The following is a 60,833-nucleotide window of genomic DNA, read 5'->3' as shown; positions in this document are numbered from 1 at the left end:
TTAACTAAGAGCATCTCCAACAGTTTGCTATCCGGCTTTCCCATCCTAAATGTTTTTTTGCCAAAATAAGAAAAAACTCTCTCCAATAGTTTGACATCTTCTCTCCCCATCTTTTCTAACCTCACAAAAATTTATCTCGAACGCGCATATATGCGCAGCCTCCGGAGTTTTCTGGCCCGTCTAGTAAGATAGGGTTTCAGGTGAGAAAAACACAAGAGAGAAAGATGTGGTCGAAGGGCTTAAAGGCATACAGAAACAAATTCAGGGTTCCTGATACAAAATATAAGATTAGGTCGTAGGAAAAAGTATGAGATTTTTTTTTTGGGATAGAAATATAGGAAACTCTTGGAGATGACTTATTTTTTTCCTCCTCATATTATTTAGGAGTTGGCAAACACCATATTTTAGGAACAAAATATGAAGATCTAGGAGATGCTCTAAGTATTGTTGCAAGTTTGATTTGCATAAGGATAAGAAATTCATGCTCATTAGTAAGTTTTCAAAATAACTTCTGGCTGCAAGTTATTGATATGCAAAATTATTGTTGCATAGTCGATAATGTAGACTAAAGTTCGTGGCATGATTTAATTGGGCAGCTTACTGCTTCTAAAATTAGTACCCGGATTAAGAGTGATAAATTTGCAAAACCACATATTTATATTGCAATAGTTCATAGCAGTCGTTACATGTTTAACAATGGATGAAGTGAAACTTCCAAGCATACTAACGTTTAGGTGCGAATTGTGAAAGTTACAGCCCAAAATCTTAAGATGGGCATGTTATTCAATGCTTGTGTTACTGCATGCTCACTAAAAGTCCTATTAATTACCTACTCTCTCTGGAAGAATAAATTTCTAACAACTTTAGGATAGACTAGAAACGAAAATAAAAGACCATTCTGCCCCTCATTAAACTAATGAACCTTAATAACACTCTAATTATCGAGAAGCCTAATTAAGTAGTGTCGTTTAGAGTATCCAATAGCAGAGTGGAGAGAGAGAGAGGTGTTGTGTTAAATATTACCCATACTACAAGAGGGATTAATGTGGATCTGTGGACTGTTCATCTCCAGAAATCGATTTCTTTGGAAGACAAATTTTTCAGCAAGAAATTGATTCTTTCAGGGATAGAGGAAGTAGTTCTATTATTTGCTGGGTTAAGGGCCTGTTTAGATTGGAGATAAAAAATTTTTGGGTGTCACATCGGATATGTCGGAAGGATGTCGGGAGGGTTTTTTAGAAACTAATAAAAAAAAATATATATAGCTCGTCAGGAAATTGCAAGACAAATCTATTAAGTATAATTAATCTGTCATTAGCACATGTGGGTTACTGTAGCACTTAAGGCTAATCATAGACTAACTAGGCTTAAAAGATTCGTCTCGCGATTTTCAACCAAACTGTGTAATTAGTTTATTTTTTTACCTAGGTTTAATGTTCCATGCATGTGTCCTAAGATTCGATGGGATGGATGAAATTTTTTTTTAAGTGGGGAACTTAACAGGGCCTAAGTATTCTCTTGGAAGGCAATTGATTATGATTCTAGAATAATTAAGTGACAATCAAAGCAACACCACCATCTCCACAAAAGATTAACAAAAATATTCATTCAAAAAATTTGAATGGTATGCTATATATAGTTGAGTTCGGTTGCACTTAACCGGCAACCACAACACTTTGCCTTGGTGTATTGTTTTTATTTAAGAAATGGATGCCTTTTGACCCCATCAATTAGGAGAATGTTAGTTATACCGATCTCAACCTCGGTCAGAGGACTGAGTCCTTATTAAGGGCAACCGTTGCGGGCCAGTTACATATAGCGCTTATAAAGGAAGCCCCCTAACCCCTCTCATTAGCCAATGCGAACAGGAGAGCTTAGCCACGTACGCCTAAACCCCGATCTAATCTAGCGCACGAGTACAGAGAAGGCCGCCGCCCTACGTCTCCTCTGACCTAATCAACAGGAGAGGGCATCGCCACCCAGCAGCAGGTTCGCCCTCGACGGGAGGGAGTCGTCGCCGCCAAGACGACGCCGACTGCGCACGACTACGGGATCAACTCGCTCCTCCATCCATCCAGTCTATAGGGTGCCGGCCTCGGGTCGCGAGAGGGGGGGCGGCGCCACACCCTGCTCCCTGCGCCGCGCCTCCCTCCCTTTGTGCGAGAGTTCTCCCTCCACCGCGGCACCGCCTCCCCTGTCCGATTTACTCGTGGCCGCCGCCGGTTCCCCGGCCCCTGCTCTGGCATCGAATGTGCTGTTCCCATCCGGAGCGACTACACCGCATCGGACCGATCTTCAAGCACACGGAAATACATCTTCTCGAGACAGAAGGTAAGGTCCCAAATCGCTATTGGTTCTCTCTGCCAAATCTCGACTCTGATTTGCAAATCTTGCTGCTGGCGGTGCGACCATATCCTGTCCCGAGGTGGGTAGATTTGGTACTTGCTCACTCCGCTGCCATACATATCTGCAGCGGCGGCGTGCGGAAGGTGGTGACCTTGTCCGAGCTAGATGTGTTTCATCCAAATATATCCCAATGGAAGAAAATATTGGCTGTAGGTTCTTATTATCTTATTACTTCATTTTGATTTGCTTTATCTCATATCTTTCTAAAAGTTTGAACTGCCTTGCAGAGTGACAGTCTCGTTCAAGCTAGCATATGGATGGTGTAGGGCTTAACTAGAGGTTAAGGAGGTAATTTTTTTGGACCCTTCTGTATCTATACACTATGAATTTTAATTCCAACATATAAGAATTAGTGAACTAGATATAATAAATAATATTTCTATTGATGTTTGGTTGACTCGCTGGTGCCATAGATGATTATTTACTTATGAACTAGGGAAATATTTCATAATTGTTTACTACGAAACTAAGAAGGTAATTTTCTAGACCCTATTGCTTCTAAATTTCTACATATATATAAGAATTAGTAAATCAGATATGTAGAATATTTCTATTGATGTTTGGTTGACTGGCCAGTGGAATAGACAATTTTTATACGTTAGATTATCCTCAACGCTAACGTCAATAGCTTTAATATCCGTTCAGTATCTTCAACAACATAACAAAAAAAGAATCCTTTCTACAAATAGGTTTCTAGGAGAGAGGATACTCATATTTAGGTTGTGACTCTCAGGCAACCCAAAATGGGTCTCCCGTATAATTAGTTAGGGGCTGATTTTGGGTCTATGACTACCCATTTTGGGTTTGAGTTCTCATATGGATTACTTGAGATAGTCTAATCATGACAAAAGCAATATAGAATTTCACAAAGTTATAAAGATTGGGACCAATGCTTAAGGCACTGGTCTAGACATCGTGTGTTGCTTCATGATGCACACCACACACTACAAGAATTCTAGGTTTTTGTGACAATTAGATTATGACGATAATACCCTTTTTCCTGTCACTACCTCCCAGCAGTGACGGAGTGGCTATCATCACAGAAGGTGGATCTCTAACTATTTTTTGTCACGTTTTTCCTGCATATTGCTCCAATCCATAATTAGTTTTAAGACTAGCATCTACTTTCAATAACAATAAAAGTTAAATTACCTCAATTGGCAGGAGAGCTTGAATTTCCATGCAAATTGATGTCTCCACCTCCTATGAATGGCACATAAAAATGTGTTCACTAATGATCGACAGAAAGTGTATATATAAGGTGCTAACTATACAAACCTTAGGTCTTACTACTGCAGTTGTCACCAAATTTTTCTTATCTTCCTACATAATTCATAAATTACATATCAGACTAGTTGGTAACATAAGAATGGCAACTTTACTACCCATTTTGCCGACATATTATGTGAAATGACTAGAGGAAACAAGTTTAGTTATGTACCTTTGATGAATTAGCTGTTGGAAAAAACAAATTCCTAGAAAAAAAGATCAATTTTAGTGGTATTGTAGAAAGCATTGAGATAATCGTGACTTAATCAATAGAGTGTTACCTTCTCTTAGGATAGACTCAGTAGTGGAGTGTTTCAAACTAATTGAAGCAGATTATGTGCTTGTTTTTTTTTTTCTGAATGTGTGCTTGTTTTAGATTTGAATAACATCAAAACCACCATTAGTTTCAAATATCGACAAAATGCTAGTATCAAATGTAGTAAATCCAAAATCAAATTGTGACATCTTATTGGCATTGAGAGCTTGAGTTCCTTTTACTACACTGTTTTTAAATTGAGTTTTGTCGGACTTCTCCACTACAGAATGTTATGTGGCAGCTAGGATTGAGATGGGTGAAAAAGGAAAGAAGTGGCTGCTGGCGTGCTACAGTACCCATGGAGCTATAGTGCTTGTGAGTGCTGTTCACGCCACGCCAGATGTTGTGGCGGCGGCTAGGGCTGTGAGGGTGAGAGGCCGGCTGGGGACCTTGCCTACGGTCGGGCAAGAGGGAAGAGTTTTCCTTCTTAATTCTTGGTTAATTAGATTGATATATCTTCTCTCCTTATATAGAGAGGTTTATTTGACTCACAAGCAAGGCTTACACCATCCATACACCAGACCTAAACGTGTATAACCACCAGAATCCCATGGACACCATCTGGACAAAAGGGGTTCATGTGTATGGCCACTTGGAAGTGGTCGTAACACCAACTAGCGGAGGCGCCCTCGCGGCGGCCAACGGCGGAATGTAGCGTGGCTACGTGGTGCGCTCCCACCGGGAACATCATGCCTTCTCCCAGTTGGACAACTGCTGGTCTGCACCGCATAGAGAAGGGCGGAGGGCTTCCAACCCATGATACCGCAAACTTTGAGTTTCGTTGTCTGCAGGAAAAACAGCATGCCCACTGCCCGTGGGGGATGGAATCAAAGTCCTCCACACGGCAAAGCACAACTTGGAGGAGATACGAAGGGGTACAATGCTTAATCTACTTCAGTTTATGCATCTCTTGCACCCACCAACAAAGGACGATGGAAGAAGCCACCGCCGCTGCCTCCTCTCGCTACCTCAAGACTGCTCCAGTCAGAGTGGGTAATTGGTCTGCATGAGCATCGACCACGAGATGTTCATGGATGAGTGCTCCACAATGCACTCTATGATGCGTGACCCAGCGTCTAGGTGTGAGAGCGGCGACTGTGAGAGCGGCCACAGTGACGACATGGTGGAGAACACGATGGAGGTACCTTCTTCTCATTGGAGCCATCGTCCTTTTCTGCCTCCTTTTTAGATGACGACTTGGACATGGCGATGGTGTACCTTGGCTCTAGTACCAAATGTCAGCTGGACTTTCTCTCCAGTGATCAGAATTGAACTGATGATCTCACGAAGAAAAATGAACACATGATGTTTTTGGTGCTCTACACAACCATGTGAGCGTTTTCTGTATTAAGTGCACCTTTTTATACACAATGAGCTTCTAACTATAGAAAGGAAAAGAGTGGCTAAGCTAGCCTCGGTCACCTGCCATGCACGCCATGCTCGCCATGACCCACGGTGTGCGCGCCATCCCATGCACCAGGCCACAACTCGCATTGAGCGGCAGACACTGCCCCGATGTGAACAAAGTGCATGTCGTGGCCCTAAATACAAGGACATCCTTGGGAGGTTCACAACAACCAAGCCAAGCTGAACTCTAACAAACTAAAAAAATTAAAACTGAACTAAAGTTAGGATTACATTAACGCTCACAACCACAGTGTAAGTTTAGCTGGAAGCTATGGTTCACAACAACCAAGCCGAGCTCAACTCTAACAAATTAAAAAAGAAATTAAAACTAAACTGAACTTAAGATTACATTAACGTTGAACCACGGTGTCCACTAGTTTGGCTGGAAGCTATGGTGGGATTTTGGAGCTTGTCACTCCCATAACACAAATTCTGAAACTCTTGAATGGAATTGATTCCAACCTGCATTAAGTGATTAATTTCAGAGAAGAACATAAATTTAGAAAAAAGTAAGCAAATACGGTACCTCAGAGAGGCCCTTAAGATGTGTCCTTCCATTGGCATCGTTTTGCACAAGCACCTCACTATCATTGTGCTCTAGGAGATGTAAGACATGATTGTCTTGAAGCACATGATAAGAGGAAACCCTGATGGTTGCCCCGATGGGTTTGGTGTAGTCAAGGATTCGCTCCATGCCATAGTGAGCAAGCCAGGATGATCCTCAAACCCTGCATTGGAATTTTGAATCATGAGTGAACTTTTTTGAAGACAAAAAGGATTATGATGGGTATCAGATTTAAATATTGGGTGGACATACCATAATGAAGTGGGTTTGAGCACTAGAACCGCAAGTTATTACACTTGCGTGGTTGCATCATCGCAACAAAAGATGTTATCCACGAGGTGTTTAACCTCATTCTCAAAGATGTCAATGTTCGAATTATCATTGAGGTAGCACCAATCGAGTTTGTAGTATCCTCGGATTCGATAAGCTTTTTACGGCAACATGACATCTTGGAGCCCTCTGGACACGATGGCAAGGGCAACCGTCCGGAGTCCTCCTAGTAACAATCGCTGAGATACCACGCCAGACGCGAACGCTTGTCCTCATCAGCCATGATGTCGACACAGCTAGCGAAGAGTTTCTGATAAGCCCATTGCTAGCAGGTCCTTGGCCACGCAATCTTGCTTTGCGCCTCCTCCACCAGCTTGAGCGCTTCTTTATGGTTATTGGTGTCAACCATTGCGAAGTCACCCGCACCCATCGTGCCATCCACCTAGATTGGAGCGTGATCAGCCGTCGGTATCGAGACAAAGATGTTGGGCCAACTCCACTCGTACACACTTATCCTTGAAAAAGGGCATACCAATAATAAACAGATCAAAATCAGCTGCATAGTCGTCCAAAAGTTGTTGCCATTATCACAGATCAAGACCAAACAGAAGAAGAAACACAGGAACAGAAAGATCGGATCCAACGATCGAGGTAGGCAGGTCTTCGGCAGCCAAGCGACGAACTTTGGAGTCTCAGGCGGTAGCGGCGTATGCTTTGACGATCAGCCGATCCGAGGCAGGCTGGGTCTTTGACGGTGGAGCTCAGTGTCTCGGATGGCGGCGCTCTCTTTGCCCCCTAGCCCTTGGGGTCTTAGATAGAGGTGGGAAAGGTGCGCTAGCTTGGGGTCTCGTGTTTGATGGCTGCATGCATTAGTTTTTTTTAATGCACGGTGTGCATGCAACAATCATCGATCGTGGGTGCGTTGTGTCATGGTTAGGTGTGACTCAGTCACAGCCGACTGGCCGTTCACTCGATCCCTCATCAATATACTCCCTCCATATATATAGGATTTAGAAGTTCTTTAGTTTAGCGACATGATCTACAAACACACTTTGACCTCCTATTTTTATAATAAAAATATTTAGAAAACAAATGATATGTGTATACTTTATGAAAGTATTGCTTGTGGGGAGTCATGGTTCTACAGGCCAAATATGGCCAGCTTAGTTGATGAGATTGACCGGAACTTAAATAATCGGCAAGGACAAAGGTGGAGGAAATGCAATCAAACGTACCTGGATCTAGAAGGAGCGGCCTCCTTGCTGATGGGGATGAATAAAATAGAAGCCAAGGAGGGATTAGCTGGATCAGGGACACGAGGGGTGACATGGAAGGAGCCTGAGGCCCGGGACAAATCTCTACACTCGACCAAGAAACCTCAGAGACAAAGGGCGATGGAAGAAGCCGCTGCCCCCTCTCCTTACCTCAGGACTGCTCCAGTCAGAGTGGGTAATTGGTCTGCGTGAGCATCGCCCATGAGATGTTTGTAGATGGGTGCTCCACAATGCGCTTTATGACGCGTGACCCAGCGACCCAGGTGCGAGAGCGGTGACTGTGAGAGCGGTGACTGTAAGAGCGGCCATGGTGATGACGTTCTTCTCGCTGGAGCCATCGCCCTTTTCTGCCTCCTTGGACGGTGACTCGGACATGGCAATGGTGTGCCTAGGCTTTGGTACCAAATGTCAGCTGGACTTTCTCTTCGGTGATCGGAATTGAACTTACGATCTCACAAACAAGAATGAACACATGATGTTTTTGGTGCTCTACATAACCGTGTTAGCGTTTTCTGTATTAAGTGCACCTTTTTATACACAATGAGCTTGTAACTATAGAGTGGCCAAGCTAGCCTCGGTCACCTGCCATGCACGCCATGCTCGCCATGACCCATGGTGTGCGTTCCATTCCATGGATTAGGCCACAACTTGGATTGAGCGACAGGCACTGCCACGACGTGAACAAAGTGGACGTCATGGCCCTGAATACAAGGACGCGCTCAAGAGGTTCACAACAACCAAGCCGAGCTCAACTCTAACAAACTAAAAAAGAAACTAAAACTGAAGTGGGCTTAGGATTACATTAAAGCTCAACCACGGTGTCCACTAGTTTGGCTAGAAGCTATGGTGGGATTTTGGAGCTTGTCACTCCCATAACACAAATTCTGAAACTCATGAATGAAATTAATTCCAACCTGCATTAAGTGATTAATTTTAGAGAAACTTGTGTCTGAGATAATATAAAGTCAAAAACATGAATTTATAAAAAGTAAGCAAATACGGTACCTCGGAGAGGCCCTTAAGATGAGTCCTTCCATTGGCATCATCTTGCACAGGCACCTCATTATCATTGTGCTCTAGGAGATCAAAGACATGATTGTCTTGAAGCACATGATAAGGGGAAACCCTGATGGTTGCCCTGATGGGTTTGGCACAGTCAAGGATTCGCTCCATGGCCGTGGTGAGCAAGCCAGGATGATCCTCAAACCCCTTCCCCCTCTACGTCATTCTACATGTTTGTATTGACCACCTAATGTTACCTCTCATAACCTTTGTATAATAATCAATTTAACTAACTAAAATCTTGTGAATCGACTCTCACCTTGGTTATTACACCCTTGGTTGATCCATTTTGTGCCAACAACGGTGATAACTCGCCATCCACTGGACATAACTCCTCATGAATTTGTACTCAATGGCCATGGTGAGCAAGCCAGGATGATCCTCAAACCCCTGCATTGGAATTTTAAATCATGAGTGAACTTTGTCGAAGACAAAAAAAGATATTTAAATATACAGTTCTTATAATTTTTTTGGTGGGCATCGAATCTAAAAATTGGGTGGATATACCATAATGAAGTTGATTTTGGCAGTAGAATTGCAAGTGATTACACTTGCGTGGTTGCATCTGTCGCAGCAGAAGATGTTATCCACGAGGTGTTTAACCTCATTCTCAAAGATGGCAGTGTCCGAATTGTCACTGAGGTAGCACCAATCGAGTTCGTACTAGCATTGCTTGTGGGGACTCATGGTTCTGCATGACAAATATGGCCAGCTTAGATGATGAGATCGACCAGATCTTAAACAATTTGCAAGGAGCAAGGTGGAGAAAAAGCAATCAAACATACCTAGAACCAGAAGGAGCGGCCTCCTTGCTGATGGGGATGAAGAAAATAGAAGCCAAGGAGGGATTAGTCGGATCAGGGACATGGGGGTGACATTGAAGGAGCCTGACGGGCCTCCGCCGGGACAAATCCTTGCACCCGACCAAGGAACCTCGGAGACAGAGGACGATGGAAGAAGCCACTACCGCTGTCCCCTCTCCCTGCCTCAAGACTGCTCCAGTCAGAGTGGGTAACGTGAGCATCGGCCACAAGATGTTCATGGATGGGTGCTCCACAATGCACTCTATGACACGTGACCTGGTGTTCTGGGTGCGAGAGCGGCAACTATGAGAGCGACCATGGTGATGATGTGGTGGATAACGCAATGGAGGTACCTTCTTCTCAATGGAGCCATCACCCTTTTCTGCCTCTTTCTTAGACGGCGACTCAGACATGGCAACAGTGTACCTTGGCTTTGGTACCAAATGTTAGCCGGACTTTCTCTCTAGCGATCAAATTTGAATTGACGATCTCACGAATAAGAATGAACACATGATGTTTTTTATGCTGTACACAACCATGTGAGTGTTTCCTGTATTAAGTGCACCTTTTTATACACAATAAGCTTCTAACTACAGAAAGGAAAAGAGTGTTCAAGCTAGCCTTGGTCACTCGCCATGAACGCCATGCTCGCCATGACCCACGGTGTGCGTGCCATCCGACACACGAGGCCACAACATTGAGCGGCAGGGAATGCCACGACATGAACAAAGTGCACATCGTGGCCCTGAATACAAGGACGCGCTCGAGAGGTTCACAACAACCAAGCCAAGCTAAACTCTAACAAACTAAAAAATTAAAACTGAACTAAACTTAGGATTACATAAATGCTCACAACCACAGTGTGAGTTTAGCTGGAAGCTATGCTTGGATTTTGGAGCTTGTCACTCCCATAACACAAAATTTGAAACTCTTGAATGGAATTGATTCCAACCTGCATTAAGTGATTAATTTTAGAGAAACTTGTGTTTGAGATAATATAAAGTCAAGAACATGAATTTAGAAAAAGTAAGCAAATACGGTACCTTGGAGAGGCCCTTAAGATGAGTCCTTCCATTGGCATCATCTTGCACAGGCACCTCACTATCATTGTGCTCTAGGAGATCAAAGACATGATTGTCTTGAAGCACAAGATAAGAGGAAACCCTGATGGTTGCCCTGACGGGTTTGGCACAGTCAAGGACTCGCTCCATGGCCGTGGTGAGCAAGCCAGGATGATCCTCAAACCCCTGTATTGGAATTTTAAATCATGAGTGAACTTTGTCGAAGACAAAAAAAGATAGTTAAATATACAGTTCTTATAATTTTTATGGTGGGCATCGAATCTAAAAATTGGGTGGATATACCATAATGAAGTTGATTTTGGCAGTAGAATTGCAAGTGATTACACTTGCGTGGTTGCATCTGTCGCAGCAGAAGATGTTATCCACGAGGTGTTTAACCTCATTCTCAAAGATGGCAGTGTCCGAATTGTCATTGAGGTAGCACCAATCGAGTTCGTACTAGCATTTCTTGTGGGGAGTCATGGTTCTGCATGCCAAAGTATGGCCAGCTTAGATGATGAGATCGACCAGATCTTAAACAATTGGCAAGGAGCAAGGTGGAGAAAAAGCAATCAAACATACCTAGAACCAGAAGGAGCGGCCTCCTTGCTGATGGGGATGAAGAAAATAGAAGCCAAGGAGGGATTAGTCGATCAGGGACATGGGGGTGACATTGAAGGAGCCTGACGGGCCTCCGCCGGGACAAATCCCTACACCCGACCAAGGAACCTCGGAGACAGAGGACGATGGAAGAAGCCACCACCGCTACCCCCTCTCCCTCCCTCAAGAGTGCTCCAGTCAGAGTGGGTAACGTGAGCATCGGCCACAAGATGTTCATGGATGGGTGCTCCACAATGCACTCTATGACACGTGACCTGGTGTTCTGGGTGCGAGAGCGGCAACTATGAGAGCGACCATGGTGATGATGTGGTGGATAACGCAATGGAGGTACCTTCTTCTCAATGGAGCCATCACCCTTTTCTGCCTCTTTCTTAGACGGCGACTCAGACATGGCAACAGTGTACCTTGGCTTTGGTACCAAATGTTAGCCGGACTTTCTCTCTAGCGATCAAATTTGAATTGACGATCTCACGAATAAGAAGAACACATGATGTTTTTCATGCTGTACACAACCATGTGAGTGTTTTCTCTATTAAGTGCACCTTTTTATACACAATAAGCTTCTAACTATAGAAAGGAAAAGAGTGTTCAAGCTAGCCTTGGTCACTCGCCATGAACGCCATGCTCGCCATGACCCGCGGTGTGCGTGCCATCCCACACACGAGGCCACAACATTGAGCGGCAGGGAATGCCACGACATGAACAAAGTGCACATCGTGGCCCTGAATACAAGGACGCACTTGAGAGGTTCACAACAACCAAGCCAAGCTAAACTCTAACAAACTAAAAAATTAAAACTGAACTTAACTTAGGATTACATTAATGCTCACAACCACAGTGTGAGTTTAGCTGGAAGCTATGCTTGGATTTTGGAGCTTGTCACTCCCATAACACAAAATTTGAAACTCTTGAATGGAATTGATTCCAACCTGCATTAAGTGATTAATTTTAGAGAAACTTGTGTTTGAGATAATATAAAGTTAAGAACATGAATTTAGAAAAAGTAAGCAAATACGGTACCTCGGAGAGGCCCTTAAGATGAGTCCTTCCATTGGCATCATCTTGCACAGGCACCTCACTATCATTGTGCTCTAGGAGATCAAAGACATGATTGCCTTGAAGCACATGATAAGAGGAAACCCTGATGGTTGCCCTGATGGGTTTGGCACAGTCAAGGATTCGCTCCATGGTTGTGGTGTGCAAGCCAGGATGATCCTGAAACCCCTGCATTGGAATTTTAAATCATGAGTGAACTTTGTCGAAGACAAATAAAGATAGTTAAATATACAGTTCTTATAATTTTTATGGTGGGCATCGAATCTAAAAATTGGGTGGATATACCATAATGAAGTTGATTTTGGCAGTAGAATTGCAAGTGATTACACTTGCGTGGTTGCATCTGTCGCAGCAGAAGATGTTATCCACGAGGTGTTTAACCTCATTCTCAAAGATGGCAGTGTCCGAATTGTCACTGAGGTAGCACCAATCGAGTTCGTACTAGCATTGCTTGTGGGGAGTCATGGTTCTGCATGCCAAAATATGGCCAGCTTAGATGATGAGATCGACCAGATCTTAAACAATTGGCAAGGAGCAAGGTGGAGAAAAAGCAATCAAACATACCTAGAACCAGAAGGAGCGGCCTCCTTGCTGATGGGGATGAAGAAAATAGAAGCCAAGGAGGGATTAGTCGGATCAGGGACATGGGGGTGACATTGAAGGAGCCTGACGGGCCTCCGTCGGGACAAATCCCTGCACCCGACCAAGGAACCTCGGAGACAGAGGACGATGGAAGAAGCCACCACCGCTGCCCCCTCTCCCTACCTCAAGACTGCTCCAGTCAGAGTGGATAACGTGAGCATCGGCCACAAGATGTTCATGGATGGGTGCTCCACAATGCACTCTATGACACGTGACCCGGTGTTCTGGGTGCGAGAGCGGCAACTGTGAGAGCGACCATGGTGATGATGTGGTGGATAACGTAATGGAGGTACCTTCTTCTCAATGGAGCCATCACCCTTTTCTGCCTCTTTCTTAGACGGCGACTCAGACATGGCAACTGTGTACCTTGGCTTTGGTACCAAATGTTAGCCGGACTTTCTCTCTAGCGATCAAATTTGAATTGACGATCTCACGAATAAGAATGAACACATGATGTTTTTGAGGCTGTACACAACCATGTGAGTGTTTTCTGTATTAAGTGCACCTTTTTATACACAATAAGCTTCTAACTATATAAAGGAAAAGAGTGTTCAAGCTAGCCTTGGTCACTCGCCATGAACGCCATGCTCGCCATGACCCGCGGTGTGCGTGCCATCCCACACAGGAGGCCACAACATTGAGCGGCAGGGAATGCCATGACATGAACAAAGTGCACATCGTGGCCCTGAATACAAGGACGCGCTCGAGAGGTTCACAACAACCAAGCCAAGCTAAACTCTAACAAACTAAAAAATTAAAACTGAACTAAACTTAGGATTACATTAATGCTCACAACCACAGTGTGAGTTTAGCTGGAAGCAATGCTTGGATTTTGGAGCTTGTCACTCCCATAACACAAAATTTGAAACTCTTGAATGGAATTGATTCCAACCTGCATTAAGTGATTAATTTTAAAGAAACTTGTGTCTGAGATAATATAAAGTCAAGAACATGAATTTAGAAAAAGTAAGCAAATACGGTACCTCGGAGAGGCCCTTAAGATGAGTCTTTCCATTGGCATCATCTTGCACAGGCACCTCACTATCATTGTGCTCTAGGAGATCAAAGACATGATTGTCTTGAAGCACATGATAAGAGGAAACCCTGATGGTTGCCCTGATGGGTTTGGCACAGTCAAGGATTCGCTCCATGGCCGTGGTTGGCAAGCCAGGATGATCCTCAAACCCCTCCTCTACGTCATTCTACATGTTTGTATTGACCACCTAATGTTACCTCTCATAACCTTTGTATAATAATCAATTTAACTAACTAAAATCTTGTGAATCGACTCTCACCTTGGTTATTACACCTTTGGTTGATCCATTTTGTGCCAACAACGGTGATAACTCGCCATCCACTGGACATAACTCCTCATGAATTTGTACTCAATGCTACTATCACCAGTCAAAACCTCTTTTTCGTTTGACTCAAAACTTCATTAGTATATCATCACAAAACTCACAATCAAAACAAAAAATAGAGTAATTCAATCTATTACCTTGTTCCCTCCATTTTTCATATTGTCCTGAATTTTGTCCTTCCCAAATGACTTCCTTCTTCCCTCCATATCACTTTGTCTGTAATACTAATGACCGACAAGGAAGTAATATTGATGTAATGTGTACTTACCATTCCCTTCATTTAAAAGCACTCTGTAATGGCTTGTTTTTTCACACGTGCCACTTAAATGGATGCATGCAGCGGTATAGAAACATGTCTGCATGGTAAGTCTTGTGCACGCCATATCTTAATATCATGCATAGGACCAAGCGACTTGTTCCCACTCAATCGCTTGTGTAGGCGTATAGAGCGGCATAGGACCATGTCCGCTCATTCACATGCATGACTTATTCCCACTCGTGCCGCTCCTATAGGTGCATGCAATGTCTCAGGACGAGAAATGTGTCTGCTCATTCACATGCACGACTTGTTCCCACTCGTGCCACTTGTACAGGCGCATGCACGCGTGCTCATTCTCATGCATACCAAATCTTGATATCATGCATCGGCATAGAACAAAAGCATAGTGAGACGGCCCAGAACATTCACATGTTACAAAGGTAGATGAATTTGTATTCAAATTATTAGTATCATGAATAATACATGTACTAACCGTCGTCCAGTGCTCTAAAATAAAAACCTTTTTGGGTTGTCAGGTATCTTATCAACTAGCTCCAACTGGAAGTTGAAGTCATTGATTTAGAATGTGTTTAGATTACTGCATTCGTATACTCTACAACTTAATACAACATAATGAAAACATGAAAGAAAAATCCTTTCAATCATATTAAGTTGTAGAGTATACGAATTGAGTAATCTAAACACATTCTAAATCAATGACTTCAACTTCTGGTTGGAGCTATTGATAAGATACCTGACAACCCAAAAAGGTTTTTATTTGAGAGCACTGAATGACAGTTAGTACATGTATTATTCATGATACTAATAATTTGAATACAAATTAATCCACCTTTGTAACATGTCAATGTTCTGGACCGTCTCACTATGCCTTTGTTCTATGTAGATGTATGATATCAAGATTTGGCATGCATGAGAATGAGCATGAGTGCATGCGCCTGTACAAGCGGCACGAGTGGGAACAAGCCATGCGTGTGAATGAGCAGACACAATTCTTGTCCTGAGCCGTTGCATGCACCTATAGGACCAGCATGAGTGGAAATAAGCCATGCATGTGAATGAGCGAACATGGTCCTATGCGCTCTATACGCCTGCAGAAGCGGCTGAGGGGGAACAAGTCGCTTGGTTCTATGCACGATATTAAGATATGGCATGCACAAGACTTAGCATGTGGACACGTTTCTTTGCCGCTGCATGCGTCCATAGAAGTGGCACGAGTGGAAAAATCCATTATAGAGTGCTTTTAAATGGAGTGAAAGGTTTCAAGTACACATTATGTCACTGTTACTTCCTTATCAGTCATTAGTACTATAGACAAAGTGATACGGAGGAAACAATGAGGGCATTTGGGAAGGACAAAATTGAGGAAAATATACAAAATGGATGAAACAAAGTAATAGCTTGCATTAGTCCATTTTTTTGTTTTGATTGTGAGTTTTGTGATAATATACTAACAAAGTTTCGAATCAAAAGAAAAAAGGTATTGATTGGTGATACTGGCATGGAGTATAAATTTATGAGGAGCTATGCCTAGTGGATGATGAGTTACCACCATTGTTGGCACAAAATGGATCAACCAAGGGTGTAATAACCAAGGTGAGAGTCTATTCACAAGATTTTAGTTAGTTAAATTGAATATTATACATAGGGTATGAGAGGTAACATTGGGTGATCAATACAAACATGTAGGATAAATTAGAGGAGGAAGGGAAAGAGGCTACAAGTAATAGTCTAAGGAATAGATAAAAAATTGATCAATAAGGTCATTGATGTATTGAAAGGTAAATGTTGTGGCCGCTGGCTCCCTCCACCAATTGTCGAGCCAATGTCATCATCATCGCCTCATGGAGGAGCCAAATCCAGATGCAGAGTGCCGAAAATAGGCATGGTAACAAAAGAATATATGCTTTTAGGGGCCATAGATGGTTGCGGACAAGACAATTTTGAAAGGTTAAATACTCATGCGTGTAAATATTATAAGTGTTAGATAAATGGTATGCATGTAAATGATTATAAGATGCAAATGTGTGTTGTTAACTCCAATTCTATGCATGTAGTTTTTACTAACATTATGACTAAGTTTCAAACTAGGTTAGCTTCATCAACATTTTCATCATCATCCTCTGAGTGGCTAACACTTTGTGTGTAAGAACAGTCTTCCAACAACCTCCTATTCTCCTTCATCTTTTCCTCATGCATCTCCCTATCATTTCCATGCACAGACTTGTTTTTATTGTTCTTTGCTCCTAGAAGTCTGCCTCTCTTTTTATTCTTTTTCAATTCAAGGCGGTCTTTATTATTTTCTTTTGTTGGGCATGTTACTGAGTTATATGCTGAATAGAGGTCACAAATGCTACATCTTCTGGTTCTCTTCTTCTCGCCTTGTGCTCCAAGAGTGATTTCATTCTTTTCTGATGATGTCTCACAATGTTCCTTCGTCTTTGCTTGAGGTGGTCGATCCACTGAAATCCTTGTCTCCTGTGTTACCCAACAAGTACATGTTTTTTTCATAAAAAATTCTCAACCATAACATAATACTAATTCTATGGTCACTGCCTAGATTTTGACCGAAGTCAGCAAGGGAAACCCCAACCTATTTTTTTCCATTTTTTTGATAATGTAGACTTGTTTAAACTCCCTCCCACTGAAAGGTCCAAATGGCTAGAGGGGGGTGAATAGCCTATTTAAATTTTCTACAAACTTCAACTAGACAAGATGATTAGTAAAACAAATGGCGAAGCTATTCTAGCACTAGCACAACTAAGCTATGCAAGCCACCTACACAAGTCTAGCAAGGAAGCTAAACACTAAGTTACTACAAGAAAGCACAACTAGAAGCTAGCTACACTCCTAAACAAGATAGCTAAGCTAAACAAGCTACACAACTAGCAAGGTATGCACATAAGTAAAGGAGAGGGGAGTGATTGTTATACCAACGTTGTAGAGTAGATATATAACCAATCAATCAATCACAATTACAAGAGAATCCTCGGCAAGAGATGACACAAGATTTTTACCGAGGTTCACTTGCTTCCCAGCAAGCTAGACCTCATTGTGGCGATACACCCACTTGATGGATCATGAGATAATTGGAAATCAAAAGCCAAACCCTCAGCGGGTGCCGCACATCTACTCACAAGATGGGGATCCTCCAAGCCACGAGCAATCCACTGGAGTAGCCAATTGCGATCTCCCACGGGGAAGGCTTAAGAACCCCTAAAAAATCACTTGGTGAGGCTCGAAACAATCTCCAATCATGAGCTCAACACCTCCGCTGCTCCAAGCCGTCTAGAAATCCACAGCAAACTCAAGGATCAAGTGCCACTAGATGCAACTCTCAATGCAATGCACTTTAATCTCACTCAATCTCACTAAGATTAGCAATCAAGCAAGGAGATGAGTGGAGAGAGTGTTCTCTAGCACTTCACCCGAGAGGTTATCCAGAGTATCGTATTTATATTTTACCACTAGGAGAAAGCGTGCATCTGACTAACCAACTCTATTACTACTAACCTTTTGGCTACAACCACTGTGATTTGATGTGAGCGATGTATAGAGAAGACTACGACTGCACCCTCGTTCTAACCTTGGTAAGGATGATCTACTGCTCTATTGGGGAGGCTTACAGAATCTAGACACCACAGAGGATGTTCGACCTACACCTATAAACCCTACCGATCCTGCTAATGGGATTATGGGCTACAAAGGTAGCTACGGAAATGTCACGTTCCTCGCTACTAGAATTAAAGTAAACTTTACGCTAGTGATGACTACTCTAATGCTCTAATGGGATATCTATGAGTATCCTAGCCCAAACACCACGTTTACGCTAGTGATGACTACTCTAAACTCTACGCGAAGAGATTAAAGTAAACTTATAAACCAAAGAACAATAAAATAAAGAACTTACTATAATTTAGAAGTCGAAATACTGAAGAATCCTAGGAGCAAGCCTCGGGTTACGAGACTTGATCCCGCAGGTACAACCTCGGAGTAGACACCGATAGGCTGGGCTTCCTCCGATCTACACCTCCACTCTATCTCAATCTAGAAGAACTAATTTTAATCTCACATTAGATGCTAAGCCCTAGGAGGTTGGAACCCTAAAGGAATCTCTCTCTCTGAATCCTCTCTGGAAAATATGCTAATGAATAATGGGGATTGCTCTCGTCCAGGGGCCAGGGGCCTTGCTTATATAGCAATCTCAAATGAACGTGGGCCGTTGGATCAAACCGACCTTAATTGAACGGTTTTCCTTAATCCTCAGAGGCGGTGGAGCATAATCCGCGAGACTCACTATGATTCGCCATCACAGGAGGGCGGGCGCCCTGTGGCTGGGCCCGCTTGGCCTCCCGCTCGTTCGTGTGGCTTCTTGACTCTTCTACACCGAGAAAAATTGTCGCATATGTTAATATCTCTATGTAAACTCGTGGAATTCTGTCAGATCAAACCCTAATTCTAGGTGTTGCTTGCGTATAGGTCCTTTTCCTTATTTATTTGATGATTAATTTTGATACTTAAGGACCGTCAACAAACTCCCCCATCTTAGGATTTTACTCGTCCTCGAGAAAAGGATGGTTCAGAAAATTATCTGGGGTTAAAACATTGTAAAGCATTCTTTTCATACCTGCAGGGTGTTGTAAAAAGTCAACTGTGTACGGTAGTCAGAGAATTATATGGTCGAAGTAGAGATCCTTTCTTCTTCTCAACCCTGTCACTTGGAGTTTTTGTATCTTTTTGAAAAGAAACTCAGCATACCTTTATCCTCATAGGTGCTCTCAGATCGCTCATTTATCTTTTGTATATCTCACTGAGGCTGTTTAAATTTGCAAAAAATTCTCAAGCATACTTACCTTGCATATATTGCCTGATCAAAACGGGATCCGAGGAGAGGAATGCCATACTCTTAGATCAAAGACTTTGAAAATTAAAAACTTGTCAACTCTTGCTGGCATATTGCTTATTAGAGGGGCCATGGGCTATCATTTTCTTTTATCATATTTTTATCATCTCATATTATTTTTCTTTTTAGGTAGATACCGAGGTACCCCTAATTCTACTGTCGGACACTTGTCCATTTTTCTGCGAGGTTGTCGAGCACTTGCTCCTTTTTATTTCCCGAAATTCATATTTTTACATAGCCCATGCCTCTAACGCAATAATACTTCAGAAGAGTGAATCTTTCTGAATAAAAATGTCTTGATCTTAGGAGCATGATAAATCTCTCAACAAGGGTCTAACTCATTTTGAACAAACTCAATACAAAGCAGATAGCTTTTATTATCATAGTTAATATTTTCAGGTTTAGCTGGCATTTAAAACATTGAGGATGGTAGCTAGAATTTTTGAAGTTTTTTTAAATAAATTCTCCAAGTGACAAAGATATTAAGAATAAGGTACTCATACTCTACCATCTCACATTCCACAATGACTTGAGTAACACAGGGTTTTAAAAATCATTTTTCCAATAATTGCAGGTTTTCAGAAAATATCACAGAGTGAGATTGATCATGATTAGAAATATTTTTATCTTTTTAATTTATCATGTTAGAGACAATATTCTGCACGAATCAAGATATGTGTGTATATGTGTAAATAAAGCGTGCAGAGTATGTACTTGAATCGTGGAGAGGTGCGGTCGAAGTTTGTTTGGCATGTCGGGGGATCTCCCTCATACTTGTTTCCTGTTCTCTTGCATAAAAATAAAGTGGAGACACACAAGGCATAATAATAATGATCTTTATTTATCTTGAGGCATTTATTACAACCGACTAATAAATAATGAACTGAATCTAATAATGAATCTAAACCGAATCTAATTGAATCTAATCGAATCTAATGATGAATAACTAAGATACACTGCCTCAAGATCTAATCTAGATAGCTCAGTGGCGCTCTAGCTCCCTAATCCTATTAGTAGCGCTGGAAAGGTCACGTCTAAGGCTGAGCACAGTAGCGTTCAGGTTAGAGACCTACCTATTAAGGAAGTTAACCGAGGACTGGAGCTCCATAAGTAGCTTGTCTGCCCCACGGACTTCCTGATCTAAATCGGCTATAGTCTTGCAGCGCATAGGAGGTGTCTCGAAGGAGTTGAGGGCGTGCTTCGGGGCTTCCTTCGGTGGGATGAAGCGAACCTTCGCTGCTCTGATCCCCTCGAAGTAGGGCCTCTCCTCCTCCATGGTGTAGCGGATGCTGCTAATCTCGCCGCTCCTGTTGGTCTTGACGCCTACAACCCGCTCATTGCGTCTGGGCGGTGTTGACAGTCCTTAATGCTCACATTTAACCATCAACTAATCATGGAAAAGGACCTATATGCAACCAACATCCAAAATTAGGGTTTCAGCTGACAGAATTCCACGAGTTTTGGTGTTTGTTTATTTCTGCAGGGGGTTATCAGGAAATATGGAGGAAAGGTCCACACATCGGGTTTACATAGAGATATTAATGTCCACTGCAATTATCCAACATCTAGAAGAGACCAGAAGCCACGGGAACGAGCGAGAGGCCGAGCGGGCCCGGGGGCGGGGCGCCCACCCTCCCCCCTTGGGCGCCCGCCCAAGGCTCTCAGCCAATCAGGCTCTGTCTCACGGATAATGCTCCACCGACCTAAAGGATTAAGGAAAACTGTACAATTAAGGTCAGTTTGATCCGACGGCCCATATTCATTTGGAGGGGCTATATAAGCAGGCCCCCTAACCCCTGGAGGGATATCTCTTCTACAGAATCAAAGCTAGGGTTTCAATTATTTATCCAAGTAGAGAGGATCCCTCTAGTTCATCTAGTTCTAGTTCTAGTTAGTTCTAGTTGTAATCTAGAAAATAGGGAGAGAGAAGAGGAGAGCGGAGGAGGAGCCGGATCTGTCGGATCTTCCTCAACATTGTACTTTTGCAGCAACTGGTTCGTTCTTCATCGTTCTCCAAGTTCTTCAATTCATAATTCCTTAGTTCTTTAATTAATTTTATTTACATTTAAGTTATTTATTGGATTCCTACTTGCATCAAGTGCTCTAGTCTTTGTAACACTAGAGTAGTAATTAATAGATTAGACGTGGTGTTTAGTCTTGCAATTATCTGGAATTACACCCAATCCTATGGATTGTTGTGGTAGCCCTAGGGTAGTGACAGCCCTAACGGTCGACGTATTCCACCTCGTTCGGATCGGTGTTTGTAGGACCGTAGTTAGAGCTTCCTAACCCCCTTCTCATCTGTTTCTGTGGTTAGTGTTTTGATGTCCCGAAATAAATAATCTTTGAAGTAATTCTTGATTCTTAGATCAACTAGAGAACTTTTAGGATACTTCCTCTCTTCCCACCAAAAAATAATTATATAGTTATCCTTGGGCGATCTTGAATCTTAATTAGTACACTCACGTTCCCTGTGGAAAATCGATACTCTCGAATACTCCCGGGTGAAAGCTACATCGGTATCCGTACGCTTGCGGATTTTTCTGTTCGTGTTTAAAATACCCAACAAGCTTTCTGGCACCGTTGCCGGGGAACGGTAGCTGTGCTAGTTTCGAACTAAGTTGTCCGTGTATCCTTTTTCTTTTCCTTTTTTTACCACACTCACCTTACCATTTTCACCATACCACATGGATTTCACTCCTATCTATAAATTCTTTGCTCCAAAGGGCGAGTTATTAGAGCCACCACCATCATCACATCCAATTCTTATAGATGGCTACGACCTCGGCCCTGATCTAATAGCCATGATTTAGGAGCAACCCTTCTCTAGGCAAGTAGATGAAGATCCATACACCCACCTTAGATAATTCGAGTAGTTGTGCTCTTGCCGATCTATTTTTGGCATGACACAAGAAACCCTTAAATGGAAATTATTTCTGTAATCCCTTTTGGGAAGGGCAAAAAAGTGGTATGCTCATTCTATAGGAGGCGTTATTGGAAATTGGGATGAACTTTGGGACAACTTTTGTCTCGCTTTCTTCCCACTTTTTCGAATCGCTGACCTTAGAATTGAAATTCTTACATTCAAACAAAGAGAGAAGGAAACTTTAGGAGCAGCTTGGGATAGGTTCACAAGCCTTACCAATTCCGGTCCAAACCTTTCCCTGCCTGACCATATACTGTACTACCACTTTTATCGTGGTCTAAATAAGGAAGCTGCTCTTCACCTCAACATTGCTTCAGGAGGCTCATTCGCACACAAACTCATAGATGAGGGGAGAACTATCCTAGAGAGAATCCTTGAAAATACCCCTTACACAGGCATTTATGATGAGTTTCCTGAAGAAGAAAAAGAAGTCGAGCTTGATCCTAAACCAAAAGATGAGGAACTTGCAACCGAGTTAGAAATTCCACCTGACCCATCTATTAATTTGGTTTTAGAGAAACCTCATGATAAGGGAATGCAAAACCAACTAAGGGATGATGAACCACCACCTTTAGAGCATCCCTTTAAACTCGAGGAAGATCTTTTTGAAGATTATGGAAACACCTCGAATTTTCCTATCCAAACACAACCTCTAGCAGGGACCACTCAATCTGTTCTAAGAGTAGAATCTGTTGACATAGAACACATCAAAAGCCTTTCGGCTATTCTGAGTTATGAATGGCTAACATAAGCAGAGCTATCTCCTGAGGTAGCTTGGATCATCACTCCTTCAACCATTCTTTTATGCCAAATTAGAGGGTCTGCTAGGAAGGTCCACTACAACCCATATGTTGGGATAAATGTTATTTCCAAGGAGTTAGCTGACACTCTTTATCCCAACGTGTCCATAACCCCATCTCAAAAACTATTACAAAGTCCATCTGGATTAATTCTAGAAAACCATGGGGTATTAAGGGCAGTTCCTGTTAGAATTAAGGACTCTGGAATATGTCTAGATTTTCACATTTTTGACATACCGGAGATTCCTCTCTTGATTGGCAAACCAATCATGAAACTTCTACAAGAACAACCACAACGAGGTCATTTAGACTTCAAGGTTGGGAATTCTACTATTGTTGTTCCTCTTGCTAGATCAATTAACACGATAGTGGAACCCAAACTTGAACCAGATCCTGTTGAGGAGATCTTAATGCTGACTCAAGAGGAGATGGCTGAACCATTCTTTAATCATGAACACTTTGTTCAAGAAGAAGAGTTGGTAGAACCTGTTGAGCTAGACAAAAATGAACAACCTTCACCTCCTTCGATAGAGTTAAAACCTCTTCCTTCTGGCCTTAAATATGTCTTTTTGCACAACAACCCAAAATCTCCACTAATTATCAGTGACAAGCTTTCCGATTATGAAACACAACAACTTGTCACTGTTCTTGAAAGGCATAGATCAGCATTTGGCTACTCTCTCAAAGATCTCACGAGCATTAGTCCCATTCTCTACACTCATCGTATCCCTATTGATCCTAATTTTACACCTTCAAGGGAACCACAACAGAGACTTAACAATGCTATGCGAGAGGTTGTTAAGAAAGATGTCCTCAAACTCTATCATGCTGGGATTATTTATCCTATGCCACATAGTGAGTGGGTTAGCCCTGTCCAAGTAGTGCTAAAGAAAGGAGGAATGACGGTCGTTAGGAATGAGAAGAATGAACTCATCCCTCAATGAATTGTCACTGGTTGGCGTATGTGTATTGACTATCGAAAACTCAACAAGGCTACAAAGAAAGATCACTTTCCGTTACCCTTCATTGATGAAATGTTGGAACGGCTTGCGACCACTCTTTCTTCTGTTTCCTTGATGGTTATTCTGGATATCACCAAATCCCAATCCACCCAGATGACCAAGAAAAGAGTACCTTTACATGCCCGTATGAAACTTATGCATATCAACGAATGTCGTTCGGATTGTGCAATGCTCCAGCTTCTTTCCAACTGTGCATGATGTCTATTTTCTCGGACATGATTGAGAAGATCATGGAGGTTTTCATGGATGATTTTACCATCTATGGCAAAACCTTCGATCATTGTTTGGAGAATTTAGATAGAGTCTTGCAGCGATGTGAAGAAAAGCACTTAATCCTGAACTGGGAGAAATGCCATTTTATGGTTTAGGAAGGAATAGTGCTAGGACACAAAGTGTCTGAATGTGGTATAGAGGTGGACAAAGAAAAGATTGAAGTTATTGAAAAACTTCCACCTCCCACAAATGTGAAACGAATCCATAGCTTTTTGGGACATGCAGAGTTCTATAGACGCTTTATCAAGAACTTCTCTCAAATTGCTAGACCCCTAACTAGTCTCCTACCTAAGGATGCACCTTTCATCTTTAGTGATGAGTGTCATGAATCTTTTCAAACTCTTAAGAAAGCACTCATCTTAGCCCCGATTATCCAACCACCTGATTGGAATCTTCCTTTTGAGATCATGTGTGATGCTAGCGATTTTGCGGTTGGTGCCGTTTTAGGACAAACCAAGGATAAAAAGCATTATGCCATATCCTATGCTAGCAAAACCTTGTCTGGACCACAGCTCAATTACACTACAACTGAAAAGAGCTTTTGGCTGTTGTCTTTGCTATAGACAAGTTTAGATCTTACTTAGTGGGGGCAAAGAGAATCATCTATTCAGACCATGCTGCTCTCAAGTACGTCCTCACTGAGAAATATGCTAAGCCTCGTCTAATTCGATGGATTCTTCTACTCCAAGACTTTGACATAGAAATCCGAGATAGGAAGGGAGTAGAGAATTCCATAGCCGACCACTTGTCTAGGCTTCCATATAAGGAAACACATGATGAGCTTCCCATAAATGACTACCTAAGGGATGACACCCTGCTTAAGATAACACATGCAGATCCATGGTATGCAGACATCGTAAACTTTATAGTAAAAGGCTATGTCCCACCTGGTACAAACAAAAGGAAGTTGCTTCATGATAGTCGTTTCCACCTTTGGGATGAGCCATATTTTTCTCGAGTCTGCGCTGATGGACTCTTGAGAAGGTGTGTTCCTATGGCTGAGGCTACTCAAATTATGGAAAGATGCCATGCCTCGCCATATGGAGGACACTATGGAGCATTCCGAACACATGCTAAAATTTGGCAAAGTGGCTTTTTCTGGCCAACAATGTATGAAGATACAAAGGACTTTGTTAGGAGATGCCACCGATGTCAAAAACAGGGGAATATCAACTCACGAAATGAAATGCCTCTCACAAATAATCTTCAAGTAGAACTTTTCGATGTATGGGGCATTGATTTCATGGGGCCATTCCCTATGTCCAGGAATTGCGAGTATATCTTAGTAGCTGTGGACTACGTGTCCAAATGGGTAGAAGCCCTACCTTGTCGATCAGCTGATTCAAAACATGCCAAGAGAATGTTCCATGAAGTAATCTTTCCTCGCTTTGGTATACCCCGGATAGTTATAAGCGATGGAGGTTCCCACTTCATCGACAAAATCTTCCGGAAGTACCTAGCCGATCATGGAGTTCGACACAACGTCACAACACCATACCATTCTCAGACTAGCGGTCAAGCCGAAACATCTAACAAACAAATCAAAAATATTTTACAAAAGACCGTAGATGAGATGGGTAAGGGTGGAAGGACAAACTTCCTGATGCACTTTGGGCATATAGAACTGCATTCAAAACACCCATAGGCATGTCACCTTATCAACTTGTATATGGAAAAACTTGTCATTTGCCTATGGAAGTAGAGTTTAAGGCTCATTGGGCACTCAAGAAATGGAACATGGATCTCCATCTCGCTAGCGAGAATCGTCTGATGCAACTATCTGAGCTAGAAGAATGGAGAGAGAAAGCCTACCACAATTCAAGGATCTATAAAGAGAGAACAAAACAATGGCATGATAAGAGAATCAAGCACAAGGAGTTTAAGCCTAGAGATAAGGTTGTACTATTCAATTCAAGAGTTAAGCTCTTTGGACATGGTAAGCTACAAAGTAAGTGGGATGGACCATACAAGGTTATTGACACTTCAACTCATGGAGCAATTACCATCCAAGACAACATAGGTAACACTTTTAAGGTAAATGGTCAACACTTGAAAATCTATCTCGAGCCACAAAACAACCTGGTAGAGGAACTTGATGTGATTGAGTTCATAGAATTCTCACATTAAGCTCTCATAAGCTCTAGACAATTACCTAACCCTTAACATGCTCCACGAGTTTTGTTGTCTATTTGGGTTGTGCAGGATTTTGAGGCTTAAGAAGAGTGAGACCGAACATGCAGGCCACAAGAGTGAACGACTATGTCAACATCCACCTTGGGGGAGGCACCCCCACGTGTATCTAGATAAGTATTACTTTTCTTTCTTGGTTTTATTTACTAGTTTCACAAATAAATAAAAAAATGCATAACCATGAAACCAAACAAAGTTTTTCTTTTGAGTAATATACAATAGTTTTGTGTAATCCTAAGTTTTAAATAAAATAAAAAGAAAGTTTGATCCAAGTCTAGGTAATTGACAAACATGATATGAGAAGGTCTGAGCTACTATTTAACTTGTTACAAGTTTCGCTAGAGTTCTAGAGATTTTATCTTTTGAAAATCTAAAATTTTTTAAAAAAATGAGATCCTGTTTGACATAATACCAAGAGTCTTATAAGATATAAATATTAAAACTGTGGGCACTTGCTTTGTTCAAGCCATTGTTAATTCTTGTAGTTTTGGTTGAGAGAATTATCATGCTCCAAAGATCAAGATTTTTTTGTTTTAAAAATATAAAAGATTCACTCTTTCGAAGTATTATTGCATTAGAGGCATGAGACTATGCAAAAATTTGATTCGAAAAAAGAGTGAGACGAGAGGTAAAAATGGACAAGTGTCTGAAGTAGAATTAGGGGTACAAAGATACCCACCTGAGTGGAAAAAATGGACACGTGTCCGATAGAAGAATTAGGGGTACTTGGTGCCCACTTGAAAAAAAATAAAAAAAAGAGAGAGACTGAAAAAAGAAAGAAAAAAATGATAGCCCATGGTTCCTCTAATAAGCAATATGCTAGTAAGAGATGACAAACTTTTCAAAAAGGTCAAAGGTCTTGATCTAGGAGTATGACATTCCTCTCCCTTGCTCCGAGCATTGACATAGCAAAATACAAAGTAAGTATGCTAAAACTTTTAAAGATCTACTTATATATCTTTCGAGAAGAAGGCAAATGCCTCAGTTTTATTTTGGAAACTTAAGAAAAACTCTAGAACAAAGGGATAACTTAAGTGCTTGACTTAATCGTTCTGTTTTTCAATCACTTAAGACCTTAGGGATAACTTAAAAATCCTGTAGTAAGAGGCATAAAAGTAACCCCTGTTTTCATGCTGATTTTAGCTTTGCTCAGGGACGAGCAAAGATTAAGCTTGGGGGAGCTTGTTGACGGTCCTTAATGCTCACATTTAACCGTCAACTAATCATGGAAAAGGACCTATATGCAACCAACATCCAAAATTAGGGTTTCAGCTGACAGAATTCCACGAGTTTTCGTGTTTGTCTATTTCTGCAGGGGGTTATAAGGAAATATGGAGGAAAGGTCCACATGTCGGGTTTACATAGAGATATTAACGTGCACTGCAATTATCCAACATTTAGAAGAGTCCAGAAGCCACGGGAACGAGCGGGAGGCTGAGCGGGCTCGGGGGCTGGGCGCCCGCCCTCCCCCCTTGGGCGCCCGCCCAAGGCTCCCAGCCAATCAGGCTTCGTCTCGCGGATAATGCTCCACCGACCTAAAGGATTTTGGAAAACCGTGCGATTAAGGTCGGTTTGATCCGACAGCCCATATTCATTTGGAGGGGCTATATAAGCAGGCCCCCTGGCCCCTGGAGGGATATCTCTTCTACAGAATCAAAGCTAGGGTTTCAATTATTCATCCAAGTAGAGAGGATCCCTCTAGTAGTTCTAGTTCTAGTTAGTTCTAGTTGTAATCTAGAAAATAGGGAGAGAGAAGAGGAGAGCGGAGGAGGGGCCGGATCTGTCGGATCTTCCTCAACATTGTACTTTTGCAGTAACTGGTTCGTTCTTCATCGTTCTCCAAGTTCTTCCATTCATAATTCCTGACTTCTTTAATTACTTTTATTTACATTCAAGTTATTTATTGGATTCTCGCTTGCATCAAGTGCTCTAGTCTTTGCAATGCTAGAGTAGTAATTAATAGATTAGACGTGGTGTTTAGTCTTGCAATTACCTGGAATTACACCCAATCCTGCGGATTGTTGTGGTAGCCCTAGGGTAGTGACAGCCCTAACGGTCGACGTATTCCACCTCGTTCGGATCGGTGTTTGTAGGACCGTAGTCAGAGCTTCCTAGCCCCCTTCTCATCTCTTTCTGTGGTTAGTGTTCTGATGTCCCGAAATAAATAATCTTTCAAGTAATTCTTGATTCTTAGATCAACTAGAGAACTCTTAGGAAACTTCCTCTCTTCCCACCAAAAAATAATTATATAGTTATCCTTGGACGATCTTGAATCTTAATTAGTACACTCACGTTCCCTGTGAAAAATCGATACTCTGGAATACTCCCGGGTGAAAGCTACATCGGTATCCGTGCGCTTGCGGATTTTTCTGTTTGCGTTTAAAATACCCAACAGGCGGCAGGACCCTCGTGCCGGCTGGCACCTTGATGATAGCCTCCTGCTTGGCTGATGGCCCCTTGAGAAGGAGGGGCCGCGGCGGCGCGGTGAGAACTGGTTGGGCGTAGTAGGATTCGGTGGAGCTGCGCTGGCGTGATGGCATGGCTTCTAGCTGTCGCTCTGTGTTGGCTGGGACGTGAGCGTAGGCATCGGGATCTTCCTTGGGCTTCTTGTTGAGGTCGTAGGGAACGATCTCCCAGTCAGGGTTGAACTCGTCGCCCATTGGAGCAGCGAGGGACTAAGCAAGCTCTAATTGAGGAAGAAAAGAATGATTGAATGAATTGGTGTTGAAAGCTGACGTCAGGGGTCTGTTTATATAGGGGTCAAAAGTGCCTCTAGGGTTTTCCACGGGTTAATCCCGCCGCCATACTTGCGTAACTATCCATCCGCAGGGTTTTTTGGATAGACATGGCCGAGATTATCGTAACGGAAAATGTCGGTGGTGAGGGGAGCCAGGGGAAGGGCGCCCGCCCTCATCTCTAGGGCACCCGCCTTGGGCCTGCCACCTCTGCGGGCCGCTTGCTCATGCGTGTTTCTAGAGGTATAATTGTCCCGAAAAATATATACGTGGCCCAAAAACGTCAAATTAAAAAGGTCGGGCTCTAATTCTCCATCGGAAGGTAAAAATGGATCACGTCTATTTCCTCTAATTCTTTATTGGGTTCTAAAAATAATTTAAGACGTTGACCATTTACCTTGGATAACGTACCTTCATCGTTTTGAAGTGTGATCGCTCCATGGGATGATGAATTGATTACCTTGTATGGTCCTTCCCATTTACTCTAGAGTTTTCCTTGCCTAAAAAGCTTCATCCTAGAATTAAAAAGTAATACCTTATCTCCGGGTAAGAACTCCTTCTTCTTAATTCTCTTGTCATGCCATCTTTTGACTCTATCTTTGTAGATCTTTGAATTGTGATATGCTTTCTCTCGCCATTCTTCCAATTCCGATAATTGCATTCTTCTATGATCTCCAGCAACATCTAGGTCCATATTCCATCTCCTTATGGCCCAGTGTGCTTTGAACTCTGGTTCAACATGTAGGTGGCAAGTCTTCCCATACACCAATTGGTATGGAGACATCCCAATTAGGGTCTTGTATGCTGTCCGGTATGCCTAGAGTGCATCGGGTAACTTGTCCTTCCATGCCGTTCCCATCTCATTTACTGTCTTCTGAATAATGTTCTTGATTTGCTTGTTGGAAGTCTCTGCTTGGACACTTGTCTGAGGATGATAGGGGGTAGCGACGTTGTGACAGATTCCATGTCTTGATAGATAGTGCTCGAAGCGTTTGTCAATGAAGTGTGCTCCTCCATCACTTATCACTACTCTGGGGACTCCAAATCTTGGAAATATGATTTCTTCAAACATCCTCTTTGAACTTATGTTGTCGGCATGCTTGCAAGGTAGTGCCTCTACCCACTTGGAGACGTAATCAACCGCCACCAAGATGAACTCACAGTTCTTTGATGGAGGAAATGGACCCATGTAGTCTATTCCCCAGACATCAAAGAGCTCTATCTGAAGGTTATTGGTGAGTGGCATGGCATCTCTTGTATTTATGTTTCTATGCCTTTGACATGGCCCACATCTTCTGATATATTTCTTCTTGTCTTCATACATGGTAGGCCAGTAGAATCCACACTACCAGATCTTTGAATGTGTACGGAATGCTCCATAATGACCTCCGTATGGTGATGAATGGCATCTATCGATGATCTTCCATCCTTTCTCAATGGTCACACATCTCCTAAGTAAGCCATCGGAGCATACTTAGAAGAGGTATGGCTCATCCTATATGTGTGAACGACTTTCTTGAATAAGCTTCTTCTTGTTCGCTCTTGGTGGTACATACCCTGAAACCATAAAATTAACAATATCTGCATACCAGGGGTCAGACCTGTTGATTCCGTAGAGCATGTCGTCCCGGAGTGAATCATTGATGGGTGGTTCCTGTGGATTCTTAAAGTGCATTCTAGACAAGTGATCAGCAACAGAATATTCTACTCCCTTTTTATCTTTTATTTCTAAATCAAATTCTTGGAGTAATAAGATCCATCTAATTAAGCGAGGTTTAGCATCTTTTTAGTGAGCAGATATTTCAGTGCAGCATGATTAGTGTAAACAATTATTTTAGCTCCAACTAAATAAGATCTAAATTTATCAATGGCAAAGACAACAGCCAGGAGCTCTTTTTCAGTGGTTGCATAATTAAGTTGAGCTCCTGTCAAAGTTTTACTAGCGTAAGCAATTGCATGATGCTTCTTATCTTTAGTTTGTCTCAAAACTGCCCCCACAGCATAATCACTAGCATCACACATAATTTCAAAAGGTAAAGACCAATCAGGGGGTTGAATGATTGGTGCAGAGATGAGTGCATTCTTTAATAATTCAAAAGTTGTTAAACATGTATCATCAAATTTGAAAGGAGCATCCTTGGCTAGCAAAAGAGTAAGTGGTCTAGCAATGAATGAAAAATCTTTTATGAATCTGCGATAAAAAACAGCATGGCCAAGAAAGCTTCGAACTCCTTTTACATTCACAGGTGGAGATAGTTGTTCAATTACTTCAATTTTAGCTTTGTCTACCTCAATACCTCTTTCAGACACTAGGTGTCCCAGCACTATTCCTTCCCTAACCATAAAATGATATTTTTTCCAATTAAGGACTAAGTGCTTTTCTTCACATCTTTGCAAAACCTTGTCTAAGTTTTCAAGACAACTATCAAAAGTTTTTCCATATACAGAGAAATCATCCATGAAAACATCCATAATCTCTTCAATCATATCAGAAAATATAGACATCATGCATCTTGGAAAAGAAGCTGGTGCATTACATAACCCAAAAGACATTCTACGATAAGCATAAGTTCCATAAGGGCATGTAAAAATGGTTTTGCTTTGATCATCAGGATGGATCGGGATTTGGTGGGTACCTTGAATATCCATCTAAGAAACAGAAGAACGAGTGATCCGCTTATCGCTCTAACATCTCATCTATAAAAGGTAAAGGAAAGTGATCCTTTTTCGTGGCTTTGTTCAGTTTTCTATAGTCTATGCACATCCGCCATCCTATGACGGTGCGTTGCGGAATTAGCTTGTTCTTTTCATTTGTAACAACAGTCATGCCACCCTTCTTAGGCACAACTTGAATTGGGCGTACCCACTCACTATGCGGCACAAGATATATAATCCCTACATGCCGCAGCTTTATAACTTCCTTTTTAACTACTTCCCTCATTGCGTTGTTAAGTCTACGTTGGGGCTCTCGAGAAGGTAAAACAAAAGGATCTGTCGAAATGCGATGGGTACAAATTATAGGACTGATTCCTGTAAGATATTGGAGTGAGTAGCCAAAGACTGAGTGATGTTTTCCTAAAACGGTCATTAATCACAGAGTTTGCTCCTGAGTGATTTTATCACTAATGATTATAGGAAACTCTGGATTATTATTCAGGAAAGCATAGGTAAGACCCAGTGGTAAGGTTTAAGCTCTATAGGAGGTCTGGGTGTTTCTGCAAACTCATCTAAGGGTTTGGGTTCCGAAGGTTCAGCCTCTTCTTCTATAAAGAACGGGGCTTCCTCTTCTAAGTTTGGTTCATTTAAAAGCTCTAGAGACGTAGCCTTTACCTCTTCTATAGGATCAGACAAAAGATATGTTTCGGTCTTATTATTCAAAGAATGAGAAATTGTTATAGGAAATTTGAAATCTTTTCCAAAAGAAATGTGTAGCTTTCCAGTTTGACCTTCATAAAGGAGTCTTCTAAAAGGTTGTCCTATCAACAGGTCGAAGTCCCATGTATCAAAGATATAAAAGTTCAAATGAACCATGGAGCCTTCTACCATAAAGGGTAGGACATTCACAATTCCAAGACTGGGGACTAATCATCCTGAAGATTCCTTTATGAACTTTGTTGTGGGGGTTAAAATTAATTTCCCAAATAATTTATGTGCAAAAGCTTCAGACATGATATTGATCCCCACAATAGGATTATAGAGAGCATCAAATTGATCAGAGTCATAAGCACAGCGTATAGATATAGGGAGTGTATCCAAACGGATCACTTCAGAGGAAAGCTCTGACTCCTCCAACCATTCGCTACTCATGATTGAAATAAGCTCTCTCAATTGATATTCATTTGGTAAACAAATGCTAAAATGGCTGCTTTGGGGTTTGTCTATAGAATGGTAATTTGAAATGTTTCCAAAATCGGCAAAAAGATCAGATTCTATATCCAGCATGAAGTCAGGTGGTGGAATTTCTTCCTTTTGTGGCTCAGAACTTGGGATAGCTGAAGCAGATGAAAAATTTGGCAGAGAGTCTACTTCGGCTTTGTAGGTTTCATCATGGAGGGTATTATCCATCTCAGCTTCTAGGATTCTATCTAATATCGCCCTAGCTTCATCAGTAGAGATACAAAAGAAAGAACCTTTACACATTGTATGCAGCATTTGTTTATGATCTTTCTGAAGACCTCGAAAGAAATGAAAAAGAAGAATAGGGTCTTCAAGATTAAGTTTTGGACCAGGTTCTAAGAGATCAGAAAAGTGTTTCCAAAATTTTCCCAAAGTTTCATTTTCTTTTTGTTTAAAAGATAGAACTTCGAGTTTAATGTCGCCGATACGGTCGAGGGAATAAAAATCTAGACAAAAGTTGGCTCGTAAAACTCCTCATTCACCTCATTGTTGACTTACCTTCTGTCTATACCATTGTCTAGCTTCTCCCCTTAAAGAAAAAGGAAAAAGCTTCCAACGTAAAGTTTTATCAGAAATGCCTTCTGTGCGAAGACAATCGCATGTTTGCTCAAAATCTCTAATATGAAGGTAAGGGTTTTCGTCTTCCTTTCCCGAAAAAGATAGGTTCTCAATCATGGCAATTAACCTCGAACTTAACCTATACTGGGATGTTTGGATAGGCTGTGATGACTCCCATGGTAAAAGGTCAGTTTTTAAAGGTTTTGTAAATTGATAGATTGATTTAGAATCTTGGTTTTCCATAAGGTAAGAATAAAGAAAATAAGGAATATAAAAAGATAAGAAAAAGTAAAAGTATAGATACAAGCTAGTAGCAAGACTCAAGGTTATCTCAGCAAACCGTCTTTCTCCCCGGCAACGATGCTAGAAATGCTTGTTGATATTTGGTAACGCAATCAGGAAATGATCCGCAAGCGCATGGATGTCGGTGAGCACTTCACCCGAGAGGTTATCCAGAGTATCGTATTTATATTTTACCACTAGGAGAAAGCGTGCATCTGACTAACCAAATCTATTACTACTAACCTTTAGGCTACAACGACTATGATTTGATGTGAGCGATATATAGAGAAGACTACGACTGCACCCTCATTCTAACCTTGGTAAGGATGATCTACTGCTCTGTTGGGGAGGTTTACGGAATCTAGACACCACAGAGGATGTTTGACCCGCACCTATAAACCCTACCGATCCTGCTAACGGGATTATGGGCTACAAAGGTAGCTACGGAAATGTCACGTTCCTCGCTACTACCACGGTCCGGCTAGATAGGGGATATCTATGAGTATCCTAGCTCAAACACCACGTTTACGCTAGTGATGATTACTCTAAACTCTACGCAAAGAGATTAAAGTAAACTCATAAACCAAAGAACAATAAAACAAAGAACTTACTAGAATTTAGAAGTCGAAATACTGAAGAATCCTAGGAGCAAGCCCTGGGTTAGGAGACTTGATCCTGCAGGTACAACCTCGGAGTAGACACCGACAGGCTGGGCTTCCTCCGATCTACACCTCCACTCTATCTCTCTCAATCTAGAAGAACTAATTCTAATCTCACATTGGATGTTAAGCCCTAGGAGGTTGGAACCCTAAAGGAACCTCTCTCTCTGAATCCTCTCTGGAAAATATGCTAATGAATAATGGGGATTGCTCTCTTGCAGGGGCCAGGGGCCTTGCTTATATAGCCCTCTCAAATGAACGTGGGCCATTGGATCAAACCGACCTTAATTGAACAATTTTTCTTAATCCTCAGAGGCGGTGGAGCATAATCCACGAGACTCGCTGTGATTGCCATCACAGGAGGGCGAGCGCCCTGGGGGGCAGGGCGGGCGCCCTGTGGCTGGGCCCGCTCAGCCTCCTGCTCGTTCGTGTGGCTTCTAGACTCTTCTACACCGAGGAAAATTGGCGCACACGTTAATATCTCTATGTAAACCCGACGTGTGGGCCTTTCCTCGATATTTCGTGATAAACCCTGCAGAAATAGATAAACAACAAAACTCATGGAATTCTGTCAGATCAAACCCTAATTCTAGGTGTTGCTTGCGTATAGGTCCTTTTCCTTATTTATTTGATGATTAATTTTGATACTTAAGGACCATCAACAACGCACACACAGTCGATAACCTACATCCGGTGCAGAGCATCCGGTGTACTCTGCTCTCTCTAGTCAAACACCAAGAGTGCACCAGATGCGTCCAGTGCCTATGAGCACTGCGTCCGGACTTCCTCGTCTTCTCCAAAGATTCCCACCGGCGTAATAGAAAATATACACTTAATTTTCTCAAAAGCGCCGAATCCCGCCGAGTTCGGCAGGAAGGAGAGAGGAACCCAAACTCCTCTCAACCCTAGGAACTCCACCTCCTTTGTAAATGTGCTAACACCGACAAGTGTCCACCACCAATGTGCATGTGTGTTAGCTTTTCACAAACATTTTCCCAAAGGAGTTAGGTTAGCACTTTACTAGATCCTAATGCATATGCTCAAGATATGGACCTAGTAGCACTTGATTCGAGAGATGATCGTGATTTCCCCTCTTGATAGTCGGCTATCTATCTAAATCCGATCAATCACTTCTCTACTCAACTTGGACCGGCAAAAGCAAAACCCTATGTTTATACCTTTGCCTTGACCACTCTACTCCTTGTCTATCACCAAGATCTCCACTTCATGCTTCATCCCTTTGTGATCATGTGGCCACCTTTCCATGCCACCTTGCACCTTCATCACATGTGTTACTATGCCTAGCTCAAATCACTTAAACACAAGACATTAGCAACTTGGTGTCATTAATTACCAAAACCAAACTTGGGCTTTCAAGGGTCAAATGTCATGTTGTGAAATGTTGTCCGGGTTTGAATTGAGAAAGAAAGTAAGTTAAATGGGCTTTCCGGATTTGAGTCCACATTGGTAAGATAGAAGGCTATTTATACTGATGTGCCTATCTTATGGTCCGTCTGGTATGCTAGAACCAAACTGATAACTCAGTGTTGTTCTAAGTTTCGGTTATACTTAGATATCTTTTTATTGCTTTACAGGTAATATGCTTTGGCTCTCCTCTACATCATATTGGGATCACGAGGACCTTTCGTTGAGTTATAGTTGCAGTATAATAAAGTTAGGAATTATATGTGTGAAATTATGTTTGTTTGTTAGAAAAGTGTCTATGAAAGTTGTCACATGAATTCGATCGTGTTTTGGGTTTTATCGTGGCGTTAGCATAGACATACTACTAATTATAAATAATGATTATTATTTTTTACATATATAGCTTTTGCTACATATCTAGATATATATTAGAGTAAAATATATGGATAATCCATTAACTTGTGAGGCTACTCCAATTTGGTCCATCAGGTTTGAAAATGCATTTTGTTTCCAAATCTAGATGAGTGGGTCCAAATGGATGGGGGTGCGCCGATCCGACCGATGCACATGAAGGGTAAGCTTGTGAAAGAAAAATAAAGATAAGAGGCTTTCTACAAATATAAACATAAAATAAAGGGGTACAATATAGACTCTTTGTGCAACACTAATCAAGACTTTGGACAAAAAATACACTTTCAAACCTGATGGACTAAATCGATACAACCTCACAAGTTAATGGACTATCTATACATTTATTCTATATAATTTATCTAGACATATAGTAAAAAAAGACCGAACGACTTATAATTTGTATAGATGGGGTGTGTATATATTTATGTGCACCGTACCTTTTTCGTGAAGGATCTGCACCATACCCAATGTTGCAACGACAATAAATTGTGAAGACACTTAGCATTATGCATGGTAAATTAACGTGGGAGTTGATGTATGCCACTTGTATATGTTCTGTTACCCTCTTTGAGATACACAAATATTGTTGGCGAGCAAAAACAAGAAAGAGAAACATATACTTCTACTTTCGTTTACAGGTAGCGCAATGTTGGGTGGAGCCAACAAGCAAGATGAAATCTGTGAGAGTCCCAAAGAGGGAACTCAAGTTTTAGTATTATAAGCTCAACTAGGTAGTGTACCCGTGCGTTGCTACGGGATGGCTAATATTTTGTACTAAAACATATAGATCGCACGATAAAATAATAATACTGTAAAAATTAATTATCAATATTAAGTTTTATAATGTTGATGTGTTGAACATTATGTTAGAAAAATTGCTTTTTTTAACACATTCATACTATATTTTTTAAAAAAGAAAACGCACGCTCTTACTAAAAATATGATATCATTGTTATACTTCTGTGCGTTGCACCGACATTTATCTAGTTTTCAATACATCATCAGCGAGCTTCATAAATTAATAGATATATTTTCTTTCTCTCAACCCTAAATTTAAAGTCTGATAGTTAAACAACATGGACAAAAATTGAGGCACCCTCCTTCATATACATTATTAAGCAAAACATAGCATCATTCATCAGCATACCACTGGATAAAACATGCTCTATAGCCGATACAAAATATATATATCAAGAAAAAAAAGGGGGGAAGTGACAGGAACTGCAAGTTGGTTGGTTGAAACCACGGTTTCACCCCTGATCACAATCTCTCCACACACACAAAAACTTTTGGAAATGAACATAAGGCAGCCTAGTAATTACTTCACAACCACAGCATTCCTTGATTCAATCCCATTGTGGCAGATGCCATCCACACGTCGCCTGCTTGTTCTGTGGTTAATGCTGGCGTTCTTATCGACCTCCTCGAGAGGAAGCCTATTCTCTTCAGTGACCTACTCCTGCTTCCCTTGCTACTACAGATAAAAAAAACAATGAGTAAAGAAAGAACCACTAACGGCAATGCTAAATGAGTGCACATAGTATGAGCCGATTAATTTTATACCTTTGCAGCAATAAGACATCTCTTGTACGTGCTTTTAAGCTTCCTTAGGTTCATGCTATTATAATTATGTGGTTGTTGCTTCTGCATCTCCTCTGATTCTCCCTCCTTGAAGATGAACTCATCGACTTCACAATGTTGTCAACCTCTTTCAATGCTTTTTCAGTAACTTTTAGTGCTTTTTCAGTAGCATCACCTTCCTCAGAACCCTCCTCCTGCTCTAAACTCATGGCAAAATCATCCAGAGACTTTGCAGTTATGCAACAGCAGCTGGTTTACTTTTCCACAAGCATCGGAGGAACAATGTTACTCTCAGTTTCAGCATCACTAAATATCATGATATTGTCAAGTTCTGGTGGTAGGTCACCAATGAAATCATCATCTTCAGTGGAGGCATCTTCGTTGGCCTCTTCAGTTATCCCAGTTCCATGCAATTTTTGGACTGCACCAGTGGTGTAACTCCATGACTGTCAAAAGAGCATATCTCTCCAGCTCTTTCACAATTCCTGACAGAGACGCATCAGAATAAGAATACACAATTAGTAAAAAATTGGTTCAACGAGCACACCGTTCAGGAACTCAGCAAATGACGACTGAAAAAGCAACAATTAATAATGTAGTACATACAGATCAAAGAACTTATGTCTGGATTAAGCATGCAGACAAAGAATAAACGGGGTGATTTCAAAATGTCCTGGTAGGTCTATCGTCAAAGCAAGAAAATTTCTAAGTCCCATCGGCGTCGTTGTCTCCATCACCCGGCTGACTTAGGTCCACGCGCTGATGGAACTCACGGCCGTGCGCTGCCGCTCCTCGGTCCGCTATGCTGCTGGTCGCCACACCTCAGCCATGCACGCGCCTTCTCCGCCCGCTGCATAGGCCATGCCTCGCCTGGCCGCAGACCGCCGCGGCGTCCACATCCCAACCTCGCGTAAGGGTTAGCACCGCGCCGCCAGCGTCGAGCAGCGAAAGAGAGGCGGGAGATGCCCGCGCGAACGAAGGCGGCGGCGGCGCCCGCGGTGATCGGGGTTGGAGCTCACCCGCGCCAGGGCGACGGCGCCTGGGCCAGACCTCGTTTGAGCCAAGGCCGCGTCCCATGACCTCTAGGTTTGGCGCGTCGGGCCTGCCGCACCTCGTCCCGCCGACCATGCTGGCCTGGGGATGCTAGCGTCAGCGCGAGAGCAGGGCTAGCGCCGCCGGGATTCCTGCATGGTGGAACAAGGGGAGGCAAAGGGGAGACGGGAGGAAGACGGCAATATGTGGGGAGTGGCGGCGTCGCGGGAAGACAGGAGCAGGTTTCCGAACGTGATGTTTTTTTCTAGATTTTTCCGTGGGAATTACGGTGCAGATGGGTATCGACCCGCGTCTGTCATCGATGGTTTCACACGGAGAGGAGAGACGGAAGCGACCCAAAAATGTCGCACCATCTGATGGTCTTACTTTTGGTCTTTTTAGTTGTATATGTAGGAGATAAGCACGGGCAAGAGACAGAAAAGCCTATGTGGGTGTGGAAAAAGAGCTGTCGATCCTCTTTCAGAAGGCAAAAGCTTTGTATGTATACACTTGTTATTGAAGTCTAGGAAACGGGACGTAAAACCTTCACTTAGTCCCGATGAAGTTTCAAAAGAGTATTGTTCTCATCTAATGTTGTGACATATCAGCAAATTTGTTGAGTTAAAATATAAATTACGAAGAGAGAGAGAGAGACTATGTTCATCTAGATGAAACCTATTGTCACATTTACCAAAAAAAGCTAACATGATAATCTTGATAAATATGTTATGAAACTTGCTAGTGAGATCGATCTTAGATTAATTCAGCAGGGCCCCACCTAAATTAAAAGTAAGGTTCCTAGTTTGGCCGCTGACACCAGGGGCACTGCCGCTAGAGTTGTTATGTGATATTTCCTTCGTCCGTACAATGTATTATGACTATTTTTAGACAAAATAAGAGAGAAAACAATAGACGCATGTATTCTTCACTTAACTTCCTAATTTATTGAAATCTGATCCTATTCTGCATGATTAAAAGGTGCAATCTAAAAAGTTTCTTTATACAAAAGAGAGAGATTTACCTGTTTGGCCCTAAAAAAATGGCTCTTCTTTATATGGCCTATTTTTTTGAACTTACCTCTATGGTCCTGAAACGAACTTTCATTACTTTTATGGCCAGCCATACATTTTCAGCAGTTAACGGTGTTAAGTGGAGGGTAAAAAGATCATTTTGCCCCTAGCGTTAAAAAACTACAGAGTTTTGTTTGTTTGTTGTATATTTGGAGTAATATTTAGCAAATAAATTCATATATAATAGCAGGGCATATTTGGCATAAAAATTTGTAGAGTTTTGTTTGTATATTATGTGTGAATTTATTTGCTAAATATTACTCCAAATATACAACAAACAAACCAAACTTTACAACTTTTTTTACAGCAAGGGCAAAATAGTCTTTTTACCCTCCAGTTAACAGTTAACATCAACCGCTGAAAACGGACGAAAGGCCATAGAAGTAATAAAAGTTCGTTTGAGGGTCACAGAGGTAAATTCAAAAATAAAAAAGTCATATAAGAAAGAGCCATTTTTCTAGAGCTATACAGGTAAATCTCTTAGAATATAGTAAGCACTCAATTACTTTCAACTCTCGTATTTTTATTTGATGAATAAATATTATTTTCTTATTCCCTAATATAAATATATTATATTTGAAGACACCTTTCAAATGTCAGATTAAATGTTAACCAGTTTTTGTTACGGACACGTGAGCATGTCACGTGTGGCGGAAAGCCGAATCCACCCAAACCTGGTACAGCCACCAAAACATTCCGCCCCGGTCTCGGCATCCTGTTTCTAGCAAAAGGCAACAGAAAAAGATTACAGGAGAAACCGAAAAAAAAAAACTCCCTTTTTTCTTCTTTATTTTCTCCATCCTCTTCGTCTCGACTCCGCCCACAGCGTCCCCTCGAATCCCTTCGATCCAATCCCCAAACCCTAGCAGTCCGCCATCAGAGTGTTGGGTGTACCCCCTTCGTTAACCCGCGGCCATGGCCCACGGCGGCGGCGGCGGGAGGGCGAAGGTGACGCCGAACCTGGCGGTGGACGGCGAGGGCACGCGGACGCTCAACCTCACCGTGCTGCAGCGCCTCGACCCCGCCGTCGAGGACATCCTCATCACCGCGGCTCACGTCACGCTGTACGACTTCGACACCGACGTCAACCAGTGGGTGCGTGCCCCTGTGCGCCTGTCTGATTCTCCCCTAACCCTGTGATTCGTGGGTGAAGAATTTGGCTGGTTGGGCCTTATTTGTGTGCTCGGTGTTTGTGTGTTTTATGCAGAGCCGGAAGGACGTGGAGGGGTCGCTATTCGTCGTCAAGAGGTCCGTCTCATCTCTTTCTCAGAGGTCTAATTAGATGCACTTGCATAAAAATTGAAACTTTTACAGTTTGTCGATGTCGTTCATTTTAGCAATTTCTATCTACTAATAAATCATAGACATATTGGTTGTCTGGTGATCATAGGAAACTAAATTCAGAATCTGATTACTGTACTGGCAAAATTATGTTCAGTTGTTCTGTGAATTGCTTCTTTCTGTTATCCTAGTTGCATAGTAGGGCTTTTGTTCTTTGCCAGTTTAAAAGCATTGTACTAGTGAGTTCTGCTCTGCAACCTTTTGAGAGATACATACCAGGGTTTCTATGTTTGTTTATTTCGCAGTTCAGTAGATTACCATGTTGGGCTACTTTAAGATTTCTAAAATTGCCAAGAATGAATGGAAGCTCAGACAGGGAGAATTCACTTTCTGCAAGTGGAACAATTGCATATGTTTCTATTTGTTAGTCTTCCAGTTCTAGATATGTCTCTTATTCTGAAGCTACCTAAAATGTTGTGGGCCTTAAGAGTCATCAAATTTTTGCCGTTCACGTTTTCTGGCCATGTTTATACCATTTGCGTCTTCCCAACAAATAGTGTATATTTCTTGCAGGAATGCTCAACCCAGATTCCAGTTCATTGTCATGAATCGCAGGAATACAGGTATTTTGTCCTGCATTCTTTTGGGGTTGTATAATCTGCTGTCTGAATTCTCTTATTGATCATGTGTAACCTTTGGAAAAATTTCACATGAGAATAACTCAGGGCCTGTTTGGATACAAGGGCTAACCACTAGCTAGCTAAAAATTAGCCCAAATTAGCTCTAGTGCATCCAAACAGGAAAGCTAATTGATGGGCTAGTTTTTTAGATAAGTCAGTTGTGAGCCAACTAAGCTAGCCAACCCTAGCTAATTTGAGCTAATTTTTAGCCCAACTAGTAATTAGCTATAGCTTATCCAAACAGGCCCTCAGTCGTGTGGCATACATGATAATCGGTATCAAACTGGCAGTCTGAAACTTCAATTAACATCTTCGTGAGCTCTGTTTTTCTGTGAATAATAGTTATCTTTGGCTAACATCTCTTTGTTCCTGCCCATCAAAAAATAGTTTAGATTTTACACAATTGATCTAATGAAGCCCATAAACTTAGTTTTCAGGGGAAAACCAAAAATATTTCTTTGCATAATTTGATATTGATGTTGCTAACTCCTTCCCCTTTTGTTAATACTTAAAATCTAATAAACTATATGGTAACATTCACACTGAAATAGTTCTCCAGCTGAGAAAGGAGCAGGTAATGGTTTTATTTGTCAAATTAGTAGATGATAAATTGAAACTCTTGTAGTTCACTCATTTTCTATACTTTGTCCATTGATACAAAGCCACAAGACATTCACCTTCAAAATGTTGATAAATATTTTTGTATTTTATAATATTCTATAATATCCAAATTTGTATTGTTACTTTTTAAACTTGTTGGTGATTGTATGTTTAGTTTTTATTATTTTTCTCAAATGAGATTGGAAGGAGCTTATTATGTAAAGTAGTCTGCTTGTATCTTCACATTGCCATTAATGTTTTCTTCATATTTCGTTCGCTTCCACTTGTTAACAGATAATCTAGTTGAAGATCTCTTGGGAGATTTTGAGTACCAACTCCAAGCTCCTTATATAATGTACCGCAATGCTGCTCAAGAAGTTATAGGAATTTGGTTTTACAACTCTCAGGAGTGTCAAGAAGTTGCAAACCTTTTCAACAGGTATCAGTTGCAAACTTGTAACTATTACTCCTGCTTTTATCTTTAGGGCCCTTCTCCTTGTCATGAATTGCAATAAGCAAAGGCAACTTCATCAAGATATATAGTCTAGTTATTGTTTATTGAGAGTTGTGTGTGTGGAGTTAACACTAAGATATATACTCCAGTCATTGTTTATTGAGTGTTGTGTGTGTGGAGTTAGCACTAAGATATATAGTCCAAATTTTAGGTATCAGGAGAGATATAACCCAAATTTGGGTATCCTCTCTCCTCGAGACCCATTTGCAGAGAGTGTTGTCTTTTAGGTCTTGTTGTTGGAGAAGACTAAAAATAGGTATGGAACCTTTTACCTGTAGCGCTACCCAAAGGACAAATGAGTCTTATATTTTGGGTGACGATTGTTGGAGATAGTCTAAATGCCTAATATTTGCTGTGCATTGGTATAAGAGTATAAGACATGTGACAATGGTAGATTCTACATTCTTTTCTATATTTTGGTTAAAAAAACATGTGGTGACTCCTGCTAAAAAGTAACATTTTAAATGTTGAAATCGAGTGTTCAAGTCTTCCTTCAGGGCGTTGCATTGAAGTCCCCAACCTTGAATAAAGACACCACTTAGTTTAAGTCGGTAGGCCCATGAACCTGTGTTGTGCTAATGTTCCCAGATATACAAAGTTTAGCAACTAATAAAACAATAAATATGCAAGCGAACACTCAATATTGTTTTGATATTGTCTATGTAGATGTGATAGCTTTTATCAATATGAGAATCAGGTGTGCAGATATATTCTACAGCAGTTTCATACTGTTATTTCTTTGCCACGCATCAGTGCTTTTATCTTATTGTATGTCTGAAACTATCTGAATAGTATAGTTTTAAAAATTCTCAGAGCTTTTATATTCCTTTGGTGACCAATACATCACTCTGCACAGGATTTTGAATGCTTTCTCGAAGGTGCCACCAAAGCCGAAGATTCCCTCTGTTCAAAGGTACTTGAAATGTTGTGCATTACGGTATGGTGGGAGACATGCTAATCGGTTGGACTTGGACATGGTGCAACCTATTTGACACTTGTTTTTGTCTGAAACAAGTTAATGATGCTGCATTAACATGGCCAATGACTACTTGTTTTTGTTAACTTATTTGACACTTCACCTTACTCTTAATGTTGAGGCATGGCATCTTATGTAATGTAAAGCTTTTTTGGGTGGTGGGGGGTGGGGGAGTTGGTTTTTACAGTCGCTAATTAATCCTGTTTTCAGTGAATTTGAAGAGTTGGAAGCAGCACCTGCATTGGTTGAAGGTCCTCTGGAACCGCAAACGTCAAGTATCATGTCAACTACTACTCACGTTCAAGAGGATCCTTTATCTGCATTTTTCAGTGTATGGAAATTGTTCTCATTAATTTTACATTGTATTCTGGTCGTCTTAACTACATGAACTTTTAGCTGCTTTTCAGGCTAAGATTGTTATCTACTTTCTCCAGTATATAGCTTTTATTTTCTGTGTTTAAATGTGCATCTCTGGGAACAGGCAGCTGCAAATACTGGTGGCAACTCTGCTGTAGCTGTTGCAAGGCAACCAATTCAACCTTTTGGTCCTACTCCGGTGGCTACACATGCGGCAGCTAGTATCACTACAGCACAATCGCCAGGCTTGCATTATTTGCTTCCTTCACAAGCCTCAACGGTTTCTGGGATGCTTGCTGATGCTCATGGTGGCACTGGTTCTATAGGAAGGTCCACAAGCCTTGTAAACCCATCACTTTTCTCACCATTGACGTCTTCACAGACAACAATGATGCGCAGTAATCCTGCAGTACCAACTGCTCCACCTCAACATCCTCGTACTGCTCAGCAGCCGCAAAGTGCTCCCTTGCTTCAGCCTTTTCCGTTACCCACAGCTTCACCATCTCCACCATATGGGACTCCATTACTTCAACCGTTTCCGCCACCTAATCCGTCGCCATCTCTTGCGTCTGCACCAGTCTTGAGCCCAGCACTGTCTAGAGACAAAGTCAGAGATGCATTACTGAGACTTGTTGAGGTACACTATTCTGCTTATTTCTATTTTGTTGTATGATTTGAATGCATTATTCTTTTCCTGATTATGAGAATGCCCTATTATTTAATTGTTGGCTTTGAATGTATTGCTTGTTCAAGTCTAATTTATTTAGTCTTTGGTATCTAGCTGTAGTATAGGCATATATGGGTGACAAGCTAGCACCTGGAAGTTCTGCTAGACTTGTGCTTAATTCAACATCAAACTAGAACAGACTTGTAGATATTTTTATATCTCTTGAATTGTAGTACACTAATTTGTTCCTAGCTGCATTCCTTCATCTGAGACATGAAGTTTATTGTTTGTGCCAGAATGATGAATTTGTCGATTTAGTCTACCGCGAGATCATGAACAGACAGTAATGGATTTTCAAGGTACAGTCCTCTCCATCAGGCTAGTTTGTGTTGGATTCTCTGATTATCTGTTGTCTAGCCTATTCCAAGTTATCCTGTAAATTCATTGATGAAATCCTTCGATTGGTGGAGTTTGTACTATTAATGTACTTTCTACATCTGTAAATGGTTACAAAATCTGTGCTGTATTCGTGGTGCAGAAAAGTTTTGTTCTGAGTATATCTTGAAACTTCTGCTGAACCAAACATTTTGGGACCTACCATACATCCTCAAATGGACGGTTGGTCATGTTTTAGCGAAACAGGTATCCAACGAGTAAAGTTGGAGGCGGCTACAAAACAGAGAATGCGGCAAAACTTGCATGATTGACTGTTTGCACGCCCGCGCAAGCAAAATGGCGAAGATTGTTTCCTCTGTCCTCCAAAAGCTAGAACTTCAAGATGTAATATTAGATTAACCAAATATGCAGGGTAAAATAACAGGGAAAGCATATATCTGGGTTAACGTGATATCTTCGTTGGAGCCTCTAGTTAGTAATAGTAAGATAAGATTATCTAAAAACAAGTAATTACACAACCATTGAAAATACAGCAATCGACGGCGTTTCTATTTTCATCCGAGACGGGGGTGTTTGGGACTGCTCTACAAACTCTGTTCCACAAACTCCACCATTGAGCAGCTCTACAAAAAACTGAAGTTTACCTCTTTAACTGAAGTTTACCTCTTTAGGTGCTTAAACAACTCCATCCTTTTTTCTCGAATTGAGTGCGTGGAGCTAAAACTGTTTGGCTAAAAAACGTGAAGCGGAGCTGAAAAACGTGGAGTGGAGCAGTCCCAAACACCCTCTATATGTAGGTAAATTCAGATAAGCTGCTTGCTTGGGCTTCACCCTACTTGAAGGCTATGAATAAATTGAATTCCTTCATTTATACAGCGCATGCTACTAAGCTTCGTTCTCATGGTCTGCTCTGCTGCCTAGTGCCTACACTAGTTTCTGAGATTGACGCTGCAAACGAACAGAGCCTGGGCAAGGAGGGTTTGTTGATCTCCACCTACCGTGAAGGGGGCTAGCTGGAGGCCGGCCCTTGGCATTCTATAAATAGAGAGTTGTTCGCCCCCATCACAACAACTCGAGCTCCTCCTCATCTCAACTCTTGAGTGCATCGAGCGAGAGAGACCGCACCCATGGCCAACCTCCAAGTCACGCCTTCCGCCGCCGCGTTCGCCGAGTGGAATGAGCTTAACTTGCAAGGCCTCTACTTGTACCACACGCCCTTGGGCACAGAGGCCAACCAAGCTCAGGTCATAGACACGGCGCCGATTGGTATTGGTGCCACCGTAGTTAACAACTGGGCAGTGTATGACGGTGCAGGCCCAGATGCAACTCTTGTTGCCCGTGCACAAGGCTTGCATATCCAAGCCGGGAACTGGGTCAATTCCTTCAGCCTAGTCTTCGAGAATGAAAGGTACGGTAGGTAGGTATATATATATATATAAGATGACCTTATTATTAGTTAACTAATTAATACTCCAGTGGATAGAGAGACGAGAAGTGATCATTATTATTTTTTGAACTTTGTTAAGTGTTCCCTTATTAGGAATGAACTCTGTTAAATATTCTTTCTTTGCCATTCTATTTATAAAGTTGAATAAAAAAAATTATTTATGAAGTTATGTGAATACTTGCTTGATGCAGGTTCAGTGGGTCTACACTTGAAGTGATGGGGATAACTGTTGAGACTGGAGAGTGGGCTGTTGTTGGTGGCACCGGTCAGTTTGCTATGGCAAATGGTGTCATCTCCAAGAAGTTCCATGAACAGAGAAGCGACGGGAATATCATAGAACTTAGTGTCCGTGCTTTCTGCCCAGTGCTAAAAGAGACAAGGGTGAGTGAGATGCATGCATGGCCACAATAATTATATGTTTCTTAAATTATCAGCGGTACTGCGAAAAATTATACCTTATCACTGTTTTTTCAATTTTTTGTGGGTGCGGACGTACCTACAGTTCACTGTAGGTATCCGCTCCTGACTAGTAGTTGTTCATCAAGCCGGTAGCGTTATTTATTTGCTTTACCCATGTACATGCACGCAGTATGCCGTCACAAAAATTGGACCGTGGGGTGGCATGGGAGGGTCTCCAATGGACCTCACAGAGGCGTCCAAGCGTCTGGAAAGCATCACCGTTTGCAGTGGCATGGTGGTGGACTCCATTGCATTCTCCTATGTCGATTTTTCTGGCCAAAAGAGATCTGCTGGACCCTGGGGTGGTTCTGGTGGAAACCCTGAGACGGTAAGTGAACTAGTAGAAGATTGCTCGATGGATTCACAAAATGTACATGCATATATATGATGACCGATATATATATAATACAAACCACCTTTTTTTTCCCTATTGCTTGGTACATGCAGATCCAACTTGCTGAGTCCGAGGTGGTCACAGAAGTGTCTGGGACAGTCGGCAACTTCTACGACAACACCGTGATAACCTCCATCAAATTCGTGACAAACCTTCAAACCTATGGGCCTTGGGGGGACGGGCAGGATGCTCCATTCACCATCCCCGTGCAGCCAGGCAGTGGCATCGTGGGCTTCTTCGCACGTGCTGGGGACTGCCTTGACGCCATTGGCGTTTATGTGCGTCCTCTCTAGACTTTGAGAAGCAGCTGCTTCGTCAGTTTGATTGCAGTTGGTTTCATTTCATTTCCTACGGTGCCGGTGCCCAAACTCCCGCGTGTGCAGGCCCTGTCGTCGACCGCCCGGCGGCCGGCTCTCTCCTTCGTCCTCCAGGCCAGAGATGAGGAGCTGCCCCCAATCAAAGGTATTGCCCCGGATCTCACCACCCAGTTCCATTTCCGCCAGTTCTCATTCGCACGGCCTCTTTTCTTAGGACATCATCGCCCCTACCGCCATACCTTCACCTAGAGCTGATTTTATTTGCGATGGTGTAGGGGGAGGGTGTTGCTTTTGAATAGTTCATCATCATGTGATTTTTTTGCGACTTGTTTAGTACTTCAGATTATATTTCACATATTTAGAGATTTGAATCTGCAACTTAAATGGCTAACTGTCCTGTTAGATACTTGGATAGAGCACAGATTTAGAGATTTATAAATTGTTTATGATCTTGCTGTGATGACCTGACATGTGAGTGTGACTGAACTCAACTGAGAACTTGACACTCTCACATCATAAAGTTCTTTCCTTATTACAGTTCCCTCTAGTTCGTTTAACTTGGTTATAGTGCAATATCTATCTAACTTAATTGATGTAGTTAATTTAAATTTGTGGGTTCACAATCTTTTTGGCAGGTAGCATGGAGGCTAAAGTAGTCATGCGTAATTCCCATATGCAGCCATGCTTGCAGCACCGGATATTGACAAGATGAAAGGTACTGAGCTGGCTAGAGTATGAAAAAATTGCTGATTTTTGGTTTTGTACTGCAAGAAAAATACTTAGAAAAAGTGAGATATTAGAGGAACCATGAAGAAAACTAGTATAACACCCCAAAATAAAACCAGGGTGTTATAACTAGCAGCATAGATCGTGTGCCTGACATACTGTTCTTTTTATAAAGCAGCTTATCTTTATGCTACAAACCAAAGCCATTGACACACGCCGCTAAATATGTGGTAAGTGCTTCCAAAAATAAAATTCAGTCCTCTAGTATATTTAGTATTGTGTTCAAGTTCCATTTTCAAATAATTGTGTGTATTATTATGTTGTATATATATTTGTTGCAGTGCCACCAACAATCTATTTCTGGCAAGGGATCTGGCTTCTATGCTGCCCACCACTTGATTTTAGCCATGGGACAAACAAACTTGGAATGCCCTATTCACATCTAATTAATTTAGTGTACATGTGCTGCTATCCTCTAGACTAATAAAGTTACTAAGATATAGTGTGATCTGTTAAAGTAAGTCACAAGTCATTGCAGTAAGCATGAACCACATAATATCTTTCTACAATTAACAAAATAATATGTTTCTTTAGTAAGACTGCAGGTATGCTTTGTTGAGTCAATGTCAGATTTGTTCAAACCGTGGTCCCCTCTGGGATCGTCAGCGCCTTGGAGCAGCAGCTTCTTGACCTTTTAATGTACTTGTGATGCAATGCAAACATCATCCATCCATGATTCTTCACTATGCAGCTAAGCTAGCTGCCACCACCATTTCTCACTGTAGTCACACAGTCACACACACACACAATGATAGTTGTTTATTGTAATTAAGACTATATGCTATGTCTGGATTGGCTAGTTGAATTACATATTTTCCATTGATCTTCTATATTGTACTATTGTACTGTGTCAAGTTTTCTTTTTGACCAAAGTTCTATCTTGACACAGGAATTTGAAGTGTTGACGAAGCCCATTGATGTGCACATGATTAGAGAAAAGTTGGCCATGTTCTTAGTGACACAGGTCATCAACAAGAAAGGAGAGTTCTATCATCCGAATCAACCATCAGTGATGTGTGTTTCCATTAATATGGGTCCATTGATGTAGTGTGTGACTGAATAAGTTATGTCCAATGTTGTGATGGATTTCGATCCTATTGTGAATCTGTCAATCAATTTGATATAAATGTGGATCTGTCAATGTAGTGTGTCACTGAATATTGATGGCTTTCATATATGTGCAGTGAACCTGTGGTATGTGGCTCTGATGAAAAATGCAAGTGACATTAATGACTAGACGTGTCACTGTATTTCAGACGTGTATTATTACCACGTGTCACTTGTTTATATGCTATCAGTGACATGTTAGGTTCACATGAGTCACTGATATCTAATTATTAGTGACGCGTACTGTTAGTGTGTGTCGCTCATACCTCCTTATCAGTGACGCAATTTATCATTAGGTGTTGCTGCTACACTAACATTAGTGACGTGTGTACTAAATACGCGTCGTTGGTATCTTAACATCAGTGATGCATGTACTAAATACGCGTCACTAATTTGTCCACATCACAGACGTAATAAAAGTGACGCGTCTTTTCCGCGTCACTAATGACCCTATAGACGCGTCACTAATTAGCTTTTCTAGCATAGTGTGGGCTTATTTCAATTGGCGTGATCGTCAGACCCATACTAGCCTTGGTCGTGACCCCCAAACTGGTGAGGTTGTTGCAAATCCCGCTTGGTACAAACAGGGTCCCGGGGTACTAACTCAACCTATTTCATAGCACAAACTATTCTAGTTCCTACAGATACACAATATACACAAGTTAGCAGCAGCCTTAAAAGACATTCACCATGGTTCAATGGATGCATAGGTGCTATAGACGGGACTCATATTGAAGTGGAGGTTGACCACACAGTGAAAGTTGATTTTATTAATAGGAAGGGGGACTCGTCGATAAATCTTTGTGTGGTTTTGGATATGGATGGCCGCTTCACCTTCGTCGGTGCTAGCAAGGCAGGTGCGTGCCATGACGTGGCAGTGCTGCAGGACTATCAGGCACATCCACGCTTTCCACATCCATCGTCAGGTAAGTGAGGAAAGCCATGACAATCTTAGCAAGTGTACATAGATATATCTGTTTGAAAACATGTGTGTACCTTGTACTCACTGTTGTCAGGTTAAATGCATAGATGTTGTGTATCCATGGTTGCTAATGAACTGTTGTGTGATTTGTAATGATGTAGGTAGATACTACCTGGTAGATGTAGGATACACTTTGCAGGCAGGATATATGGTGCCATTTTGTGGCGATACCAAAGGTCCCACTTCAAGGGAGTACGTCTGCGTAGGTTAGGCTGTGAAGAGAAATTTAACTACATACATGCCCACCATCGGAATATCATAGAACGCAAATTTGGGGTGTTGAAAGAAAGGTGGCACATCTTGAACAAAGTGTCATACTTTACAAGAGATAAGCAAGCAAAGATTATCATATCATGCTTTGCAATGGACAATTTTATGTGGATGATAGATCATAGACCCCCACCACCGATGTATCCAATGTCGGAGTGGATTTTGTTGAGTAGCGATTCTAACATTAGTGAAGTGAGGTAGTGGATTGCAACAATGGTGTGGGATACACCAGTCCTGCTGTAAAGGTGAAGTTCTTAACTAGTGTAGTGTAGCATAAGTATATTTGCTAAAGAGACCCCCCCACCCGTGGTGCTCAGCTGATTTAAAAAAACATGGATTTTGTCACTACTGGCATACTTCTCTAATCTGTAGCTTTGTTTGTCATGCATGATTGCTCATGAATGTGTGTTGTTGATTGTTGACACGAGTCCAGACAGTGAGCCGTATGTGGGCGATCAGTAGTACTACTTCGATGACTAGGATCAGCAGGAAAACTACCAACAAGGCAAGTATAGCATGGGAATTCCCTGACCTATTTATAACCTAGTTAATTACTGAGTCATGTGCATGTGTCAATTTGATAACCTTTAAGGATATCCTAGCTATTGTACCTTGTGCCTTGATTACCTATGGGATATATATATGCATTTGGGTAGATGGCTAGTGCTCTAACTAATAAATATGAATGATGACTAATGATTATATGGAATGGATGATAAAAGTTAATAGCATCTAGATTATAGGGTGAGAGAGCAGTTGGGTTTTGTACAAGATGCTCTTGGCCCTTCCTAAGGACTTATCTATTGGCAAAAGCTAGGACTTACAAGACGGAATAGTTGCTCACCTAATTATGATGTTATAAATGATGAGGCGTATAATGTTGAGTATTATTCTGATGATTATTGACATGTTTATAATTACCTGGTTAAACTTGCGCTTATGCATGACTAAAAGCTAATATAATTCTAAGGTATAGGTTAATAAAAATGCTAGCCACAGTAAACCAATGTCAGCTTCCTAAGCTTCATATACCCATGTTGTCCTTGTTAAGTATGAAATATACTTATGCTTGCTTTAATTTTTCTTTTTGGATAAAAATCTCGAATGGGTAACAGATGACATTTGGTATGAGTACTTTCCTGAGGACTTCTAGACTTGTGTACCACCAGTCGATGTCCCTATGGTGTTAGAGGCTTCCTACGAGAGATAGTTCTTTAATCTTCTGCTTTTTATGAGAGTTCTATTTTTTGTAATGGATAATTTTCTTTATGTAATAAGCACACTGATGATATTTGTAATTTGTGAGCTTATGTGTGTGACTAATCTCTGAGTGCACATAAGTCTTATGCACCCCTATTTATCCTTCAATTGGGGTGTGACAAATTGGTATCTAAGCTAGGTTGACTATAGGATGCAAACCCAATGTCTTTTGTTTCACTTATTTCATGATTCTACCTTAGTCTTGTTATTTGCTAAAACTTTTATGTTTGTTGCTTTATTCTATTCTAAATTATTGCCTCTATGCTGATTTGAACCTTGATCTAACTCTATAGATGTAATGTGGCAAGAAGTGTGCCTGCAAGTCCACTAGAGGGATTGCACCATGCAAGAAGGCACGTGTTGAGGAGATCCCTCAGGAGCAGGAGGTTGCCCTAGCAGAAGTACAGTCTGATCAGGAGTCCCAGGCTCCAGTACTAGTTGCACCACCTCCTACAGTGGGATGGACCGAGAGAAGTACACCAAGTTGGGAAGCCACCTTTCCATCAACCATGACCGTCTCATCCGAATACTCCAAGCCTATCAATTTTCCCTCCAGCTTTGAAATCTAAAAATCACTGGTAAAACTTCATAGGCGAGACGGCCTAATCTTATGCCTGATAAAGAGAAAGCAAAAACCATAGATTAATACCATGAAACGAGCGAAGCGACAACTCCCATTCAAGTGTCAGTCTTAACTCTGGCTTTTATTTCTATTCCTGCACTACAATCAGCTAGCTAACTCGCTACTATTCATAACGACAAGGAGAAACATGACTTCAAATCTTATTTGCTACTTTCAACCTGCCTAGCTTCTTACTTCGAGCTTTCACTATTAATACTATGTAACTGGCTTACTCTAATATGCAGACAGCAACGGAATACTACTGTGAGGAGAACAACATCCCCAGGAGCATACCTACTAAATGACCAAAGTGCATATCTATGCCTAAGATGTAGAGAAGGAGGGCTACCAGGTGTACCTAGAGTGCTACCATCGGGTCAGTCGTGCCACAAAGGAAGATAGCATGGACGCCACCACCTTTGAAGCATATAAAATCCTTCATGGAAGACGCTACATTGCGATGATGGATGACTAGTACAAGTACCTTCCCTACTATCGCTGTACCTCTAGCTGGGCTATGCTAGAGACAAAATGTTATGAAGACCCAACCACCAAGGTGATGGTTCACTTCACCAACGAGCTGTTGATACATAATGAGCGACCATGAAAGGTCCGAATGGCTAGAGGGGGGTGAATAGCCTATTTAAATTTTCTACAAACTTTACTAAGCAAGTGTGTTAGTTAAACAAATGGCGAAGCTGTTCTAGCACTAGCTCAACTAAGCTATGCAAGCCACCTATACAAACTAGTACAAGGCTAAACACAAAACCGCTACAACAAGAGAAGGCTACACAACAACTCTACTCTAAACAAGAACTAAGCTATACAAGCTAAACAACTAGCAAGATAAGCAAGTACATAAAGGAGTGGAGAGTGATTGTTATACCAATGTTGTAGAGTAGATATATAACCAATCAATCAATGACAATCATAAGAGAATCCTCAGCAAGAGATGACACAAGATTTTTACTGAGGTTCACCTGCTTCCCGGTAAGCTAGTCCTTGTTGTGGCGATACACCCACTAGATGGATCACGAGCTAATTGGCAATCCAAAGCCAAATCCTCAACGGGTGCCGCACATCCACTCACAAGATGCAGATCCTCCAAGCCATGAGCAATCCACTAGAGTAACCAATTTGCGATCTCCTACGGAGAAGGGTCAATAACCCCTCACAAAACACTTGGTGAGGCTCGAAACAATCTCCAATCACGAGCTCAACACCTCCGCTGCTCCAAGTCGTCTAGGGCATCAGGAAACACCCAAGAGTAACAAGAAATCCATAGCAAACTCAAGAATCAAGTGCCACTAGATGCAACTCTCAATGCAATGCACTTGAATCTCACTCATTCTCACTAGGATTAGCAATCAAGCAAGGAGATGAGTGGAAGGAGTGTTCTCTAGCTCAATGTATGCCTCAAGTAATCAAATGTGCAAGAGAGAACCTCCCAAAGCCAGCCACCTCATATTTATAAGCCCCTTAAAGAGATAGACTGTAAGTGCATTCGCCCCCGATGTGGGTTTTGATAATTAATGACAACCAAATTAGGGACTAACATGTTTATCGAGCATAATCTACAGGTGTTAGTCCATTGATGGAATTGAACGAAAACATTCGGTGAATTATAGCACCCCTAGATTTCTAATGGATGAACGGTGTTTCGACTCAAGTGGCTACAAAGTTTTTATTCTTTGTTTGAGTTATAGGAAACGCCGCACTATCAAGAGGGATGCAAATCAAGTTGGTAAGATGAGGATAAGGGTGCTCAGGTCAATTTACTTCTTGCGCTTGAGAGACACACTTGCACGCACGAAGCACTAGGAAATTTCTTCTCTGCCAGGGTGACCCGGTAGTACCAACCCTCAGGGCCGGTGGTACCGGCAGTGCCAGCCTTTCTCCTGAGTTTTGCGAGAAAATGAACTACCGGTAGTACCGGGCTTAAAGATGTCAATGGGGGCCCGCGACCCGCGACCCGATGGGTATTTACTCTATTAGGGTACCAATATAGAGTGAAACTAGTACCCATGGGTACACAAACGGAGCAAACCTTTCACCCATTGGGTACGCGGGTATGGGGACGTTCTAGTAGTCCCCATACCCATTTACCCATGGGTGAAAAATACCCAGCCCAAAACTAAAGAAACCCACCAGCCACCAGTCCACCGGCAGCCCAGACACTGAAACCCTATGTAGTGCTAGCAAAGTACTACTCTCTACTACGTGATTTGTATGGACAATGAACTATTATGGTGTTTTGACTAGTGGTTGCAGCAGAAATTATTATGTTGCTATTTGCTAGGTATATGGTGAGGTGGCTATGTGACGATGCTTGTGAATGGCTATGTGACGATGCTTGTGAATTGCTACTACGTGACTGGTGCTTGTGAATTGCTGATGTTTGGCGGGTATGGGTGACCCGCCGGGTCTAATTTACCCACCCGGGTATGGGTCTGGGGAAATTCCCCCACCCATCAGTGTATATGGGGATACCCGTGGTGTCATATTATTGTCACGGGGATGGGTCTGGAGAGTTCATACCCGATGGGGATTTACCCATTGCCAACGCTAACCGGGCTCGGGCCGGTGGTACCGGCCAGCACCAGTAGTACCGGCAGGCCAAATCTGCGCTGACTTTGGTTGCGGAGATTTGAACTACCGGTGGTACCGGCCTTCCACCGGTGGTACCGGCAATGGCCGGTAGTACCGACAAAAGCCCGGTGGTACCGGTAGGCTTATTTCTCGCAAATCATAGAGACTTTTTACCGTTAGATCTGAGGTAGCCGGTGGTACCGGTGGTTGCCCCGGTAGTACCGGCAATTGTTCAGGACCTATGTATAAATAGCTCTTCCCTCATTTCTGACCGTTAGCTCTCCCATTCCTTCAACTCTACATCTGAGAAATCAGTCTCCAAGCTTTGTCTCACCCACTCTCTCTCCCTCTTTGCTCCTAGACTTCACTCCTTGAGAGATTCGAGCTAGAGAAGTGAGATTAGAGAGTTGGGAGCTTCGATTTGTGACTTGAGCACTTGGATTCTTCGTCTTGCCGGTTTGGTTTGCATTTGTTACTCTTGGGTTCTTGGAACCCTAGCCGGCTAGGCGTTCTTCGTGGTTGCCCGTGTTGATTCATTTGTGAGGGCACCCCGAAGTGTTTGTATAACCCTTTGATTCTTAGTGGAAATCTTGAGCTAACCTGTGTGGTTGCTTGAGGGAGGAGACCTAAGTGGTCGGACCTTCGTGGTCACCTCAACAACGGGGACGTAGGAACTCCTTTGTGGGGATTGCCGAACCTCGGGAAAAATATCTTGTCTTGCTATGGAGGTAGCATCAACTACCCTTGTTCTTGTGTTCTTCGTGTTCTTCCTCTCTACTCCCTTTCATAGGTGAACAAGGGCCGATCTACGTTTTGGAGAAGAACCGAGCCAAGGGAACTTCAACGTCATCCTCTACTACATCTTAGAGAGTGGGGTAACTCTTAGATCTGAAATCAAAACTCAATCTACTCTGATTTTGTAGCTCTCATAGGGCGTCGGTAGTACCAACAGTTGTGTCAGTAGTACTGGCTGTCTTACGCCGGTAGTACCGGCCCAAAATGTCGGTAGTACCGGCAGGCATTTAACTTCCGCAACTTGAGTTTTTGAGTTTCAGGTTTTTTAAGATACGCCTATTCACCCCTCCTCTAGGCCAATTAGATCCTTTCAATTGGTATCAAAGCAAGGTTCCTCGTACAAACGCTTCACCGCGTGAGGAGCAACATTGGCCAAGATGGATCCAATAGAACAAAAGCAAATTGTTGATCAAATCACAGCACAGATCACTGCATCCTTACAACTGCTACAACAAGAGCAAATGCAGAAGATGCAAGTAGAGCTTGACAAGATGAGAGAGCTCCTAGGCAAAAAGAATCATGAATCGGGTAGCAAAGATAAAAGTGAAGATGGTAGCAAAACATCAAAGAACTACAACAAAGCTAGCTTTGACTATGGTGATTCAAGCAAGAATCCAACCTTGCCGATGATCAATCCTGGAAAACCACCTACATTTGATGGTGTAAGGTACACCTATTGGGCTCATAGGATGAAGCTACATCTCATAGCCGCAAGATGTTGGGAAGTGGTGGACATTGGAGTAAATCCGCCGCAAGATCAAAATGAGTGGACACTTGAAGATGAGAGAGACTTTCACCTAAATGCAATGGCAGCCACCTTGATCTTACAATGCCTCACTCCGGAGGACAACAACAAAGTAAATGGTATGGTGAATGCAAAGCAAATCTGGGACACTTTGAAGGTGTCATTTGAAGGAGATAAAAGTGTAAGAGTTGGAAACATTGAACTCTTACAAGTAAGATTGAAAATTTTTGCATGATTGAGGGAGAAACAACAAAGGCCATGTTTGATAGATTCATGTCCTTGATCAACCAAATTAGAGCACTTGGAGCAACAACATGGGATGACAACTCTGCAGCAAGAAAGATATGTAGGGTGTATAGACAAAAGAACAATATGCTTGCCTCCGTCATTATGGAGAAAGACAATTACCACACGATCACACCTCAAGAGATGCTTGCAAAATTGATGCATCATGAAGTCTTGGATGATGAAGCTAAGGAGACAATCAATCAAAGAAAGAGCATTGCACTCACAGCATCACATGGAAGTGAGTCAAGTCATTGCAACAAAGGGTGTTGTGAGCATAAGCATAATGATGACGATGATCTTGATAAAGAGCAAGCTATGCTAGTGGGAAACTACAAAAATTACTTGAGAATGAAGAAAGATAATATGAGGAGATATGGAGGAAACAAGCCATACAAGAAGAGGTTTTGCTATGTGTGTGGTGACACCGGCCATCTTGCGGCCGATTGTCCTAACCAAGAGAAGAAGTCAAGATACAATGAGCAAGGTGACAAGAAGTATAAGGACAAGAAGAGAGGTGAAGCACATCTAGGCCAAGAATGGCAATCCGACAGTGACAGTGATGATGACAATGATAATAAGAAGAAGAGTATGGCTGCCCTCTCCATACAAGAGGCATCTTCCTCAACAAACATCTTCACCAACAATGCGTCATCGACTTCTCCCTTCACCCACACTTCTTCATCACCTAGACTCTTCACCAACCTCTCCAACGACGACAATGACACTCCTACATGTCTCATGGCAAGAGGAGATAAGGTACAATTTGACTCTCCCACTCACACCACTAGTAAATATGATAGTGATGATGAAGATGATGAAAACTATGCATCAAATCTCATTAAGAAATATGGTAAATCTGCTGCAACTAAAATTCTAAAGCTAATATATGCTAAAGATAAGCTTGAGTCATGCATTGAGTCGCAAGGGGAATTGCTCCTAGAGGAAAGGGAGAAGAGCCAAGGACTTAAAGCATGTCTCTCCACGGAAAAGGAGAGGGCTGATAAGTTGAGTGTAGAATTGTCTTTAGCCAAATATGCTAATGATCATTTGTCTAAGGGACATTCTTCACTTAATGACTCTTTGGCTTGCCTAAAGAATGATCATAGTTTGGCTCAAGAGAGCCTTACAAGCTTGACAACTAAATATCATGAGCTTGAACTAAACTATGACAAGCTTTGGACTAGCACCTCTACCATTTCCAAGGATTCCAAAGCTTCAACAAGTAAAAGCTGTGAAAGATGCTTAAATGTTGATATAAATGCTTGTGTTACTAACTGTGGGGGTATAAACCCCTATACCCTTACGGCTAGACTTCGGCCAGGAGGCTTGGCCCATTACGAGACGAGTTCAAGGCTTGATCCGACAACCTAGAGTTTCGCGCAAGGAAACAAGATGTGGAGATCAAGCAGGATTCTAGTCGGTTAGAATAGGAATTGATATCGAATTATCCATGGCAATTGTAACCGACTAGGATTAGTTTCCAGATCTGTAACCCTGCCCTCCAGACTATATAAGGAGGGGCAATGGACCCCCCTAGGATACACATCATATCCTCTCAACACAAATCAATACAACCAGACGCAGGACGTAGGTATTACGCCAACTCGGCGGCCGAACCTGGATAAAAAGCTTGTCCGTGTCTTGTGTCACCATCGAGTTCGTAGTTTGCGCACCGTCTACCGATAAACTACTACCGTGGGTATACCCCAAGGTAGACTGCCGACCAGCTTTCGTCGACAGTGGCGCGCCAGGTAGGGGGTGTGCGTACAACTTCTTCGACGAACGAGATGGTCATCATCCCCGACTTCGCGGCCATGGCGGGCGGCTTCACGTTCACCGTCAGCTTCAACAGCTTCACCGCCACGACCACGGAGGAGGTGTAGATCCGATCTGCGCCAACCACTTCTTCATCGACGTCGGCGGCGGCTTCAACCACGCTGGCTACGGTTTCGACCACACCAGCAGCGTCTCCGACCACGCCGACAATGCGTCACCTGCTTCCCTACTACAAAGAGAGGCAGATCGACGACATCGATCTGCTCGGGCTAACGACCAAGTTGTTTGGCCTACTTGCTCTGACCACCAGTCGCAATAATAATCGCCGCGAAGAACGGCGCTACGACAACCGCGACCACCGTCACGATAACAAGTCCAAAAGCTCGAGGGCCAGACAATTTTGTCGTCACCGACCAGACTTTCATCCAAAGATAAGTACACTTCTAATATCTTATTTATTTTTGGCATAATATTTTTTATTATCCTTCAAAAACAACTTTTTGTTTAGCCACACTAGTTTTTTCTCCTACACGAGCTTTCCAGAGCCGGTACTGTCTCCGACTCCTCCCTACACGTGCACGAGATCCGCCCTCTGCGTTCCGGGTGGTCGGCAGTAGCTCTCTGGCGAGGCTGGCAATCCCACGCGTGTCTAGGTTCCGCACCTCATGCTGATTGTTGGCTAGACCAGAGCTGGTACAAGCTCTAGGATGAATTAACTACTTGTGCTAATTTTATAACAAAAAATCTAAAACTTATCTCAGTACTGATTTTTATCCAAAGTTTATTTATACATCATGTACTACCCATTCTTTATATTTATTTTTCAGGGGTTTGGCCCAGTCGACAAGCTAGGCTCGGGGACTCGTCGACTATTCCCTACGCTGTGCCCGGGGACTGCTCCGACCACCGAGCACGTTTACGTTCCCAACCACGCTCGGAGACTTGTCGACTACTCTCTATGCTGTGCTCGAAGACTGTGCCGACCACCGAGCACGTTTACGTTCCCCACCACGCTCGGGGACTTGTCCACCGGTCCCTACGCCGTGCTCGGGGACTGTGCCGACCACCGAGCACTATACGCTCGGGGACTGGTCGACCAGCTCACCAATTTATGAACTTGGGGACTGCACCGACCACCGAGCACTATACGCTCGGGGACTGGTCGACCAGCCCAACAATTTGAGAATTCGGGGACTGTACCGACCACCGAGCGTTATATGCTCGGAGACTGGTCGATTAGTCTATTCAATTGCAGACGAGCATGATATGCTCGGGGACTGGTAAATTCAATTTTTTAGACCTTGCTACAAGGCTCATACTTCGCCTTCCAGCAAGCTCGGGGACTACATCGGTACGATGCATCTAGCGATG

General features: G+C 42.2%; 2 protein-coding genes and 1 long non-coding RNA gene across 4 annotated transcripts; all 3 read left to right on the top strand.

Moving 5' to 3' along the window:
- On the top strand, positions 1,886–37,196 carry LOC110432264. 2 transcript variants are annotated; one of them, XR_002449683.1, is made up of 4 exons: positions 1,886–2,331; positions 2,474–2,555; positions 2,634–2,694; positions 36,231–37,196. It is a non-coding gene; the product is annotated as an uncharacterized LOC110432264 (long non-coding RNA). The 2 variants fall into 2 exon arrangements; XR_002449682.1 differs by lacking the exon at positions 36,231–37,196 and having other exon boundaries at positions 1,891–2,331; positions 2,634–2,803.
- LOC8081821 (mRNA-decapping enzyme-like protein) lies at positions 40,873–45,798 on the top strand. The gene is made up of 8 exons (XM_002461724.2): positions 40,873–41,249; positions 41,362–41,402; positions 42,009–42,058; positions 43,010–43,154; positions 44,086–44,142; positions 44,416–44,536; positions 44,687–45,199; positions 45,526–45,798. The coding sequence occupies exons 1-8, from the start codon at positions 41,070–41,072 to the stop codon at positions 45,574–45,576; spliced, it is 1,158 nt and encodes a 385-aa protein (XP_002461769.1). The 5' UTR covers positions 40,873–41,069; the 3' UTR covers positions 45,577–45,798.
- LOC8081820 lies at positions 46,714–50,155 on the top strand. The gene is made up of 7 exons (XM_021454675.1): positions 46,714–47,033; positions 47,264–47,453; positions 47,662–47,859; positions 47,979–48,387; positions 48,878–48,957; positions 49,147–49,198; positions 49,918–50,155. The coding sequence occupies exons 1-4, from the start codon at positions 46,753–46,755 to the stop codon at positions 48,216–48,218; spliced, it is 909 nt and encodes a 302-aa protein (XP_021310350.1). The 5' UTR covers positions 46,714–46,752; the 3' UTR covers positions 48,219–48,387; positions 48,878–48,957; positions 49,147–49,198; positions 49,918–50,155.

The sequence above is a fragment of the Sorghum bicolor genome, chromosome 2 (assembly GCF_000003195.3).
Source record: "Sorghum bicolor cultivar BTx623 chromosome 2, Sorghum_bicolor_NCBIv3, whole genome shotgun sequence".
Taxonomy (NCBI): Eukaryota; Viridiplantae; Streptophyta; class Magnoliopsida; order Poales; family Poaceae; genus Sorghum; species Sorghum bicolor.
Note: the sequence above shows the minus strand (reverse complement) of the source record. Positions and strands in the feature narration are given on the sequence as shown.

Excerpts from the sequence above, each read along its gene's own strand:
- LOC8081821 (XM_002461724.2), top strand. The coding sequence starts at position 41,070 with ATGGCCCACGGCGGCGGCGGCGGGAGGGCGAAGGTGACGCCGAACCTG. Across the intron at positions 43,155-44,085 it reads GTTGCAAACCTTTTCAACAG|GATTTTGAATGCTTTCTCGA; the intron begins GTATCAGTTGCA and ends CACTCTGCACAG. Across the intron at positions 45,200-45,525 it reads CATTACTGAGACTTGTTGAG|AATGATGAATTTGTCGATTT; the intron begins GTACACTATTCT and ends TGTTTGTGCCAG.
- LOC8081820 (XM_021454675.1), top strand. The coding sequence starts at position 46,753 with ATGGCCAACCTCCAAGTCACGCCTTCCGCCGCCGCGTTCGCCGAGTGG. Across the intron at positions 47,034-47,263 it reads CTAGTCTTCGAGAATGAAAG|GTTCAGTGGGTCTACACTTG; the intron begins GTACGGTAGGTA and ends TGCTTGATGCAG. Across the intron at positions 47,454-47,661 it reads CAGTGCTAAAAGAGACAAGG|TATGCCGTCACAAAAATTGG; the intron begins GTGAGTGAGATG and ends ACATGCACGCAG.